The 52,423-nt window shown below is 36.9% G+C and overlaps 2 protein-coding genes and 1 long non-coding RNA gene across 3 annotated transcripts; 1 reads left to right on the top strand and 2 right to left on the bottom strand.

Moving 5' to 3' along the window:
- The first annotated feature begins 12,584 nt into the window (after positions 1–12,584).
- Positions 12,585–25,916, top strand: LOC147549266 (protein trichome birefringence-like 38). The gene is made up of 5 exons (XM_086666083.1): positions 12,585–13,300; positions 13,406–13,577; positions 21,906–22,081; positions 24,785–24,943; positions 25,443–25,916. The coding sequence occupies exons 1-5, from the start codon at positions 13,017–13,019 to the stop codon at positions 25,732–25,734; spliced, it is 1,083 nt and encodes a 360-aa protein (XP_086522209.1). The 5' UTR covers positions 12,585–13,016; the 3' UTR covers positions 25,735–25,916.
- A 5,997-nt stretch (positions 25,917–31,913) lies between these two features.
- LOC147549265 (Tetratricopeptide repeat (TPR)-like superfamily protein) lies at positions 31,914–36,812 on the bottom strand. The gene is made up of 6 exons (XM_086666082.1): positions 35,071–36,812; positions 34,532–34,663; positions 34,253–34,434; positions 33,841–33,952; positions 32,280–32,414; positions 31,914–32,166 (listed from the first exon to the last, which is right to left on the bottom strand). Exons 1-6 carry the CDS (start codon positions 36,397–36,399, stop codon positions 32,038–32,040), a joined length of 2,019 nt encoding a protein of 672 aa, XP_086522208.1. The 5' UTR covers positions 36,400–36,812; the 3' UTR covers positions 31,914–32,037.
- Positions 36,813–38,500: 1,688 nt separating this feature from the next.
- Positions 38,501–41,228, bottom strand: LOC147549264 (uncharacterized). The gene is made up of 3 exons (XR_015238558.1): positions 41,029–41,228; positions 40,886–40,934; positions 38,501–38,835 (listed from the first exon to the last, which is right to left on the bottom strand). It is a non-coding gene; the product is annotated as an uncharacterized LOC147549264 (long non-coding RNA).
- Positions 41,229–52,423: the final 11,195 nt, after the last annotated feature.

The raw sequence follows: 52,423 nt of genomic DNA, 5'->3' as shown, positions 1-52,423 counted from the left end.
CTCAAAAACGATGGAGCCCGATATTGAGATATCCTCTCATTGTATCGAACCTGAAATCCATTCAGACCATAATGAAGAGTTCACTAGAGTTGAAGATAATTTGAAGTCGTTTGACTCAACTGAGGATGATGAATCATGGTTGACCAATTTGCTAAATGAGAGGATTGACTCGCCTGATTTAGGCGAAGATTTAGAATTCTTTAGGGACACCGATGATAACATGATAAAAGAAACTATAGAAGAACTATCTAACTCGACTTCTAGGGATTGTGAGTCTGATAGTAGGGTTTCTCCATTGAAGGAACCCGAAGTACCTGTTTTAGAGAACCCTAGTTTAAGTCCGGGTGTCATTGATAGTCCTCTAGATTGCTTTGTATTTTGTCCGTCAAAACCATGTGTAGATTTTGAAGCACTCACTCCATCTGTCGATCATCCATATGAAGACCCATTATATCCGGTTTGTACTCTCTCTAGTGCGGTGCCAAACTTAACGACCTTATTGTCGTATAAGTTTGGGGATTTCCCTTCTTTCTTGATAGTCTCACCTACACTATCACCAAGATACGAAAATGTGAGACTATCGTTCACTGAAAACTTTGTGTTTTGGGTGGACCCACAGATATATCGATTATTGGTTTACAGTTAGTTACATTTTTGTAATCCAGTAGGTATAATCTTTTCTATTTTTCGAATCATCTGTTTCGTCTGGCTGAAGACGTTAAACTTAGCGCTTTCTGGGAGGCAACCCATGCATAGGACTTCTGAATCTGGTAACATCTTTCCCTAATCCTGTTATTTTGCATAGTCTTCAGAACATTGAGGACAATGTTCGGTTTAAGTTTGGGGATGGGGATTGAATTTTTAGTCCTTATTTCAAAAATTCAAAAGGGTTCAAAATTTTTAATTTTTGGATTAGAAACGTGAGTCTAGTTGTTTTTGCTTGTTAATAGTTATAGAGTCTAGTTGGTTGTACTATGCTTTTGCTAAAGGTTTTTCCATGAATTTCGAGTCTTGAAGTTGTCTGTGCACTAGCCATGTGAGTATTAGATAGGTGAAGAGTGGACTTTTCTAAGAGAACTTAATCGATCATTAGTGGAGACTTAACCCATGTGAGATTCTGAGCCTTTCTTTTGCTTTGAGTGATCTCTTCTGAGCTAATTCTGAGTAGAATGAAGAGCTACTCAACCTCGCAATATTCATTAGAACTCAGTTGATCTCTTGAGTTCAAATTTTACAACCACTAGGGATGTCATCAGGAATGCAAACCTTCTCTTGTAGTCTGAGAAACTTGAAAACAGTGTCAACTATAGGAAGATAGGAACTTCATCATTTAGCTACCTGAGAATAAGGCATGAAGCAAAGTGAATAGAATTTTACCCAAGAAAAGAATAATGTGAAGAAAGTATGATATCTATTTTGAGTTTTACCAGAGTCAGTAGCAAAAAAAAAAAAAAAAAAAAAAAAAAAAAAAAAAAAAGAAAAATGCAAGAAAGTGGTTATGTAGTTTTGTTTGAGTGTTTTCCCCTTGAAGAAGTTCTTGAAGATTTGAAGACGTCGAGTTCTCAGGAGTTCTAGTCAGATCCTCATTAGTGTCTATCGACCTCTAGGAAGCATTGTTAGATAGTAGATCAGGTGAGAAGAGTCGGTTAGCTTCCCCATTCCATATTAGTGGTTGTTTCCTTCTTTGAGATCAGTCGTCCACAAAATTTTAGTCCGTTTTTTTTCATGTGTTGAGTTTTCCTTCATGTTCATACCAACACATAGAGTGAACCATTCTTGAGTGACTTTGATTTTTGAGTGTATGACCGTGAGGCAGTAGTCGAGGCGAAATGTATCGAGATGGTAATCGAGGTCTTGTCTTTTCAGAACCGAAATGATACTCATATTGGCTGGTCACATGCACTTCGAGTCTTGATTACTAGTGAAATGATTTTTAGCGTTTGTAGGGTTTGATTGACTTGGATTTCATTTCTATTAACTTTTGAAAATCTACCGGATGAACATTTTTAGTCAACATCATATTTTAGACCCTTTTGCATTTTTGATCTTTGAATTTTGTGGGTATATTCACTGCAAACCCTCACGAGACAAAACTCGTCCTCTTGGGTAACCTAGAGGTTTAACGGCTTGTTGCACGGGCTAAGTGCAATCGTGGGTCCCTACGAAAGTGGTGAAATGGGTTTAGTTTTATTTTTCTGTTTTGCTCGAGGACTAGCAAAATCTAAGTTTGGGGATGTTTGATGAGACATGAAAATGTCCCATCTGAGTCTCTTAATTTAGACGAGTTAGTCTCTCTAGAGCAGTTACTCTCACGAATTACTCTCTTTTATGTTCAGGTACCTTTTTACAGAGTTACGCGTGCAAAACGGATAAAGTCGGAAAGAATACAGACTAGGGGCATTTTGGTCATTTTTTGATTCTGACTTCTTGGTCAAGATTAGTGTTTGGATGGAAAGTAGAGTCCAAGACGAGCCCGTAGGCGAAAACGGAAGTCAAATCGGAGTCCGGATCAATAAAATAGAGAAGGTCAAAGTTCGGGTCAAATTTGGTTGACCAACTCACCTAGGGGACACGTGGCGCTGATCTTGTGGGACGACGCGGTGTAATCTAACGACTACCGAAATATTTCGGTACTACTTCGGGCTAGATTCGGTCACGCAAGGCTTACACTGGGACGTTTAGTAGTGAACGATCCCATGCATCCGAGAGCATTATACTCGAGTGCATCCCCACGATCCGACGGATCTCACTATGACACGAGTGCCGGAAGTCCATCTGACGGACAGTTCTCTTCCGTTCAAACCAACCGGAAAGCACCATCATCGACTTAACCAGAAAACGGAAAAGAAGGAAAGAATCGAGAGAAGATGATTCGAAATCAAAACTAGAAATCTAGAGAGAGAGAAGCCGAGAGATGGGTGATTTAAACAGAAATGGGAAGTGATAGAGATGGAATCTCGGCTTCTTAGGAACGGTTCAAAAACAGTTTAGAGAGAGAGAGAACTCGGATTCGACTGAGGGGGAGATTGAGATTTGTTGAGGATTTCGAATTTTGAATTCTCTCTATATATATCAGTGAAAAACAGAGAGCAATTTTATCTCATCTTTGGGGTCCTCTCGGCTAATAAGAAAGATCAAGAGGATGCGAGAGATAGAACAGAAAAACAGAGAAGGACGACGGTCTAGAGAAGAAAGTAGAGAGAGAGAGGGAAACCGAGAGCTTTTGATTCAATTCGTTTTAATTTCTGATTTTATTCTTTGATTTGTAACCTTAATTTCTTAGTGAGAGAGAGAGAGATTACAGAGAAGAAAGTAGAGTTAGAGAGAGAGACACTTTGTTTACAGAGAAGAAAGTAGAGAGAGAGAGAGAACCGAGAGGTTTATTGGATATATTTCTTTGATTCTAATGTTATATCTCTTTGATTATAATTAGTATGTCTTTGTGAGAGAGATAGAGAGAGAGAATTAATAGAGAGATTAAGAAGATAGAGAGAAAACAGGAAGTTTAGAGAGAGAAAGAGAGTTGAAGAAGGTGAGAAAATAAATTTCCGGAGAGGAAAATATTTCCGGGAAGACGAGAAAATCGTTTTCCCAGAGGGTGCGTTTGGCAGATTTCCGAAAAAAACAGAAGGAAATCAATTCCTTAAGGGTCTGTTTGGTGGGAGAAGCGCAGAAAAGTAAGTTTCTTTCTTCTTTTTCTTCTATTACTTCAAATATTTATCATTTCTAGCATGAGTGGCTAAGTCCTTTATATCTAGGGTTTTAGATGAAGTTTAAATAATTATTCTAATGATAAATTTATTACAGTTTTTATTATTTTAACGATAATATCTTCCGGGTTTTTAGACCGTTCATGGACTGAAAACCTGAGTTATACAAAGAACTATCGAATTAGACCAAAATTAATTTGTCCGTAGAATTGTTAGGAAAACGGATTCGAAAACCCTAGGTTCCCTTTTTCTGAATATCGAAATATTTATTTATTTATTTATTTATTTTTCTTGAGTGTTATATTATAATTCTATTTTATCACCATCAAAACCAATTTTAAATCTCAATAGTTTTAAGGTTAGAATTTAGTTTAACTTAGTCTCTGAGGAACGAACCGGTCTTACCGGACTTATTACTTGACGCCCGTATACTTGCGGGTCTTTTTGAGTCTATCTAAAAGATCGTAATAGAAGATACCTCTTTTGCGTATCTATGGTTCCTTAGTGGCGGTGGTGAGGCGGTGGCCGCCAGATCGTAATAGAAGATACCTCTTTTGCGTATCTAAGGTTTCTTTTTGAGTCTATCTCGGATTTTTGATAAGTGAAAGTTCCTAAGTTCAAGGATACTTTGTTGATATCTTGCCGGAGTGATAGACTTTAAAGGAGAAGTTTCTTCCTTTAGATACGTGGAGTCCAACTGGGCTTAAACACTTCAAGATGTGTGACCGACTGAGATCTTTCTGGAAAGTCCGGAATTAAGTCCTTAGGTTGCGCAACGCTGATATCTCCCCAGTTCTAAGCGTAAGATATGGGTCGAACCTGTAGAGACCCCCCTTATTCTTTTAGAGATCGCAGGGCTGATCTATCCATGCCAAGGGTATTTTGTGCAGAGCTGATTTCTTCTGGCCGACCTCCCGGTTGTGGGAATGTGTGGTGGACCATCAGGGGTTTTAGCTGTCCTGCTGCCTTAAGCCGAGCTGTTCCGATAGACTTCTGGTCTGATCTTTGACTCTTCAGACGTTGGTCAACGTCTGGACATTTTATGCATCACCACTACCCAATACTTGACATAAAAACAAGTAAAAATACAAGAGGCTAATCAACAAAAATCAACATGAAGTATGAAAAAAATCTCATTCATGATTCAAACTTCTGTCACAGAAGAAATTACAACCCGTTCATAAAAAACATCCATCCCGACCCGTTAACAAAGAGAAAAAGGCGTCCAACAAATCCTCAAGCAAAGGAAGGAGATTAAATTCAGACTCAATCGCCTCCAAAGAGCCAGGAGCAAGGATACGATACATACGTGGGAGCACCAAGAAGAGATGAAGCTCAAGAATAGGGTGGAGGCACCAAGAGGAGAGAAAGGCATGTCTCGTCATCCAAGTGATGTGAACAAGTAAATATAAGCAACATATTTCTATGCAAGTTCGTCCACCATCCTTCATTTCAGAACTTGAAAAGGAGGCAAGGGTAAAATACCCATTGAACACCGACCGAGCCCCCAAGCCATGATCAAGAAAAAAAATGCACATGAGGTTAGTCACAACTTTTCTGAATGTCACTCCCATTTAGCACAACCTCCTTGAATGGAACGGTGAGCCAATAAGGGTCACATTACGAACTTGAAGAAATTAGAAGGTTGACGAAAATCGTTAAGGCAGGAAAACAACTTAGGGAAAGTTGTTCATGAAGAAAATCAAAAGGTCCAGCAAGATACTTATGGGTAGAAGCTTAAGAGGAAAAGTCTAAAGAGGTCTTAAACAACAAAATGAAAACACTTGGGAAACTAGTAAAGCAATAAGTGCTCACAAGAAAATCGCAGTGAATGTCTAATTCAGTTTGACATGAAATTAATGTGATAAGAAACGACCAAGGCTTCAAGCTTTTGAAAAGCATACCCGCGTCACACCCTTGATAAATGGAGGTAGCGTAGTCAGTTATCCAAAAGGTATTCAATTAACGCGTGATCAGAAGATCAACTGCCTGAAGTCAGGAGATAAAAAAGGTTAAGAACGAAATAAGTTCTTCAATGAATCAAAGGCATCCAAACCTTCCACATGTTCAAAACAACATGTAAGCAAGCAGCTCTAGGAAGAAACCCTGTGAACCAGTGCTTCGTTATACAAAAACCAATCGGGCTTCACGTAAAAACCTGGTTCGGCTATACTCTAAACCAAAAGAATTTATTTATTTAATTAATCATGCATCATCATAATTACATTTGAATTACTTGCATACAATTATATGTGCAAATATAAGGAAAGACTTTTAGGTTCTTCAACTCTTTAGTCTCTCTTCTTTCGTAATGAGTGTCGGGACGCGTGATGATCCAAAAATAGTCATCAATTGACTACGGTCAATAAGTTAAGAAAGACCAAAACCCCAAAGGTTCAAACTGTATCAAGTTAACAGAGATGTTGAATCCGCAAGGGGTGTATACCTCAAGTCGAGAAGTAGGAGGTCGATATGATCGTCATAGGCACCTGAGCCTTGCCTTGGCTCAAATGCGACCAGGTTTCATGATCCAAAAAATGGGCATCAGTTGACTAAGATCATGAGTCAAGTGAAGACCGAAATCCCGCGGGTCAATCCGCGTCAAGTTTACACATTAGATATGACCAGGTTTGTATATAATATATTATCATTTAATTGTATGCTACATTTCAGAAATTCACATTATACAAGGTAAACTTTACTCTATTTTCGAATTTACAAATACAATAGGTAACAAATTTGATGTGTTAACTGAGGCCTATACAAGTCAACCTGCAACACTATGTTCGAATTTACAACTCCAATAACTTTAAATTTCTTTCGTTCATACGTATGTAAATGAGTGCAAGAGTGGATTTAAGTACTTTAGTAGTAAGACTTCCATACTTCGACCATTTTAGTATGTCACCGAGTTCTCTTGCAAGTTCGTAAGTACTGGGGGTAGTTTTTTATTGGGATTTCGCCACCATGAAAATTGTTGGTGTTCTTTCAAACAGGGACAGATTCAAGGGGGTGGGGGTGTGCGGCCGCACCCCCTTGATGCCCCTGAAAAGTTTTTGGAGTAATCTACTAATCATTACAAAATTGAAGGGTTTTGTTACGACCTAAATCCGTAGCAATGAGTAGTTATGAAATAGAACGTAACCGATTGTGATGATGCAAATGGCTTCAGCTACAAACTTTCAGCTGCGGGGTAGTACATAACTGGAAAATAAACTCTTTGGTTAAGACTTTGGTCGTAGCAAAAGGCCACATAATCATATAATATATATATATATATGCTATATCCATATCATTAACTTTATCAAAATAACTATGTTGCATATTCAACTTTGTCGGTTGCAACTATCTCCGTTGAAAGGGTTTTTTTTCAGCTATGAAGTTAGTCAAACACGCTTAAGAATTAAACAAGATGAGTGATTTGTGGTTGAGTGACAATTTAGTAGTGTTTAATGAAAAAGAAGTTTTTAGTGAAATTGATAGTGATTCGATTATGCGAATATCTCAAAACATGAACTCTTGTAATGGTCAATTGTGTTTGTAATCCTTCATGCATTAATATAACAAATGAGTATAAGTATTTTGTCAATTTTCTGTGTTAGCAAAAAAGAATTGAGTATATAATTTCGCACCCCCTCTGTCCCTGGATCCCACCCCGCTTTCAAGTCGGAGAATTACCTAAAGCAACCAAACGTAAATGCGTGATTTTAGTTGGATTGTTGAGCAAAATGTTTAGCAATTATGCTATAATCGCAAGCCCCACAATAGTCGAAGCGGCAATTTTCATAAAAGGTTAGATATTTGCACTAGTTTCATATATGTTTTGATCTCTCTCTCTCTCAGTGAGAACCAAAAGAGATCATTTAGTATGTTTGAACCTAACTTCCAAATTGGTTGTACTTCTCTAATCCTATGAAAGAGCTTACTGTCAAACTCAAAAATACGTCCATGTCTTATCTCTATACCCTTTCGGTCACTGTAGGTTCCTACAATCCTAGTGTGGCCATATATATTTCTTTCCACCAATTTTCGGTTGCATATATATATATATATATATATATTTTCTTTAGAACTTTACCAGTGGAACTTTCATTTTCTTTCTTTGTTTAGCAAATTGAAATCTTCATATTCCACTAAGGGAGAAAAACACAAATTCTACCAATTTTTTATTTGTTCTTTAACTCTATTTAGTAATAGTATTATTTCGACCTAATTCCTTAACTAAATCTATCTACATATGGTTCTTCTCAGTTCTCACTAAGCACCCTTTGAGAACTATCACCACCACCACAACCACAAGCATCATCACCACTATCATCACATCAAGCTTTAGCTACCAAACCATCACCAATCCCACTGGACATAAAATATATTACCAGCACCTTTTCCACTACCAAAAGTACCCTATCAACCAGATCATACACTCAGACAATGTGACAAGTGAGGAAACTCTGGGCTATAGATGCGACCCTAGGACTTTTAGGAAGTCACTTTAGAATGCGGATTCCCAAATGTCAAGGCCTTATGATAGATTTGTAGAGTCTTTGCCATGAAAACACTCCGACTACGGAAACATGTTCGTTTTCACCAGTTTGACGGAAATAATTCTTTGGGGAGGAAAGAAGTCATGTATTCCAAGAATTGTTTGGCACCACACTTTTTTGTCACAATTTTAAATAGCGTAGAAATCTACCTATTTTCATAGAAATGAAAGGGGAAGTGGTTCTTTGGTCATAAATTAGATTAGTTACGCTATGTTTCATTTTTGTTGCTTAAAAACCATAATTCCAGGTCTTGACATCTCTCAAAGTAAAATAGCTTAGAGGTCCACCTATTTTCATAAAATGGAAGGGGAAGTGGTTCATTTGTCATAAATTTGATTATATCCGCTACGTTCTATTTTTGTTGCTTAGACACCATAATTCTAGCTTGACATATGTCACACTAGGTTAAGATGCTCAAGTTGTACTATACCAGAGTCCTAAAATATTTTGTAAGTTTTAAAGGGAAACATCTAACATTTACATTTTCAAGATTAAATATGCTGATTTTATTTCTTTCACTAGTTTGTTAAACTTCCACTTAATTAGAATTAGAGAAGTTTTGTAGGCCTCCCATTCTTGTTAAAATGACCCCTCTTGTGAATTTTGTACGAGTCATATTATGACAAAATCAAGTAATCTAAGAAAAGCAATAGAAAATAAAGAACAATCACACAGAACACAAAAGATTACGTGGTTCGGTTGGTGAGACTTACTCCACGGCGACAATGGCGCGATGATTTTCACTATGATAAGCAAACAAATTACACAAGAAACCCTTGCGAATTCGACGCAGATATCTCCTAAGATTTTAGTTTATATAGCCACTAAAATCTTAATCCCACCGACACACCGCCTCACCTACTCTCTCTTTCTAAATCACACATGTATATGCTAACACTAATAACCGACATAAGTTCTGCTCCGCATTCCAGCTCTGTCTCAGAGTCCTGCTCTGCCTCATCGTCCTGCTTCACATACCAGCTCTGTCTCGGTAATCAGCACTACTAACGGGTCCAGAATTACCATTACCTTGTGAGCGGGTTGACGGATCGTAAACCGGGTTAGATATCAAACACATATTCAAGACACTTTCAACAAGTCCACCGAATAAGCAATTCGTTATGAGTCGACCGAGATAGGCTACTGGAGTGAATTTCGGTGAACTCATAACGAATGTTCTCTTTTGAGTTCGGTGGGCTCGTACTAAATTCACAAAGAGGAGCTCTTATAACAAAAACGGGATCCCTGTAAAACTTCCCTTAGCATTATTCTTTCTAAAAGTGTTTGTTCATGCTTGCTTTGTTATTTTCTAAAGGTGTTTTGTTGTTTATTATGAAGATAGATAGAAAACGAAAACAAAAACAAGAAAAGAAGGCAAGTAGGGTTGGCTTTAAAAGTAATGTCGTTTACAAATCACAAATATCAACCTCCAAAATTGGGTCATGCCCAAAATTGCCCATAACATTATTGCAAAATTAGAATATATAAATCTTTTTTTTTATCATGATAAGGCCTAAAGTTGTGTTGGTGGTTTATGGGTCATGAAGAAACCACGCGATCTAATTAACCTAATAGTATTGCAACAAAAAAAATTAACCTAATAGTACTTGCTCATTTAGCAACATCACAGAAGAAAATGGGATAATCATACTGAAATTCACAACTTGGAAGTAACTGTAAATTCATGTACCTGACACCCAAAATTAGTTTCCCGTTTGTTATTACGTAAGAATGGTTTTAAACTTGTATTTGAATCTGATAATTTGTTCTCACTAAAAATAGGATCTCCGTGAAAAATGAGTATTGATGCGAAGGTCTATTCAGAATGAACGTAATGATTGTTATTCCTAAGATTAATAAAATTAATAATTTCACTTATATTGTTGATTTATATCATCACTATCTGAATCTCTCGATTCTCCAATTTCAACGGGAGGTGCTTTGTCCTCTAGCTCTGTTATGTTCACCATTGAGCATATTCTCTAGCACCATCGAATCAAACATGACTTCTCCCTTAAAATTATTTTCCCCATCATGACGGGAGAAGTATCAATTTTCGGCTCTGAAAGGGTTATTGCCAAACCCGAGCAGAGGGGGAGTATATGGTTTGAAGAACTTTGCATCGATTTGAAATCGATCAAAATATTCATTCATTGTGACTTCGGCATAGCTACCACAAGCCAGTAATATCCTTTGGATTGTCCGATTTGCGACAAATGTGCATATTACTAATGCATCGTAATGTGGGGTGATTAAAGCAAATTAGTCATCATCAGTTCATCATATGGGGTGATCGAACGTACTGTAATTATTAAATTTGTAAGAAAAAATGCTTAGAATTGTTGAATTCGTGTTCACCAGACTTTTTTAGGGGTTGCTGAAGTGACATCTTTTTCCTCTAGCGCCAAGGTGGTGACGCGGGAAAGGGGTGTTTCAAGTATTTCTTAAAAAATTGATCTTGTAAACTCTCTTCAGTGCTTTCTTTTAATGGATAATGATCTGAGATGAGGGGAACCTGCAAAAAAGACACTCTGACGCTCAAGTCAGTTAAATGTTTGGTGAAAGCATTGTCCTCCTTTACGGCAAACTTGATATGCTTATATAAGTTTGGAGGGAGGTAGCACAACACCAACTACGATGTGGTGTGATGACTCTAGTTTGGAGCCATATGTTATGGCCATTTTAGGATAAATGCATATCTTCTGACACTGACAGACCCTTTGACATAATGGTTCTTGTATGAAAAGAGTATTTTTTACAGTTCTGTCCTTCCGCTTAACTGTCGTTTTCTTTGGCCAGGGTAGAGCTCAGGTGTTGAGATGACTTTTGCAGACCTCCCTGCTTCATATCTTTTATTAGATTTGGGCTCAAGGGCAAAGCCATCTTAAATCCACCTCTCTACTTTCCTCAAGGCTAAGCAGAGCTAAAGGTGCGGAACTGACTTCCATTGACGTCTGTTGATGTCAAAAAATGGCTTTCCGTCAGATCAGCATGAAATAGGGAGTTGATGCAAGACAACCTCCGTTATGCCTGATTATTCAGTTGAGTTGAGTGTTGTTGGCTTTGAGTTCCTGCTCCCTGCTATGCTTTCTGCTCTGCCTCCTGTTTTGCTTCCAGCTCTGCTCCTCGTTCCTTGCTCCAGCTCCTTGCTCTTTGCTCCTGTTCCTGTTCGTCTGTTCCCAAAGGGGGGAAAATCTACAAAGGGTTCGGAAACCGCTCCGACGCTCAAGCCAGTCAAGGTGCTCTTTGCAGTAAAAGAATGAATATTGATTGATCCTTTTGGGGCGAGTTGTGGGAACTCCGAGTTTTCGGGTGATCTTTCTGGGCAAAGAGATCGTGTCCTGGGAAGGACGATGTGGGGGGCCTTTTATAGGCGATGTTAGGCCGACTATGATTACTGGCGGTGGTGAGGTGGTTGCCGTCAGACCAAAGAGAAAGTTTTCTCTCTTGAGTATCTAGGGTTTCTCTTAGAGTCTGTCTCGGATCTTTGATAAGTGGAAGCTCCTAAGGTTTAAGGATTCTTCGTAGATATCTTGCCGATTTGATAGATCCTAGAAGAAAAGTTTCCTTCTTTAGTTACGTGGAGTTCAATCTGGCTTAAACACTTCGAGATGTGTAGCCGACTGGGATATTTCTGGAAGATTCGGGCTTAAGTCGGTAGATCGCCTTGCGCTGCTGCCTCCCCAGTTCTGGGCGTAAGACATTGGCCAGATCTGTTTGGATCCCCCTTACTCCTCTGAAGACCCCAGGGTTGATCTATCCATGCCAAGGGCGTTTTGCAGGGTTGGTGTCTTCTGGTCGACCTCCTAGTTAGGGGAATATTTGGCGGGCCATCAGGGGCTCAACGGTCATGCTACCTTAAGCCGGGTTAACCCAGTAGACTTCAGGTCTGATCTTGACTCTTCAGACGTTAGTCAACGTCTGGACATTTTATGCATCATCAACGTCATTATTCTATTTCAAGACTCAAGTTGGACTCAGGATATAGCTGACTCGAAAACACCTCTTCACTTGCTTTTGGGCCTGCACATGGTTCAAGATGCATATGATACTCATGTCGACCTCCCAACTATCTCTCTTGTTAGAGTTGGATTCAGGTGGTAGAGCAATGTCGGATCCACCCCCTTAATGGCTCTATCGAGGGTTTATTTATCAGATGCTTGGGTGTTGGTACGTGCAGTTCAGATCAATTTGTCGACTTCTTGAGTGGTCAAAGTTGACCAATATTTTCTACAGATCATACATACGTAAGGAAGAAATTGAAATCCTAGAAAAAATCCAAGGCTACGCGATAGGTATAAATTCTTTCTATTTTAAAGGAGTAAAAATTGTGGTTATATTTGTCTAAATGTATTTCATAGAAAAGTAAAGATTTTATATCTTAATGGCAAATGATTTGTATCAATCTCTTCACTTTATTTGATACACTGATATTCTTATAAACATGTTTAATTTTGATCTCTTCTTTCCTCATTTGTTAATAGTTGGATTTTAGAACGCAATCTGTGAGCTTCTCAAATGTAAAATTGAAGATTGAGTCCCATCAACTACCAAATTTTGGATTACATGGAACTCACAATAGACCCCCTAAAAGTTTAGAACCCAACACATACTCTCTCTCTATTCTCTAACTCTCTATACTCTCTGTATTGTAAAAGTTTATATAAACTCACATTCTAAAGACAAGATCACTTCTCAGCTCTGTTTTGTTCTAAAAGAAATTCTTTTGCTTTTTCAAAAATATTTAGGATCAGATTCCAAGATGGGTTTCCAATTCCAATTACTTGTCTTTCTCTCTCTAGTTCCTTTTCTAATAAAACAAGTAAGAACAGAAGAACAGTTACTTTATAACCTGAGCAGTTCTTATGTTAAAAGTAGTACTTGTAATTTATTTCAAGGAAGTTGGGTTTATGATTCTTCATACCCACTCTATGATTCATCAAATTGTCCATTCATAGATTCAGAATTTAACTGTCAAAAATATAGTAGACCTGATAAATTGTATCTTAAATACAAATGGAAGCCAAGCTCTTGTGATTTACCAAGGTACTACTCTATTCCTCTGTTTCATTCTCTAGAGAGGCTGAGAGGGTGTGTTTGTTTTTCTAATCAGTATGGGATAAATGGGTATTTGTTGTATTTTGATTCCAGGTTTGATGGGGTAGATTTTTTAATGAGATGGAAAGGGAAGAAGATAATGTTTGTTGGAGACTCACTGAGTTTGAATCAATGGGAATCTTTAAATTGTTTGATTCATGCTTCACTACCTAATGTGAAATCTACCCTTGTTAAGAAAGGTTCTATCCAGACTGTTACTTTTGAGGTAAGTGAACTTTTCTACTTTGACCCTCCCCTCTCCCTCTCTCTCTCTTTAATTTTTTTTTTTTTGTTGAAGACTCTCTCTCTTTAACTTGATCTTTTCATTCATTTGATTTTTCTCTTTCTAGTACAGTTTAGTTATTTCCTCATTTTAAGTCTAACCTAACAAGGAAGAATGACCATAGACTTTTGCCACTTTAAATTGTTAAATTCACAATTAGTTATAATCTGTTATATGAATTGAAATAGTCGATACGATAATTTAAAGTGATTCAGTTGGATAATTATGAACTAAATCTATCAAGAAACAAATAATTGAATTATTAATAATCACATGTTGTTCATCAGAATGGTGGTTGTGATTTGTTACATTAGTCGAACATAACATAATACAAAAGACTGTAGGACTCAACTCGTATTAATAGAGTAAATTATGGTTTTCTAGTTTCATAAATTTCCAAACTAATCTAATAAAGTAAATAATATTTATTTAATAATAATATTACATAATTACAAGAGATATTCTAAATACATGAAATCCAATCTTCTGTTCTTCACATATCTTTAAATATCTTGAATTTTGGTTGATCGTCAGATTTTCGTTTTCTTGATTTGTCACGTTAATCACGAATCTCAATATAAATCAGAATTATAAATCACAATTGCAGTTATATCAATTACCTTTTATGAAAATTTAATTTTAGCATGAAGATTATTCAAATCTTGTAGTTTATTTATTTATTTATTAGGTTGAAGCATCTTAAGATACAAAAAGTTATAAAGACAAGAACATTAGATTGAGACGGTAGTGTCAAAAGCATTATTGTAAATATTTAAGTGTAATGGGCTGATATGTCTAAAAGTCTAGTGGTCAGTGGCGAGTGGTGGAGTGATGGGTGTTGGTTGGTCAAAAGTCATATATGTTTTCTCAGATTACCATATCCCTTCTCTGAGCTTCATTTAAATGTAAAAAATGACTGGTTAAGATGATTAAGTTTGAGATATTTTTGAGGATAGACAATCCATTCTTGTCCTCAACATAAAACACAAATGATTCATTAACTTTTAGGGAAGTTTTAAAGGTGCATCTTTCAACAAAAAAAAAAAGTTTTAAAGGTGCATCATGTGAATATTGTTGGTGCTCCCTACTTAGGACTTGGTAAATGTAGTTTGACTATATTTGGTATATGTTCTTCAAATCGATGATTTCAGGTTTAATTTTGTTTTAAAATGGAGTTCGAAGTCTACCAAATTCAACACTGACGTTGTTGAATTGAAATTGACTTGATGGACTTGAGTCGAAATTTCTAACGAAATTCGATATGAGTCTATTGACTTCAGTTATATTCAATAGCTTTCAGACACTTCGGAATCGGTGCACTTGAACCATATTTTTAAATAAGCTAGAGTCCACCGATTTAAATTCAAAAAAATCAGTGGGAGTGTCTGCTTTGAGAAAGGACGTTTTAAACCATTTTCTAGAATATAAAGGTCACCATAACCTGAAAGCCCCTATTGGGATACGTTTTTAAAACTTTCCAAACCTTTTATATTGGAATAAATACTTCGAGAAAGGTACATAACGGTTTTTAAGGTCAAAATGATAAAGCAAGTGCAATACTTACGTAGTAATAAGTCCAAAACTTTTCAGAAGAAACTAATAAAGAGACACTCTCAACTGAAAATGCCACGTTGAATTCAGTTACTAGCATAAGCTACTTGATACCGGCCTAATTTTACTAATTTATAGATTGTAAAATGGTTGTTTGGTCAAAAAATTATGGAGCGAGGTGCTATAGACCTCCCACCTCTATAGAGATCCACCACTCTTCAACAAAAAAAATATAGAGATCCACCACTTTATCATATGTAGAAATATTTATATTCTAGTGTAAACAATGTTTTTCTTCAATAGCGAATATAATAATAAGTTTTTCTTCTAAACAACATGCAATGCATATGACAAGTTTAGAAAGAACGAAGACAAATGATTTATCCTACGCAGCTAAAATTGTTTTTTCTGATAACGATGTCCCCAATTAAAGACATATACGATTGAGAATCACTTTCTACTGTAATGTTTCTTGAGTGCATGTCAAGTGGTCATTTTACTTTTCGAATATAAGAAAATGAGAGATATCGAGATAATAGTCGTTACAGTAGCTTTATGACCGACTGTTATGGGGCCTGAGATGTGATTTTTTATTTCAACTCAGAATCTATCACTAGTGTATTTAGAATATTTGTTAAATCAAGCAAGGACCCAAGAGGTTTATACAAGCCAAACAATTGAGGAGAACTCGGATGATGTAGACACATCTAGGTATAACATCTAGGGTTTTCTAACTCTATAAAGTTGTTAAAAAATGTAGAAAAATATAACACTAAAAAATAATAAAATAAAGCCACTGATAAGCATCTGAGGGAATAGTGGTATAGGGGAAGACAGCTCTCATGGGTTAGTGGAATCCGTGATGGCCTCGGCCTGCTGGTAGCCGTTTCCTGTAAAGGTCCCCATTGTTGTATGCACATCATGGGACCCTAGATCCTACCTACACCACTACAATGAAACTACCCTTCCCAATAAGACTAGAGGAATTGTCCTTTTTGGTCCCCCAATTGCAATGAAGTTCACCTACCACCATGGAGTCTGTTGTCTGTAATGTCAAAGACTCGAAGTAGGGGTGGGAATCGGTCCGGACCGGTCGGTATCGGACTCTAACTTCATCGAACCGGTCGACTCGGACATAAACTGTTGGTGACCACCTATTTACTCGGGCGGACTCGGACGGTCACTCTCAAGAATTCTTTGTCCATTGACCGTCCAAGACCGTTTATTTTACCGGGCCAGTCGGACACCGGACGGTCTCGGTCCGGATTTTCCAATAAAATTTACTTAAATTCAGAACTTTATTTTTATTACCACAAACAAAATTACTTACAAATAAAGATGTTTAACCAAGAAATCAAAAATAAATATAAAAAGGAAAAAAACACAGTTGATCATCATTTGACAAGATATAATTAAGCCATGTACTAATGTTTAGTCTTCTAGAGGACTGTATGACTATAGCCAACGACCATCATATATTCATATGTCTATAAAATTCAACGGTCAACTTCTAAAAATGAGGACAGTTTAGTCGGTCAACCTATTCGGCCACTCGTACCGGTCGGTTATTTAGACGGTCTATATTGGTCGGTCGGTTAGCGGTCGGTCCTTCGACATAGAATTTTGACCGTGACCGTCCGCCAATTCTTTCGGGCCGGTCGGACACTGACCGTTATGACCATCGGGTGTCCATGGACACTTTTTATCTCGGTCGAACGGGTCGGATAGCGGTCTTCCGGATCTTTTTCCCACCCCTAACTCGAAGTGCTTGTCTAGATTATTCATATTGAGACTCTCATCAAAAAAAAAAAAAAAAAAAAGGTTATTCATATTGAGAAGACATTTTTTTTTGTTGAAAGATAATGAAAAGACTTATAGCAGTGAAGCATTGTTATTTACGTCCTGTATGGTTCTGCACAAAATGCCCCCAGCGCCTGCTCTCTCACACTCTCATCTTTCTCTCACTACTTTCTCTCTCTTAGAAGTTCGTTCTCTTCCTCTGAACTAGATATCTACTTTAGCGGTAGTCAGTTTTTATTCTCTTTCGCATTTCAATGCTCTAGATTTCTCATTCATTCTTCGAAAAACAACAATTCTTCTTCTTATACATCATTAATTCAATTAGCAGTAAACCCCTAGATCTTGCAAAAAACCTAGAGCTTCCGAGTTTGAAGAGAGTTTGCCAATGAAGATCTTAATCCCTAGAAAAAGAAAAGCTCGATCAAGATTTGATCATCGTGAAGATCTTAGGTTGTGTTTGATATCAGGGAAACAATTCCATGAAAATAAAAGAATTTCGTGGAAACTCTTTCACGGAACTTGTTCCGTGGATATAAGAGTTCTTTCGTTTGTTAGTCATTTATTATTCCGTGGAATTACGAACTCTGATATTTGGTTCACAACTAACTTCTACGAATATAATATTCAATTAAGAGTTTTTATTTACTCTTATGTAGTCTAAGTGATATTTTTACTTTTGCGAAAATTACATTTTCATTCTTATGTTGTCTAAATTACATTTTTACCCTTATGTTTTCAAAATTATATTTTTACCCATATGTTGTAAAATTATTTAACCTTGTGTCACCTTACTAATTTAAGGGTAAAAATGTCATTTTGATATTATACGAGGGTAAAAATGTCATTTTGACAACATAAGGGTAAAATGTAAATTTCATATTATAAAAGGGTAGGAATGTAATTTTGGCTATAAATTCCAAAATGTCATTTTGACAACTTTGTAAACATGTCTTTTGGTAAGAAGGACAAAAATGTCATTTGCCCAATGTATAAGTAAAAATTTATTTTGCTAAATTTTATGGGTAAAAATATCATTTTGAACATATATGGAGATAAATATTAGGTTTCAAGTATCCGAACATATTAAAATATTTTTATTTTGATTTTTGATTTTCCACGGAAACTAATTCCGAGGGGGGAGCAAGGAATTAAAAGTGGACTAATTCGTGGAAATAGATTCCCTAGGGAATTAAAGTTATGGAATTACACTTCGTATCAAACGGTGGAAATACCTATTTCCATGGAAATTCTTTTATTTCCATGGAAATGGGAGATATCAAACACACCCTTACGTACGAAGTTCGGAAGTACTTAATCTTGCTTATGAAGTTTATAAGCGCGATCCTGAAAAAGAGTTTGAGTCCTCGGACTAGCCAGTCAAAGACCTCGCTTTTGGCTTCCAGCCTCCAGAAAAGGATGCCTATAGATACCGAATATCACACAGATTGAATAAAGTCGATCATTTTTTGGGGCACGCATAACAATTCAAAGAGGCGCCTTTAGTCGCTCCCAAGAGAAATGCTTAGGGCTAGCGGATATGGACCTTTATGCTCACGACCAATTTCGTGGATATCAGTTAGGGATATTGATTTGGAAAATTTCAAATGTTTCTCAATGTTTAGAGCACTGATATTTCAAATGTCTGTGTAATGGCCTAAAACATTAACATTTGAAATGTCACTAATTTGAGGCATTGAGTTGGGACATTCGAAATGTTCTTGAGTGGATGAAGCATCGTTTTGGGACATTCGAAATATCTATCATTTGTCTGTCAATGTCCATATATGTCCAAAAATTCTGCAAATATTTTTTAAACATCAATACAAATATGTTATTTCATATAATAATATTAAATTTTCAACAATGGTTCATTAATTTCGATGTAGACAATATATGTCTATGATGCTCTTAGAAGATAATTTTAAAATAATAGAATAACATGTTGCTTAATATGGTAAAACAATAATATATAATAATCTACCAGTATTTATTTTTAATAAGAAATTTAACAATAATATTATATTTGTAGTGATAATTATAACAAATGTCAGGAAAAATATCTATTACACAGTTTGTCCATAAAATCAACGTCCCCGTCAAATGTTTTGAAAAATGACTACCAGATATTCTATTTATGAACTCCATGTCTTGAAATGTATTCAACACATTATCTATGAACTCAATGTCTTGAGATGTCTCAAGATGTTTTGTTTATAGACTCAATATCTTGAATTCCTGGTACATCTGGGGATGTCTTGACAATGTCTATGTGTATTTTGTTCGTGAATGTCAACCAATAACTCTATACACTACCCTTCTTTTATTAGAGATATATGCGCAAAATGATTGTTGAATAAGGATATCTGTCACGAGTTATAAGAATTAGAAGCATATCTAAAGTCCACCACCCTTTGGTCAAGTTGTTAAACATCTCCTCTTAAGCCCATGAGATGGTGAGATCAAAACTTGGTGGAAGCAGTTTACCTTAAGGGTTGTTATATTGCCTTTACAGCATAACACGTTTTACAAGATGGAGGTTATTGTGCGTTTTCAATTCATTATAGACCTCATATTATATACTTCATGATGTATCAAATGTCGTGCAACATAACTCTTAGAGTCCACAGTAAAAACGAGCATCTCCAAACATTGACGCCAATTTGATTATTTGCCAAATATTTTTGGCAACACAACAAGTCTTTCCCCAAAAGTTATTTCACCAAATATCACCGTTTTTTCATCTATTTATTTCGCCAAATTTTAATTTCTTAATACCAAAATGTAATTTTACTAGTTATTTTAATCCACAATTAATTGTTGTTTTTAGATTAAAATATCACTAAATCAAAATATTATTTTGAATAAAATAGGAATATCACCAATAAAATTCTAGTATTGTCAATGTTTTAATATTTTAATGGAATAATTATAAAAAGTATAAGTTTTACATATTTTGTAGTGGTCTTAAATTGTTACCAAATTGGCAAAGTGAATAATGAGCAGTCAAACTGTTCACTATTTACAAATTTTTTTGGGTCGGTGTCAGTGGCGTGGCCGAGAATTTGGGGGCCCGGTGCGAAATTTCAATTGGGGGCCCTCCATATCATAAATAAGAAATGAAAAAAAATATACACGTGAAATTGCAAATAAAATTTTTAAACAAGATATCAAATTGCAGATGAATTCATATCATAAAACAATATTGCAAAAAATTGAAAGAAAAAAATTAACACATACTGTAGATGAAAATCAAAGTTTTATGCAATATTTTTGACTATGTGTACTTGCTTCTAAGCTCTAACAATTATGACAAATTGACAATTAAAAATACTTTTAGATTTGGAGATTTTTGAGAGAAGAACACCTTTTGAGACGTAAAACTTGTAAAAAAAATTTAATCAATTAAAAAAAAAAGCGATGTACAAAGGAAGAACTTGTAAAGAATTAAGAAAGTTGTAAATCCAATTTTAGTTTGAGATGAACAAAATAAAAATGAAGCAATTCTAGACAAGTTTGAGATGAGATAATGTTGGAGATTTAGAAAATACTATATACATACCAATATTATACTCCTATTCAAGAGTAGAATTATAAGGTTAATTATAGAATAAACTTATCTCAGCAACAAAAAAAAAAAAGAATAAACTCTACACATAGTAGATTACATTATTAACAGAATAGTACATTACAATTAATGCCAGAGAGAGAGGAATGGAGACAAGTCAAATAACATATACAAGTAGAGAAAAGTTAGAGAGAGGGAGTATGAAGGTACTGGTTTTAATGGTAGATAGAGAAGAGGTTAGAGAGAGAGTGGAAGTCTAACAGTACAAATCCATCTATTGTTTTTTTGGTAACTAAATTTTTTTTTGGGTACTTCAATAGTCTGAGGGATAATAAATTGGGGCCCTGGATAAAGTGGGGGCCCGGTGCGACCGCACCGGATGCACCCCTTTATCCACGCCCCTGGTCGGTGTTACGGGGAAATAAAGAAACTTTTCGGGTGTGAAGTTTTCGGTGGAAACAAAAAAAGTTAGAACTTTTTGTTTCCCCTAAACAACCAAATCGTTATACTTTTCAGCTTCTTCTTCCTTTCACTTACCACCACCATCTCCGGCGACTTCCACCATTTTCCGCGACATTTTGTTTTTTTTTTTTCTCTTCTCCATCTCCGGCGAAGGGGAGGAGCGCCTTCGCCGGAGCTCTGGTTTCCAGACGAGATCTGGTGTGAAGAAACCAGACGAGCTCCGGCGAAGGGGCTTTTCCCCTTCGTCGGAGACATAGAGAAGAGAAAAAGAGAAGAGAGAGAAGAAAAAGAAACAGAAGAGAAAAAAGAAAGAGAAACAGAAGAGAGAGAAGAAAGAGAAACAAAAGAGAGGGAAGAAAGAGAAACAAAAGAGATAAAGAGAGATAGCAGATGATGAAGTCGCCGACCAGCGACTTATAAGATGCGTTTTGTTCGAGTTTTTTTGGTTTTCCACCATCTTCCTCGGAACTCTTCTGCTTTTCCCAAAACGGGGGCCTTTTTTGGCAAATTGGTAACACGTTGGAAGAGTGTCTCTTTATTTCAATTTACCAAAAAAATGACAATAAAACTACCCTTGGGTGCTACTCCAAAGATGTTTGGGGTTGTCATGAGTGGCTCTATAGGTCTTGAGTCGAAGGTTTCGATTGTAATATGTCATCTATTATGTTCCAACAACATTCTTGTTTTTCATGAGTGATTTATTAAAAAAAAAAAAATAGTTTGTTCACCTTATTGCACTAATCGATTTAGACTTCTCTGAGTTAGTTGGCACCATTTCTCGACCACAGTGATCAACGGGTACTCTAACTAAATCCGTTATAAGTTTATCTGAAGTGCAATAACATTTAACGATTGTGATGTATCTGAGATGAAATGATTTTTATAAAAAACAGGATTATGGACTTTCAGTGATGTTGTATCGGACGCCATACCTAGTAGATATAGTTAAAGAAGAAGCTGGACGAGTTTTGAAGCTTGATTCAATCAACAGTGGTAAAGCTTGGACTGGCATGGACATGTTGATCTTTAACACATGGCACTGGTGGCTCCATACAGGCAAAAATCAACCGTAAGATAAGAAATTTATTTCTTTTCAAGTCTGACTTAGAGCATATTCAATGGGATATTTGAGAAAAACTTTTAAAATTTTAGTTAGGGTTAATTCCGTTTTGGCCCCCGATTTGTGACCAACTGGCCGTTTTGGCCCCCAATTGTGTCCGGCAGTTCGTTTTGGCCCCAAAAAATTCCTAAATGGCCCCAAATTTTTTCAACCTCCCAATTCTACCCCCATGGCATTTCTGTAATTATTTTTTTTCTTTTTCTTTGTCCACCTCATCTAACAATTACCACATCACTCTGTCCACCTCACCCTTCTTCTCCGGCGAAAGGTCGCCGGCCGGAATAAAAAATTCCGGCCGACCACCTTTACCAAAAAAAAAAAAAAACATTTTCTTCATCTTCTTCATTTCTCTCTCTTCTACATCTCCTTCTTTCTCTCTCTCTTCTTCTTCTTTCTCTCTAACCCATCTCTCTCTCTCTCTACAACTCCGGCGAAGGGGCGGAGCCCCTTCGCCGGAGAACCAGACCTTGAAGGTCTGGTTGTAGAAACCAGATTGAAGGTCTGGTTTCAAACCAGACCGGGATCTGGTTCTCCGGCGAAGGGGCGGAGCCCCTTCGCCGGAGTTATAGAGAGAGAGGGGGGTTAGAGAGAAAGAGGAAGAAGAGAGAAAGAAGAAGAAGAGAGATAAAGAAGAAGAAGAGAGAGAAAGAAGGAGATGAAGAAGAGAGAGAAAGAAGGAGATGAAGAAGAGAGGGAAATGAAGAAGATGAAGAAATTGTTTTTTTTTTTTGGTAAAGGTGGCCGGCCGGAATTTTTTTATTCCGGCCGGCAACTTTTCGCCGGAGAAGAAGGGTGAGGTGGACAGAGTGATGTGGTAATTGTTAGATGAGGTGGACAAAAAAAAAGAAAAAATAATAATTACAGAAATGCCATGAGGGTAGAATTGGGAGGTTGAAAAAATTTGGAGCCATTTAGAAATTTTTTGGGGCCAAAACGAACTGTCGGACACAATTGGGAGCCAAAACGGCCAGTTGGTCACAAATCGGGGGCCAAAACGGAATTATTTATTACGTATGTCACTCTTAAATTTAATAAGAAAAATTATTTTTCCTAAATGTCACCCTTTTAGTTATCCCAGTATAAATTAAAATTATTTTTCCTAAATGTCAAATAGAGATACTACAAACTTTTTGTGTCTCCATTTGACATCTCTAATATAATATTATTTATTATGTATGTCACTCTTAAATTTAATAAGAAAAAAGTAGTTAAAAAGTGAAGTGTTTCTTATTGGTTGTAATTTTAAAGTTTAATTAGGTGACATTTTAAAAATTCAAAAATTGCTCCAATCTTATAATGTCCCTCTTTTTTTTTTATGAAGAGTATAATGTCCCTCTTGAGAGTTAAAGTTTGATGAGGCGACACCTAAAAAAACCTCAAGAAACACTTTAATCTCAGAGTGTCTCTCTAGAGAGTCTCTATATTGGATACTTACATCATCATTAAGTGTCTAATAGACTGTCACATTTGAAAATAATTTTTAACAAAAACTCTAAAAATCTCATGTAACTTTCTAAATTTTAGGGTTTTAGTATCACATTGAAGATGCTCTTAGGTTAATTTTGATATCTAATTTTTAAAATTCCAGATTATCTGTCTTTGTTTGATTTGTCAGAAATGGTTTCCGTATTTTTCTTTTTATGATTTTAAACGGAAATATTTAGACTAAGGCATTATTAATTTGTCTTTTTGCAAAACTTAAAATATTATGCATATTATATTATCCTTTATATTTGACAAACACATTAATGGAAAAAAATAATATTTTGGCGAATGCATTATACACGTTGTTACGAACGTAATTATACAAAAACTCTAAATGAACATATTTATATAGGGTCTTTTTACATTTGTTTTCCGGATGAGTTTTTTTCCTATTTGGGCCTAGATTTTGGACGTTTCATGCATTTTTTTTTTGTTTTTGAGAAATTGACTGCGTTCTACAATAGTCGTTACAAGATATTGATACATCATGAAGATGTGATAAGCACGATGACCGTCTCTGCATTGCAGAGTAGATGCACTAACCAACTGGGCTACCAGTTGTTGGCATTTGCATGCATTCTTTCATTATTGTATCTATAAATCTTTTTCCCAAACTTTTCTTTAATCATTGTTGATTAAAATTTATGATATGTTTAAAAGGTAATAGCTAGAGTAAACCTTTAGCCCAATTTGTTTTAAAATATCTCTATACTTTTATCAGTTATTTGAAAAAAAAAAAAATCTAATTCTACTTAAGCATTAACAAGTATTTCATTTAGGTGAAAAAGATTATGTTGAAAAGTGAGATGAAGATTTATATTATTGGTCCCCTTACATATTATAACTTTTCATATACAAAAGATCATTTTTGGTAGAGAATATTTAGGTCACTGAATTTTTAGTTTATAGTTTTAAATTAAAATTAGTTTTGGAATCTTGTTGTATAGATTAAAAATGTATGCTCATATTAGGAGCAATTTGTTTTTAATTTAGCTTCCGCTAACACTAAACTTGAACTCCTTGTACCGTTTTTAAGCCCTTTTCAATAATCCCTTTGATATATTTTATGGAACCCAACCCAATGGAGCATATAAGTCGAATCATAAATAATCTACCGAAGAAATTTTGGGAAGAATATCTAACTGTTGGTAACAAAATAATATGCAGATGGGATTACATAGAAGAAGGGAGCAACTTGTCCAAAGACATGGACCGATTGGTAGCATTCAATAAAGGATTGACTACTTGGGCAGGCTGGGTTGACCAAAATGTTGACCCTTCCAAAACCCAAGTCTTCTTCCAAGGCATCTCTCCCACCCATTACTCGTAAGCATCCTCCATTCACCCCATCTCAAATATTCCTAGACAAGAAAAATATAGTAATAGAATTTACGTATGCGCCCCTTACTATAGTGGAGGGGCCTATAGATTTTTGTCCTTATTTATGTGTTTTTTTTTTAATATGGACTAGATCTACGTTAGTCATTAAATGACATTGATACATCGTAAAGATGTGATAAACACGATAACCACCTTAGTTAAACTACTAATGAAAGGGGGATAAAGTCCAACAACATACTAGAGAGCCTAAAGCCCAACAAACTTATTATTTATACCTTTACTAATTCAAATTCTTTAACCATGGATTTCACTTCATGTGGTAATCGAACCGAGATATTGTCACTAGGCACTTCCTTTGGAAGATTAAGTATCTCTTCTTACCGGCTCTCCTTGATTTATTTTCACATGAACCTAAAAATCTAGTGGAGATTTTGTTATGTACCAACTTTTGAGAGTGTAAGGTGTTAAATGTTTGTTAATTTAGGGGGAAGGAGTGGAATGAACCTTCAAAATCTTGCAAAGGTCAGACACAACCAATTACTGGCTCAACTTACCCAGCGGGTTTGCCAACAGCGGCGACAGTGGTGAACAAAGTCTTGAACGGGATGCAGAAACCAGTGTATTTGCTCGACATTACTACGCTCTCACAATTGAGAAAAGACGCGCACCCATCGAAATACGGTGGTAATAGTAAGGGCAACGACTGTAGCCACTGGTGCCTCCCAGGACTGCCTGATACTTGGAACCAACTACTATATGCAGCTCTCATCCTTTAAACACAAATTTTTCATTCTGTCGTCTTTCGATATATTTATGGTTCAAGTTGCTAATAAGAAAGTTTGGTTGGAGTGTGAGAATCTTGAAGTATTCATTGTTTAAGTTGTGGGTGTAACTTCAAGCTCATTTGTAAGCATTGTACTCTTCTTATGAAGGTTCCAATAATATGTTTGCAATTTGTTATAACTAAAAGTCGCGGAAGCTATCGAACCTATCCTAGAAATTGATCCGATTATGAAGATTAATCGAAAAGCTAAGCCAAAATCAAATATGCGAACAGAATTTAACGAGGTTCGGCTTTAAAGCCTACGTCCTCGGGCGAACAAGAAATCTTTATTGAAGGATAGATGAAGACGACTAACACAATCCGCAAGTTCGTCCCAAGATGGTACCGTATAGAAATTAACCTTCTATACTAAATCTTCGACGACCGAGAAATTTAACACCGCTCAAAAACTATGAAAAATTTCTCTCACTCTTGCTCTCTCTCTAGCTCTCTAAAGAAGAGTTGTTGTTGCTTGTGTTGGTGTGTTATGAATGCAAACACTCAAACCCCTATTTATACATTATAGCCACCGACCCATAATAGGAAGTAGGAATTTGTAACCAAATTTTGGAAACACCAAAATTTAGAAACCAATTGCAAAACCGCCATTAATAATTGGTGCCAATTTGAAACCGCCAATTACACAAACCGCCTGTCCAATTTTTGGTTTGGTAACCAATTTGGAAACCCAAATTCCACCGACAATACCACAATTTGGAAACCCAAATTGACTCTCACAATTCTCCACCTCGTACACAATTTGATACTCTTCAAATTTTGGACGAACACCAGGATACTCCTTGTAAGATATATCTGCTTCTTGTAACTTCATCTGACTGCACCATATGTCCATGGCTGCCTACGTACCCTTTTATAGGATCAAGCCTACCGTAGTTCTACCAACCCTTCACATAAAGATTATCTTGTCGCCATTACGCCCTTTCGGGCAACTTAACACGAGCCGATTTGCAGCAATTCCAGACAATGCTGAAACTTGCTACACGTCACCACTTTAGTCAACATGTCCGCGGGATTCTCATCTGTGTGTACCTTCATGAGAGAAACATCACCTTCCTCTATGACATCTCGTACAAAGTGATACCTGACATCGATATGCTTAGTGCGAGCATGGTGAACCTGATTCTTCGCCAAGTGGATCGCACTTTGGCTATCACACCATACATCCACGCACTCTTGCTTAATCCCTAGATCATCCAGAAGACCCCACAACCACAATGCTTCCTTCACACCCTCGGCCATAGCCATATACTCGGCCTCCGTAGTAGATAACGCAACTGTAGATTGTAACATCGATCGCCAACTAACTGGAGCACCATGTACCCTAAATACATAACCAGTAGTAGATCGTCTTCTATCTAGATCGCCAGCATAATCTGAGTCAACATAACCGCTTACCTGACATGTGTCTCCACCAAAGCACAAACCCGTATCAACGGTACCCTTCAAGTACCTCAAGACCCACTTCACAGCTTCCCAATGTGTCTTCCCCGGGTTTGCCATAAACCTACTAACCACACTGACCGCCTGTGAAATGTCCGGACGAGTACACACCATAGCGTACATCAAACTGCCAACTGCACTAGCATACGGTACACGATCCATATGATCCTTCTCCACCGTAGTAGTGGGAGATTGTTTTCCCGAGAGCCTGAAGTGTGGTGCCAAAGGTGTTGACACCGCCTTCGCATTCTGCATCCCGAACCGAGAAACTACTCGTTCGATGTAACCTTTCTGATTCAAGTACAGTTTCTTACTTGACCGCTCTCTCTTAATCTCCATTCCCAGTATCTTCTTTGCAGCGCCCATGTCTTTCATCTCAAACTCTTGACTGAGTTGAGATTTCAACTTATTTATCTCCACCATGCTTCGAGAAGCAATAAGCATGTCATCCACATACAAAAGGAGATAAATAAAGTCACCTTCGCGAAGCTTCTTGATGTATACACAACAATCATAGTCACTTCTGCGAAAACCATGCTTTAGCATGAAAAAATCAAATCGTTTGTACCATTGGCGAGGGGATTGTTTCAATCCGTAAAGAGACTTCCTCAAACGACATACTTGATTTTCTTTACCCTCAACCTTGTATCCCTCAGGTTGAGCCATATAAATTTCTTCTTCCAAATCCCCGTGCAAGAAGGCGGTTTTAACATCGAGTTGTTCCAGCTCAAGATCACTGTGAGCAACAATACTCAATAACACCCGAATAGAAGTATGTTTCACGACTGGTGAGAAAATCTCATTGTAGTCGACCCCTTCTTTCTGTGCATAACCCTTGGCCACTAGTCTTGCCTTATACCTTGTACCCTTGATTTCGGAAGAATCCTCTTTCTTCTTGTACACCCATTTACAACCAATAACAGACTTACCTTCGGGCAATGGGACAACCTCCCATGTCTGGTTCTTGTGAAGAGACTCCATCTCTTCTTGCATAGCAACCAACCAACTCTCTCTTTCCGCCGCGGTAATAGCTTGTTTGAAGGTGACCGGCTCGTCGTCTTCCACCGAGAGTGCATATTCAACCACATTTGCCTGCCCGTAATGCCTAAGAGGTTTGTCTGATCCTAACCTCTGTACCGGCTTATATAACCGTTTCGGCCTAGTGTGTACCGAAACATCCTGCTGTTGTTGTTGTAAAACTTGTGTACCTTCCCCTTGAACCTCCTCATGATCGGGTTCATCAATTTCCTCATCCTGAGTTTTATCATGATGCTCCACCTGATCATGATTCCTAGAAACCCGTTGGTCTTCGGCTTCTACTTCCACTACTTGAGCTTTAGTAGACCCAACATCACCACAACTAGGCACCGTAGCTTTCGCCATAGCTACCATAGATGACTCATCAAACACCACATCTCTGCTGATTACAAACTTCTTGTCTTCCGTACACCATAGCCGATAACCCTTGACTCCTGTAGCATATCCTAAGAAAATTGCCTTCTTTGCTCTATTGTCAAGTTTGTTACCTTTAACATGGTAATAGGCCGTACAACCGAAAACCTTAAGTCTCCCGTAATCTGCATGTTCTCCTGACCACACCTCGTAAGGTATGCCGCCATCTAAAGAAGAATGTGGAGACCTGTTCACAATATAACAAGCTGTAGCAACAGATTCTGCCCACCATTCTACGCCTAGTCCCGAATTGGAGCGCATACATCTAGCCTTCTCAAGTAGTGTACGGTTCAATCTCTCTGCGACTCCATTCTGCTGAGGTGTGTTTACTACTGTCCAGTGCCTCACAATGCCTTCCTGATTACAAAACTCCTTGAATGCCCCATTCGTGTACTCGGTCCCATTATCCGATCTTAACGTCTTCAGCTTTCGACCAGTTTTGTTCTCAACCATTGCTTTCCACACCAGGAATGTGTTGAATACCTCATTCTTATGCTTCAGAAAATAAAGCCAGACAAATCTCGAATGATCATCAACGAATGTAACAAAATACCTGGAACCACCCTTGGAAGGTAACTTTGCCGGTCCCCAGACATCGGTATGTACGTAGTCTAATACCTCTTTGCTCCTGTGCTTGCTTGTAGAGAACGTCACCCTGTGTGCCTTCCCGAACACACAATGCTCACAAAACTCCATGCAAGGCTTCTTCATGTCCTTCAACAAGCCTTTCCCGCACATCAAAGATAAACCCTTTTCTGACATATGCCCAAGGCGCATATGCCAAAGTCTCGTACTAGTCGTTGGATCCCTTCCACTGATTCCTACTGCTACATCTCCCGTAATTGTTGTCCCCAAAAGTTTGTATAAATTACCGTAACGAGTACCTCTCATTACCACCAAAGAACCCTTAACGACTTTTATGGAGCCATTCTCTATAATTATCTTACAGCCGTTCCGCTCCAACACACCAAGGGAAATTAGATTTTTCCGCAAATCGGGTATGTGTCTTACGTCCGTCAATGTTCTCACCACTCCATCGTGCATCTTGATCCGTATTGTTCCGAGTCCCACAGTTTTACATATACTATCATCACCCAGTATAACTGTACCACCATCTATACTCCTATAGGTAGTAAACAACTCCCTATTTGGACACATATGGTGTGACGCCCCTGAATCAAGCATCCACTTATCGAAGATTTTCTCAGACACCTCTGTCACCGAGAAACATTCATCCGCCTCTTCTGACACATATCCCGCCTCTTGCATCTCTTGTTTCTCCTTGTAGCCTTCGTTCTTTTGCTTCAACTTTCTCTTTGGACAAGCCGCTTTAAAGTGGCCAAGCTCACCACAACTAAAGCACGTTTTCTTGAAAGAGCCTCTAGATTTGCATCTAGATTTCCCGCCCTTTCCCTTTCCCCTTTCATTACTCCTCCCCCTCGTTACAAACAACCCTTGTGCTTGTTCTTTGTCTACTCCACCCGACGCCATACTGCTAGTAGCAACCTTACGAAGGTCATCCGCTAATAGCGAATTTCTCGTCTCTTCCATGCTTAGACTATCACCAACAAGCATCAAAGTTTGAACAAGGTTCTCATAGGATTTAGGCAATGAAAGTAACAATATGAGGGCTTGGTCATCATCCTCAACCTTAACATCAATATCCTTCAAATCTGAGATAATCCTGTCAAACCTATTCACATATTCCTGAATAGAAGAACCCTCTTCCATTCTACATGTGAATAATTTGGATTTTAAGTAGACCCGATTCGTTAAAGTTTTCGTCATGAAACTGCTTTCTAGCTTTAACCACACACCCGCCGCCGTTGTTTCTCCGTCTACTAGGAACGCCACGTCCCTCTCAAGACACAACATAATGGTAGCCCGTGCTTCGAGATCTAACTCCTCCCAATCCTCATCTGACATATCTCCTGGTTTCTTTCCCGTCAACGTCTTGTGTAATTTCTGCGAGATTAACAGATTCTTCATCTGCATCCGCCAATAAGAAAAATCGTTTTTCCCATTGAACTTCTCTATCTCATATTTCCCTGCTTTGACCGTACCACTTCTCGATCCCATCTTCTCTTCGTTCAATCTCAACAAGGCTCTGATACCAATTGTTATAACTAAAAGTCGCGGAAGCTATCGAACCTATCCTAGAAATTGATCCGATTATGAAGATTAATCGAAAAGCTAAGCCAAAATCAAATATGCGAACAGAATTTAACGAGGTTCGGCTTTAAAGCCTACGTCCTCGGGCGAACAAGAAATCTTTATTGAAGGATAGATGAAGACGACTAACACAATCCGCAAGTTCGTCCCAAGATGGTACCGTATAGAAATTAACCTTCTATACTAAATCTTCGACGACCGAGAAATTTAACACCGCTCAAAAACTATGAAAAATTTCTCTCACTCTTGCTCTCTCTCTAGCTCTCTAAAGAAGAGTTGTTGTTGCTTGTGTTGGTGTGTTATGAATGCAAACACTCAAACCCCTATTTATACATTATAGCCACCGACCCATAATAGGAAGTAGGAATTTGTAACCAAATTTTGGAAACACCAAAATTTAGAAACCAATTGCAAAACCGCCATTAATAATTGGTGCCAATTTGAAACCGCCAATTACACAAACCGCCTGTCCAATTTTTGGTTTGGTAACCAATTTGGAAACCCAAATTCCACCCACAATACCACAATTTGGAAACCCAAATTGACTCTCACACAATTTGTCACTGAAGATCATTAATCCTAATTCATACAAAACTGAGGAGATGTTACTCTCTTTCCTTCTAAATGTTTTAGTCTGAGTCGTCTATATCAAATGGACAAAATCCTCCCAAATTAACTATTCGGACCAGCTAAAAGTCACAAATCAGATGAAAACGAAATCATCATGCTTGAGCACATTTCAAATTTGACGTAGAAAAAAACAGCACTACCTAATTCAATTACATTAACCATCTGATTATGTATAAATAGACAGCCGAAACTTAAGTCTCGAAGAATTTTTGTTTCGCGATGCCTCGAGGCTTCATTTCACTTCGTAATAATGCCTCGAGATATCATCTTCAAACACATCAGGTATCTCGGTCCAGGAGGACCAACCATCTCAATTGATTTGGTTAGTTAAGTAAAAGATTTTGTCTTACAAGCATTCAAGGCTTTCGACGGACAATTAAAAAGATTCGAGTTTAATTGAAGCAAATAAGGTAGTAATGAATAAATTCAATTTAGATAGATGGATACTATCATCGAATTCAACAAAAGTTTTTTTCCTGTATCTTTTTTACATGATAAATCACTAGCAATTGCAAAGCTTGATCGTGTTCTCTAGTACTGGTTAACAAGTTGTGGACCTACAAACAAGCTTTTGTTGCTGCTGATTTTGGCATTGTATATGGCATGACCTCGATTTGTTTCTCAATTCCTGAAACGCTGTCATTGTTTCAACGTCAAAACCTCCTGCAAACTGCTCAGCAAACAAACAATAAGACTAAATTAGAAATGAAAATATTAGAACATAAAAATATTATATCATTTTGACGAGAAGTTCATATATAGGCTAGAAATGTGGTTTTATACCTGATGTACCCGAAAGGCGAATCTAACACCTTGGAGCATCAACTCTTCCAATTCGGGAGCACCACCAGCTACCTCCAATTCTAGAGAAACCCTTTGCATATACTTCATGGCTAACTTGACCGATACAAGCTTTATCTGCATCGATATATACAAATATATGTAAATAAAAAAACAAAAATGTTACTTTTTCAGCATCTCTTACAGCTTAATATGAAACTACAATTGCACTCATTTTCAACATCTACTATACAATTCCATAATTGCACTCATTAAAATGGGTATAATGTGAGTTAGAATGTCTTCATTCTTGTGTGTGGTACTACAAAATTGTGTTCGGTCAGCGAAGCACGACTTTTATTGTCATTTTGCCTATGTTCTAAAAGTTACAATATCGTAAATAGAAATAAGAAACCTTATATCTCAGACAAGAAAATGTGACAACCATATTATCACTTCGAGATATGCTTTGAAATATCTTACAAGTACTAGTTGTGGATAAAGATACCGTAAATGTGTCCTTACATAAGGTGTATACTCTTTCTAAGTATAACAGCAATAGGACCACATGGTATAGAAAAAAAGAAAGAAAACAAAGGAAGAAAAGAGGTTCACATGTTAATAAAACAAGACTTGTGCTGGTTGGATCATATGAACTTTCAATGGACCAAGCCTAGGAGCCTATTAGTAGTGTGTCCTTCACTGGCATGTGAACTAAGACGAGTACTTAAAAAAAAGAAATATAGATCCTATTGGTACTCCTTATCAGTCATCCTAGCTAAAGCTATGAAAGATGTTTTGTTTCTTACTCCACATTATTTGACATTGATCATCACTTTTTTTTTCTCAAAAGCACGCAATGAAAGTTTCCAACCAACATCGGTATCGAAATTTATCTCAAGATTTGAGTAGATTAGGTAGATAATAAGAAGATTAATAATTAACCTTAACAAGGACGCTTATCTGTCCAACTAATTCACCAGTTAAGAACCAAAGAAACTGGCAACAACTAAATCTGTGTGAAAAGCCCAAAATAAAAACACTACTATAATTAACTTCTTTTTAACTCAAAGTAAGACTTTAGTTTCTTCCAATACCATTAAAAAATGGGTGAGCATATCTATGGTTCTTTTAAGAGAATCAAGTTCATTGATAAATCAACTAAAAACCTAAAAAGACGAAATTAACAAGATAAAAATGCTAGGGTAATTGAGCCATTCACATGTGAGCGTTCACCCATGCGTTAAGGAAATAAGGCTTAGAGTCTTCCTAAACTTTTTGTCATTTTCGAACCCCAGCTAATACTTTTAGGTTCATTCTGTCCCGGCACTATCAGAACAGATCATTTGTCTTATTTATATAAGCATGGACCACTTTTTTCTTATCAAACAATAGTTTTTTGTTCCTATATAAAATAAATACACTTGTGGGGGATTGAAGTTTATTAACAATGATCAGAAAAGGATGAAATTTCAGTCGTTCGATGATATTATACCCTCACATATCTCAATGATGTATGTGAAACAGAAACTTAAAATAATGGAAGGATAAATGAGTAAAGTACCTGGTTAACAAATCCGCTTTCGAGCATCCAATCCGTGGGGATTCGATATCCTCTATATTTATTTGTAGCTGACTCACGCATTCGTGATAGATTATATACTCCATGCTCTAACCTGTGGCGATCATTAAATATCTGAGTATTAATGACAGGAAACCCTACATAAAAGTGCTATTGCTAAATGTTGATATGTGCCGCCCCATGAAGAAAGTCAAAAATCTTACGGTCCATTAGTCCTAACTCTCCTCGAAAACAGGCTTGCAAGAAAAGGATCACCTAAGACTTATCACTTTACAAATTCTAATGCTCAAATGGGGGCATAATAATGCTAATGAGTGTAAGTGTGTAACCAAATACTTTTACAAAGAAATCACAGAAAGACGATCAAATGAATTGGAGAAAAAGAAATGCTTACTTCTCCAGTAAATTCTGCATCTTTTTGAGTGATGAACCACAAGGTTGTCTAATGTCATCAGAGAAGGTTGAAGCCTCTTTTTCGAGCTTTTTCAAATCACAGAAACCAAATGCAGCCTCTCTTAATGCATCTGCCTTTTGTTCAGGCCATTCAAAGTGCTTGAGAACTGCTCTTTCATCCACCTAAAATTAAGAAAATTATAGTTTAATTGTGAATTATAATGTTGTTAATGGGTTTTAATTAAAAGGGAAGTTTAAGGGTTGTGTTAAGGTTAATTACCAAGTGAGAAAGTTCATCATCTAACCATTTGACAAAGGCCACCACATCTTCGATGTTTGTGAAAGCAGCACTCTCAACTTCTTTTATCAAGAATCTGATGAAATCTCCTTGGGTTTCTACGTCTGTCTTTATCTGTTCACATTTTGAAGTTCAATCAATCACATAAAAAAATGACCTTCCCAGTACAAGTAATTTTAAATCCAAATTGACATATAACTTCTCTTGAACCAAAAATGACTGTTATGACCTTTGGCAGTAATGGATCTTAAAAAAGGGTTTATTTCATTGGAACCAGTTGACCTTGAGCCACAAAGTTCAAAAACAAGAAGGGTTAAAGGCTCGATGGTGGGTGAAGAAACCCTAGAATCCTAAAGGATAGAGGGCATTTAATAAAGGGGTGAATCGAAACGTTTTCAAACTCCTTTTTTCCGGTGAATGATTCTAACACTTCTGAGAAAGGGCAATTTAGTCATTTCAGAATTTCAGTGGTAATTTTGTAATTAATCTGAAACTAATTGGGCGGGAAGAAGGGCACTTACAGCGAGAAGGTGAGTTGACCGATTTTCAATTTCTCCGATCATGTCACGAGAGGCGAACGGCGCCGGGACTTCGGAACCACCAACGCCGGATTCCTTTTTTGAGTCTCTTCTCATCAACGAATGATAGAATTCCACCACTTCTGGTACTCGCTTCACCTTGTTAGCGGCTGTTTTCGCCCCTTTTATCGGCAATGGTGGTGGAGGCGGTGGTGCTGGAGCTGTAATAGCCATTGGCCTAGGGGGAAGAAGTGAAGGTGGTGCTCTAGTTGTATTACCCATTGGACGAGGCGGAGGAGGTGGTGGAGGTGCTGGAGCTGTTCTTGCTGTTGGACGAGGAGGAGGTGGCGGAGGCGGTGCTGCTGGTGGCAAATTGATTAACACCGTTTTTACAGTAGAAACATTGCTATCGGAAATTACAGATGTATCAGAACTAGTAGATGTGGAATAAGTTGAAGAAGAAGATGAAGTCGGTGATGGTGGTGATGAAGATGGCCGTGGAGGAGGGTTAGGAACCCTAGGACCTCTACATTGAACAGTAGTGATTACAGATTCAGAGATTTCTAAAACTTCTTCCACATTATTACAGCGAGATTGATGTTGAATACGTTCAGATTCCATTTCTCTCTTCGGATCTACAATTTCAATCTTCTGATTCTCATGATTCAACCCAATGTCAGTTGATCTACCTCCTCTTTTCAAGTTCCTCAACAGATTTAACCTAACCGAAGAATCTATTAAGCCAGTAAATCTCTGTGACGACGATAATACTTCATTATCCCCTGTTTCATTACAAATCAACTTCGATTCAACAACTCCATTTCTCTCTGAAATAGTTTTCTTTAATTCCAAAATCTCCTCTTCCATTTCCTTCACAATCTTCTCTCTATCTCTTCTTTCATCTTCAATTCTCGCCTGTAAATTTTCCATTTCTCTTCTTAATCTCTCATTCTCAGACTCTAAACTCTCAATCTTGTTTACCGAAACTTCAAGTTCTGCATTCTTTGAAGAGATCTCGTTTTCCAAGAACGGAACAATCGCTGCCGATTGCTTCAAAAGTTTCTGCTCAATAATCTTTGTTTTGAGATGAGACTCTCGTTCTCGCAACTCTTCAACTAAACGAAGAAGTTCAGCAACATCAGGAGGACGAGGTTGAACTTGAGCAGAAGAACGAGGGAAATAAACACCGAAAGAGCGAGAAAATACAGCTTTTTGAGATGATTTTGCAGAACTTGGAGAAGGCGAAGAACGTTTAGGAGTTTCTGGTTTCGGAGTCGCTGGTGATGGTTTTTGAAACCCCATTGTTAACTTAACCTTACTACCTGCAACCATTAATGGAAGCAGAAGAACTAGTCTATCAACAAGAAGCTTTATCAAAAAAATCTTGATTTCCAAACTCTTTCTCTCTCTAGGGTTTCGTTGGCTTACAATCTGTCTCTATTCTTTACTTGAACTGTAACGAAAATGAAACATCCAAACACATCGCTTTCGTTTGAACGTGAAAAAGAGGACTCTAAAAATTGACGTTTTTGTAGCAAGAAGAAGTGTCAGAGAGAGAGAGAAATTTTAGAAAGTGTTTTTAGAGAGAGAAAGTGGGAGTAGAAGTTTGACGATCAAATAGACGAGGAGGAGGAGGAGAGAAGGCACGATTATCGAGGAACGGTCTTCTTTCTTGGATCCAATTTTTTGAAAGTTTACTATATTACTGAATTGGTAGACAGTCATCCTTATATTTTTAGACCGTTAGATTGTTTGAGAGGACATATCATTTTAAAATCGTCAGACAGGTGTACGAACAGATCGTGGTTCTTGCGGGGCCATGGAAATTATTTGATTTCATTAATTAGTAAGACACTCTCGTGTTTAACTTGAATACAGATGCCGCTTGTTTGTCACGCTAAATCCGTTTTTGTTCGTTCTGATCATTTTCAGTCGTCCGATATGTTTGGAACCTTTCATTTGGTATTTTTTGGGGTTAATTTCGTTTTGGTCCACAATTTGCGACCAATTCACCATTTTGACTCCTATAAGTATCTGACAGTTCGATTTACTTTTTAGGACATTTCAACTTTTTATAGAATTATTCTTGGGGGCCAAAATAGAATGATTTTTGAAAAAATAAAAACATAAAAGTCACATCATCTATTTATTTCTTGTTCACTTCACCTTTTTTCTCTTCTATGTCATCTCTTCCTATCCACCTCACCTTTCTTCTCCAGCGAAAAAGTCGCCAGCCGGAGAAAAAAATTTCGGTCGGCCACCTTACCATAAAAAAAAACTTTTTTGGTCTAGTGAACCAGACCTCCGGCGAAAACTCTCCTTCGCTGCAAGTCTAGAGAGAGAGAGGCGGGAGGATGAAGAGAGGGGAAAAAAGTTTTTTTTGTAATGTCGCAAGGCAGAATTTTTGTTTCCGGTCGGCGACTTTTCGCCAAAGAAGAAAGGTGAGGTAGAGAGAAAGAGACGACGTGGAGGAGAAAAAAGGTGAAGTGGAAGAGAAATAAAGAGGTGACGTGGCTTTAATGTTTTATTTTTGTAGAAATAATTCTATTTTGGCCTCCGAAGGTAGTTCTAGAAAAAGTGAATTTTTTTTTGCCTTGGGATCCAAATCGAACTGCCAGACACCTACGAGTTGGTCACAATTTAAGGGTCAAAACAAAATTAACCCTTCTTTTTGAAGAACAATTCTAAAGATATAAATTTGGTGCTTTTGGGATGGATCTACTGTTATTAAAAAGATGGGTCCAGGCCGAGTTTCGGGTCGAGTCTGAGCAACCCAGGTTAGAATAGTCCCGTCAGACCAGGGTCGGGTTGGCTATACCTATGGGCCAACCCCGAGATCGAGACTTGACCCAGGTCGGCCCTATCCGAGCCAGACCAGACGAAATTCGAATCTAGCGGGGATATTTTGTTTTTTTTGAATTTCTAAAAATATGAAATTCAATTTGATCCTAAAACTAAGTGGATCACCCTATTAGAATCACTTCCCACTAATAATCAGGTGGTGGCATGTTTAATAAATCAGGCGGCATTTAATTTTTAATCAGTTTCGTTTATAAACTCTAAGTTGCACAACTATGTTCACAGTTCACTTGTTTCATAATATAACTAAATAATTTGTTATTTTATACATAACTAGGTATAACCCGTGCCTCCGGAACGGTTAAATTTGTTTGATACATTATTTGTCACAAGTCCAAAGGTGTAAGGCATCCCATTTGTGTTCATATGTTGTATTTATTCATTTCTAAACTATTGTGCTTTGTGTTAATGAAATCATCTATCATATAAGGTTTTATATGACTTAAACTAAGGTTACACTTTCATGAAAATCTAAAATGGGAAATGGAGAAACCAATTACATGTTTAAGATAGTACAATTAGTGACGTGTAACCTAGGACGATTGTCTTCCGCATAGAAAACTCTGCTCCCATAGAAAACATACCAATTTTTATTCCCAATACATGGTCAGTAATTAGAATCGAAATAATTTTATTGAAGATAAAAATATCAATTTTTTATAAATTGATATTTATAGTAAAGGACTTTGTTACAAAAAAAAGTAATACAGTTGAATTATTGTTTAATCTCGTCTGCCGCTTCGACCACCAGAGTTGTATGATCTTCACCTTTATAGATATATTTTTTTATATATTTAATTGTATCTATCTCACGTGTTGAATTGAAGAGTTTAATGAGCAATTCTTTCGCATGATCCTCTTTTGATGACTTCATCCCCACTTTCATGTGACAATCCTTTCTTGATCCCTCTGTACACAATAGCATAGTAAACCATGAGACTAAGACAACGTGGTAACCACTTATATAATTTTAAGGTAAATAGATGAAAACAAAAATCTCCCTATCCAAACGTAATACTAACTTAACTCTTATGATCAATGGATAAATTTTGGTAGAAAAGTTCAAATAATCAAACTTCAGCACATAAGAGTCACTACCAAACTTTAGACACCACATAAACATCTAAAGATATAGCCAAGGTCAATTTTAGCCAGAGGTAGGTGATTGTTAGTTGTTTCTAAGAGTTAACTTTAGAAAATATTCAACTATAAAGGTAGTCAAAACTTTTTTTTTTTTACCGACCAACTCTTTTGCCTGGAAATTTTTCTATAGTCAACACTTAGAAACAATAAACTCAAAACTATGAAAGAAGAAAGTATTCAGAACTATGTAAGCTCTCTCGGGATTTCTATCGAACATGTTGTGATTTATTAATTTCATATTTTCCGAAAACTGTATAAGATATATAGTTTGTAATCATTGAACAAAAACGCTAAAACAAATGCTATATAACATCAATTAGCTCCAAAATTATGAATTATTCTTAGGTGTCCTGAACTCATGTAAGGTGTTTATGACGTTGTAATGCTAATGCGCTATCATGTTAAAGAGTAGTTAGACTGTAGATTAGCTTATCCATCTAGTTGTTTCTTCTTTCTGGCCTGATTGTTTAGTTCATTAACATCAATATGCAGTTGTATGTAATAAACTACAGGAAGGAGTTTCCAGAGATTGATTTGGTTTTGAGGATCAAAATTTTGATACAGCTATAAGGAAAGTCATCTCAAGCCACAATTTTTTTTAGAAAACATTGGAAGCACTTCAATAAGAAAGTTCAAATGCACACTACTGAGCATAACACAATAAACCATGTCAAATAACTTTGATAAACATATGGCAGCTTATGTTTACTGAGAGTGAGATAAAGCCTGAGATAGATATAACATGAAATCTTAAATTAATGGACAAACTTATGAGGATCAAAGTTTTGATACAGCTATAAGGAAAGTCATCTCAAGCCACAAATTATTTTAGAAAACATTGAAAACACTTCAATAAGAAAGTCATCTCAAGCTTATGTTTACAGAGATTGATTTGGTTTTGAGGATCAAAGTTTTGATACAACTATAAGGAAAGTCATCTCAAGCCACAAATTTTTTTAGAAAACATTGAAATCACTTCAATAAGAAAGTTAAAATGCACACTACTGAGCATAACGCTATAAACCATGTCAAACAACTTTGATAAACATATGGCAGCTTATGTTTACTGAGAGTGAGATAAAGACTAAGATAGATATAACATGAAATCTTAAATTGATGGACCAAACCCGTACTTACTTAATTAATTAAACTAACATAAACATAAGAGTATTATTGAGAAAACAGACGGTCAGATTTATCTCTGGGTTTGTCAAAAGGTTTGTGTCTGAACAATTTTAAAAAACAATGAGAATTCTAAAAAAAACAATACCGAATTTGAGCATCTAACATGTTCATCAATAATCCTCTCGGAATTTATATAAAGAGACAACAACACACACAAGCAGGTTGTGTTGGGGTGTACGATTGATTCGTTGAAAATGTACATTAACAGGTTGTTTTCAAAGACATTAATTTCACTTATTTCATAATGGAAAAATATCTAACCCAAATTAATCAAATTCACTTATTTGTAAAGAGACAACCATTCACTTATTTGGGACCTTATTGAACAGTGAGAACCATGCACACTAAAGGGATTAACATTCTAGCATTTAACACTAATGAATTTGAGCTGTGGGGAATAATCCTTTGAGGATTAACTTCATACTGTATGGTTGCTCCACTTTGGGACGTTATTGAATAGTGAAAACCATGCACACTAAAGGGATTAGCATTATATCATCTAACACTAATGAATTTGAGCTGTGGGGAATAATCCTTTGAGGATTTATGTCAAATAGGTTGTGTGCATCTACTTTCATCAATATTCAATAATCAAATGTGAAACAACCAATAACAAAACTTAAAAACTTACCGACTGGATGATCAGTGAGAAGCCGAACGCAGAAATCACCACCTTATCTCTGCACCATAAAGAAAAAAAATCAATTTAGAAAACTAAGAAGTTGAGAAAACTACACAACCAGAAAACTAAGAAGAAAACTCAATACAACTCACCCTATGAAGAGAAAACTAATGAATGATGATGAAATACTTAGGTTTCCACATTTTTATAGTGGATTTCAATGATGAAATCATGGGATCATCCATTATTTTGGCGTTAGAAATATTTCATTTTGGAGTTACGGAAATTTTAGGTTAGGAAATGGAAGATCGTGGGATAAGAAGGAAGATTGATTTCAGAAATAATTTTCCCCCAATATCAGTTACGGGGATATGTTTACGTTGAGATTTCAGTTACGGGATATGTAAGTATATTTGCACGGGATATGTTGACGGTGAGATTTAAGAGTTATTTTAGTAACGGTGAAATTTGAGGTTTAGATTTTGAATAGGTTAGATTTGAAACGGACGGCCAGATTTATTTTTGGGTTTGTCTATTTGCACAGGATATTTTGACGGTGAGATTTAACGGTTACTTTTGTAACGGTTAGATTTGAAGTTATTTTTAACGTATAAATTTTTTAACGATTAGATTTGAGACGGACAACCAGATTTATCTCTGGGTTTGTCTTTGGTTTGTCAAAAGGTTTGTCTTAGTCATCACTCTTCATTCTATTTTATATAATAGATTACACAACTAAATTAAAATTTTAGTAAATGAATACATGTAACTAATTATATAGGAAGACTAATCTTAATTCAGTTGTCATCATCTTGTATTTTTAGTGTATATTATTTATTTATAAATTATTCAAATGTGGTACGTATCATTATTGTTGGGGGAGGGGAGGGTTTCACTAGCAAATCTTGTTTCCATTTCGTAACCTATCGGATTTAGATTTTGTATTCCATTAACATCTCATTGTTAATCCAGCTTATGAAATATGCCCCATTATGGGTGGTAATCCTATGGTAACTCAATTGCCATTGTATTTATAAATAAATTACGGCACAAAATATTCATCTTGTCTAGTTTAAATTGTTCATTATTTGAATTCCATTAAGTTTTTCGATTGCGAAAATAGTTAGTACTACAAATATAGCTGAAATATCATGTCCACAAACAAACAAAGCTGCTCATAGAACTACAAATATCATGTACCACAAGATATTTTTGTCGGCAATTACTAGCGATTTTGGCTTCATCCAGACGATTTGCAGCTTGCTTTCCGAACAGAGGATGGGACGGGCACAAGTTTTCAACTCAATTGTATGTAGTTCTTAAACATTACATACGTTATACAACAAGATTCATTACTTATTGAAACAATTTTTCTACGTTATTTTTATTTGTTGCTTTGCTTTTGTGGTTTCTGAACTTGTTTAAAACAATTTAAACTACACAAAACTAATATGTTGTGTTACTGTAGTATCACTGTTGTTTCAGTAGAATCACTTCAAACAAAGCAGGGATTTTATAGTATAATTGTTGTATTATAGTCGTATAAATAGTTTTTTGTTTTTTGAAACATAAGTTCTCTATAAAGCAGGAACTATGTAAAAAAAAGTAGCATTTACTATCATTTCTTCAAAGAATATTGGTTTAAATATGTACATTTAAAGTTCATGTTAAGAAAACTCTTCGTTATTTGATACGAAAATACAATATATAATTTAATCTTTTTAAGTTAATTGTACTTCATGTATCGATCGTGAATTCATTGAATTAAGATATGCGGTTGTAGAAGTTTATGTTGTTTCGTCCTTTGACTAAATACAAGATATATCACATGACTGATTTATAATTTATGAGACTAAACACCCGATGATTCTTTTCTTAGAATAACAGATAGGATCTTTGTTTTCCTAAGTGAGGTGACATGTAATTTACAAACAATCAAATCAAAGTGATTTTTACAAAGATCCAACGAATGGAGCTTAGGGTGGACCTTGTCATCTTTTTACATTCCAAAAAAAAAAATTACATAAGAGATGAGTTAGTTCATTTTATGCTTGAATTCTAATAAGTTATGTCTATACTTGTAACAAGGTCCTATAAAGGGATTTAAGCAAGAAAATGAGCTAAGGAGACCATAAAAGAGTCAATAGAGCATAAGAGAATCCAAGGAGAAGCCCATAGAGCCTAAAGAGCAAAAATGTGCAAAATAGACAAAAGACAACCTAGGGCACTTTGGTCATTTTCCACGTAAGAGTGTCAAGAAGAGTTTAAGAATATCTATAGTCTTGGAAGCATGATGATTACCTTGGTGAAGACTAGAAATGAAAATGAGAAGAAATAAACAAATTAGGAGACAAGGGCAAAATGGTCATTTTCTATCCTTGGGTCAAGTTAGAGATTCCATGAGTGAAGCTAGAACTAAATAGAGTATACAAAAGAAGTTAACATAGCTAGAAGAAGTCAAAATAAACATAGGAGTAACTAAATACTAAGGAAGCAACGTGGTCTTCTTTGTAAGAAAATAGAAATTAAGTGGCATAACTTTGTCTCTACACTTCATCTTTTTCCTTGGGCAAGAGAGGAAGAACAATGGAGGCTAAGGTTTTGGGTACTATCATGAAGATCTAGGTAGATGGAACAAGAAGGAGTGCAAGTGATGTGGCGTGAAAATGCCACATTTAGATCACTTAACTTTAATTAGTTAGTTAATTTCATGTTTTATTTCTAACAATTTATGTATTTTTTTGTTAGGTAGCTTATTTGGAATTAAGTGTTTGATTCAGAATAAAATGGAGCAAATCATCCCATCTTCATATGAGGTAGTGGAGATCAAAAGAAAAGAGCATCATGGGTATTTTGGTAAAAAATCATAAGTTAAATGATAAGTAGAGTCAACAGTGAACTGATGAGCCATGAAAATATCTCATCTGAATCTCTTAACTCAGGTTAGTTAGTCACTTTCGAGCGGTTACTCTGATGATTTGCTTGTTTCTCTCACTCAGGTGGTTTCTATGCAATTGAGCACGGAAAATGGTTAAAAACGAGATAAAGACGCACAAAAGGGTAGTTTGGTCATTTGGAGATTCTGGTATTTTAGCCAATGTTGACGATCAGGTAAAAGTAGAGTCAAAGACGGATCCGTAGGTGAAAACAGAAGTCAAATCGGAGTCCGGACGAGCAATTTAGGTGAGGTCAAAGTTCGAGTCAAAAATCAATCGGGCAAAAGGTCAACACAAATCTTTTAGTGACATGTGGCGTGCAATCCAACAGTCCTGGTGATATTTCGGTATATTGGTGGGACACGAGAGGGTCACTATCGGGATCAAGTCCAAGCTCTAATTTAATGCAACTTGGTACACAGTAATACGGTACTCCCACCATGATCTGACGGACGGGAACACATTTGTGAGGATCGGACGGCGTGACTCTTTCGGTGCATATTAATTCACTAATCCTTACTACAGTGAATGACCCCTAAATTTCAACCAAGGACGTGGATCACTCTCTTTCCTAAACTGTTGGAATTTTATATCTCTCTTATCTCCTCATTCCATAAGAGTAGAGAGAGAAAGAGATCTTCTCTTCAACAAAAAAGAAAGAAGAGATGACTTAGTTATTTTCTAGAGAGAGAGAAGGAAATTTCTCTTTTCATCTTGTGAGCTGGAACAAGATTTGAGGTGATATTCTTGATAAGAACTGCTGGAAATTATATTTAGAGAGATAAGGAAAGATTTAAAACCAAGAGATGGAAATAATTGATATTTTGGAAAGATGAAATCTCAGTGATAATAGTGAGTTGTTTTCAGTAAGAAATCTACTGATTTGGTGCTGCTTATACATAAAGAAGGAAAGAGATTATAATAGCTGGAAGAAGGAGATATGATTGAGAGTTATTGAGGTTATGGAAACAGGAAAAGAATTTCAAGAGATTTTCTCAGACAGAAGAGAGAGAGAGATTGAATATTTTTGGAAGAGATTGATAGATGTTATCTTCTTCATCCACTCGGCTTAATTTGGAAAACTCAGATAGTGTGAAGATGGAGATTTCTTTTAGTGAGAGAAATAGAAATTCTCTCACATAGAAATTGAAGAGGAGGATTCGGCTAATGATATTTAGAGAATTAAACAGGGTATTTACAATCAAAAGAGAGAAAGATTTCAGGTGAAGATATATTTTGGTTGCTGGATTGATAGAGAGGACCAATTGTTTCCAATTCTTTTTCTCTCTTATCTTATCTCTATATAAACAGAGAACAGGAACAGGAACAGCTCAAGATCATCTCGGTTTTGGGGGTCAAAGAGGACCATCTCTAAGCTCAACCAAATAGAAAGATTAGAGAGAGAGAGAGAGAAACACCATTATCTTCATCTACTTTTTTTCTTCTTCTTCTTTTCTGTAATTCTTTTTGTGAGAGAAAGAAACAGAGAGAGAGAGAGAGGGAAATATTTGTAGTGAGAGAAAGGAGTAATTTGTAGAGAGAGAGAGAGAGATAAATAATCAATTGTTTTTATTTCTTCTTTATTTTTGTTTCTCTGGAGGTTTCTTTATTCATGGTTGTATGAGAGAGAGGTACTGGAAGAAGTTTAAAACAGTAGAGAGAGAGAGAGAGAGAGAAAACAGTGAAGAAGACGAGAAAAGAGATTGGAAAATAATTTTCCCACAGGGAAAATATTTCCGAGAAGATGAGAAAATAATTTTCCCTTAAGGCGCGTTTGGCTGCAACAGGAAACAATTTCCAGCGAGAAAAAGTTTAGTTTTCTTCCATTCTCTCTTATTCTTCATATTGATTTAATCTTATTCGCCATGATTAGCTAACCATCCATCTAGGGTTTTAGGATGAAACCCATACTTGAACCTTTAGAGACATATTTTTATTGATTAACTCTTGATTAATGCTTCATAGTTTAATTCGTTTTAGTTTGATAAATAGATTTTCTTTTCACTATTTATACTTTTCGATTTGATGCATCGTGCTTATGTTAAATCATTTGACGGTTCATACTTATTAATTGATAAATAGTAGTTTAGAGATTTATTTATTTAAAATAAAATGATTACATTGTTATGTTTTATTCGGTTTTAACGAAAACATCTCCCGGAATTAGGATAGTTCATTATCCGAAATTCTGAGTTATAAAAAAAAGAGAATTAACCATTTTAAGTATTTGTTTCTAAAGGTGATTTTATGTGGTGAATTTCTAAAATCCTAGGTCCTCTCCCCCATTTAAGTTCGTTGTATCATAATTTGTTTTATCAATTCGTTCATTATTATTTTATCACCAAAACCAAAACCATTTTCAAAACCGTCTTACTTCCAAGTCTTAGAATAGGTTTCACTTAGTCTCTGAGGAACGAACCGGACTTACCGGAACTATTACTTGACGCCCGTATACTTGCGGGTGGTGACCTATTTAGGAAACTTTCTAGGCCCATCATGAACCCAATGGCGAAAAAGGAAGTCGAAGCGGAGTTCAGATGACGAAGTTATGAAGAAAAATGGGTATTTTGATCCATTCGGAAAATTAAATATGTGGAGACAAGTATGAAGGCATCCCTTGGTTTCTAAATGAGAATCAAAGTCCAAACCCAAAACTCAAGAGTCCAAAGAAGCAGGGCAAGTAGAGATTTTATGAGCAACCCCTTTTAGAAGACCAAGTCAAGTGTTTGATTTTGGGTAGAAAAGAAAAGCTTAGTGTGAGAGCAGATTCAATTTCTAGGGTTTGGCGAAGAAAATTCGAGGGTTTGAAGTTTGAAAGAAAGAGAGAAGGAGAAGAAGAGGCAGCCTGCCAAGCCTGGCCGACCAGCACACTAGGTCGACCACTGATGTGACACGAAAATGTCACATTTGGAGAGCCTAACTAAGCCTAGTTAGTTCGTTTTGAGCATTATAAATAATATTTTATGTGTTTTTCATGTTAGGTACCTATTTTGGAGTTTTTTTTTTGTTGAAATACCTATTTTGGAGTTAAACATGTAAATCGGAATAAAGGGAACGAATTGTCACTATCATTTCATGTGTCGAAAACGAGAGAAAAAGACTTCAAGCAAATCAAATCACAAGAGGAGTTAATGACGAGTCCGACGGTGAAAACAGAATTCAATTCGGAGTTCGGACGGGGAAGATGTGAAAGGTAGAAGCTAAGGTCTTTTCTTAAAGGCACCCCCTTTTGGTTCTAAATGTAGAGACAAGATGAAGGCACTCTCTTGGTTTCTAAATCAAAGCCCAAAGAAGAATTATATGGGCACCCTTTCTTTATGGATTAGAGTCAACAAAGTCTAAATGAATTGACTAAGTCAAGGGACTCTAGGGTTTTAGTAGTTTAGGCTACTATTCATCTTCTTCATCATTCAACAACTAAGGAGGAGAGAGAAAAGAAGAGGCTAGGGTTTTGGGTGTTCTTGAGCTCTAAGCTTCTAGGGTTTGAGCTTGAAGAGAGGGAAGGAGAGAGAAGGAGCCGGCCACCACCAAGGCCGGCCAAGCCGCGGCTATTAGAGCACGGGACAACACAAGGAGGCACTCGGTCAGCAGCTGCAAGCACGAGCAGCACGCACCAGCTCGGGATTCTCAACAACAGCTTTCACGGGATGGCCGGCTTGGACCGGAACAACAGCTCAGACGTGCACAGCTGCTCTGGACAGCAGCAACCCGAGCTGTTTTGGAGCAGCTCGGGAGTGTTTCTAGCTCGGGACGGCAGCGAGGGACGCGTGCACGGGACGCGCAGCAAGGGCCAGTAGCTCCTTTGGCCCGGATCTAAGTGTTTTGGCGGATTTCATGGTTTTTGGCCGGATTTCTTTGTCTTACTTTGGCCGGATTTTCATGGTGTTCCGACCACTTTCTTGGCCGGAAACTTTAGGGCTTTTACTCCCCATGCCATGATCTTGCTTCCCATGTGGTTTGATTTGATTTTGGTTGAAGATTGCTAGAGAGAGAAAGCTAGGGTTTAGCTTTAATGGAGGTTGAGTTCTAAATGGAGAAGATGATGGTGGTCGCTATGGGGAACCCAAAATTTGCTAAGGGGAGATCGGCTGCACCTTAAAGACTCATATTTTCCGACGATCTTAGCCTCGAACCACATCGAAAAAGGGGGATTCTCTCATCATCTTCTTTCCATTTCTTATTTAATCACCATGTTTAGCTAACTTTAGTGTGTCGATTATATGAGATGAAATGTGATGAATTCGTGATTATGTTTAATATGATTTGATGTTTTGATTATAAATTGATGTTCATTTATTTCGATTATCGTTTTGATCGTATTTTCATGTGTCTTGTCAAGCACTTCGCATAGTTAATAAACGAAACGAAGTATTCAATATCGATCGTAGTCTAAGTCATAATTTCATGTGTCTTGTCATGCACTTCACATAGTTAGGCGAATAGACGACACTTTCGATGACTCGGGATTAACTGATTTAGACGTTTGTTTGACTAAGTATGATCTCCGGATATACGTAGTACTTAGAGACATCTACTATAGGAGTCGAACATCGATTGTACTTCGACACATTAAATCGGACTACACATAGTCGTAGGTTTATCATGGATTCCCGGACTTCGACACCTCTCTCACTTATTTGTTGCCCGAATCGAGTCTTACCGTCTCCCGACTCTTGTTCCTCCGACTCTTCTCTCGAATCTCTCTCGTCCGTTTACTTTTATCGTTTAATTAGTTTATTTGTTTTCTCTACTACTCTTTCAATCATAACCCCCCATTTATCCTTGTTTTCTTTCCTTTTTAGTCTAAGTTAGCTAGTAATACTAAAATCGACGGACAAGACCTTTCGGCATTCGAAGTACCTTCCTATCCTTGGTTCGACTCCGGTTTTACCGGTTACTACTTGATACCTCCGCTTGGGTGTGCAACCTTTTCGGGTGCATCAAGTTTTTGGTGCCGCTGCCGGGGATAGGTTTAGTAGTTTGAATATCGCTTGTTGTTTTGTTCATTAGTTTAGTGTTATTTGTTTACTTAGACGTTCTTGTTTTCTTTGTTTTTGTACTATCTTAATTTCATTTTTTTTAGGTACCGTTTTATAGAAAAGAGCCAAAAGAGACATAAAGGCGAAGGAAAATGAAGGAATCAAGAAGCTAAAGAGGAAAAACGGACGAAACGAAAGGAACATTTGCTAGTATCGCATTCTAACTCTTCCTTTTTTTACTTGTGCGTGATTGTTTAGTTCTATTAGTGTTAGTCTCCATTTTGTGATTGTGTGTTAGCATCTTTGAAGATTGTAAAATCATGGCAAGTTTGTCGTTTGATGATGATGATGATGACATTATTCTAACTATTTCCCACACTAGTGGACCACCTAGAAGCCGTCAAGACTACTCAAACTTATATAGAAATGGTTTGACTAGTGATAGGAATAGGCGAGTGGAGTCTTACCGACCTAGGATGACCATGGGTGAATACCGTCAAATGCATGGAGTCGGTCAGACAAGTCATAGAAATGGTCGTAGGGATTATGAGCATGAGGGTAATCAACCCCGTAAGAGTCTTCGAGACTATGGACAAGAATTTGGGATGACCACACCTTCATGTCTGAATTCGTCATTTGATGATAACCGTAGTTCTATTAGTATTGATCGACCACGTCGAAGTCTTCGTGACTATCGACAAACATAGATGGACGGTTCACTTAGTGATGACAATTCCTGATTCGATGATTCCACTCGAAGAGTCGAGTCTAGGTATCTACAAGAAGGTAGTGAAGAAAGAACCATGGAGACCATTAACCTGGTTTGTGCTATTTGTGCGAGCTTAAACCATTTGACCGAGTATTGTCCCATGAGCCTGTAGGGATTTATACCCTTCTACTAGTGTTTATAGCGGAAATATGACATCTAATGTCTACACTAGTATTCCCAGGATCACATGCAAAACTAGTAATTAATCTAATGGAGATAATAGATTACCTTAATCGCTTTTCCCTCGAACTAGTTGAATTGATTGAAGAAGACCAAGAGCTTCAAGTGTAGCTCCTCTACTTGGGACACGAGCAATCAATTTGATCTCCCACCTTGTTGTATAGCTAGCACACCAATGGTGGTTGGAAAAGAAGAACTCCTTTCTTCTTGACTAGATAGATAGTTAATGGGAATTAGCTCACTTTCTCCTCTCTACTTGATGTGGTAGAGTAAGAAAGCTTAGAGAGAAATTCCACACCTTATTCTCTGCCCTAAGAGTGTTTATATAGAACCCTAATAAGAATCCACCTCCTTTTAGGTTTCCTAAAACACCCTTTAGAATAAGATTTAGGGAAATAGTCGAAAATAGCAACTATTGGTATTTTCTCAATTCCCTAAGGAGGAGGTGCCCAAACACCACGAAAATTGGCAGATATAATGTTTATTATATCAGCAACTAACCCTCCAAAATTCAGCCCAATCCGAGTCCTAGAAGTACCCGAACCGGTCTAGGCCCAAAAACCCTGTTTTTGGCCCTTTTGTACTATCTTTGCCTAATTCCTTTTTAGGCCTATGAGATATGTTTATGGGACACTCCCATGATTATATCTCACTCCCACTAGTCATATCCTAGATCAATTTGTCACTCTTATGTGTAACCCGTTGTAGGATCCGATCGAAGTTAGCCGCGAATTACTCCGTAATTCGACGATCGTAGTTGGTCTCTAGCTACAACTCTACGATCCCTAAATCAATCGGACTTGATGATCTTCCACATCAATTGTCCTACCCGACAATTTGTTCGCATTGTCACCTTGGTCGAAGGACATCTCCTTCAACTCCTTCAGACTCCCACTTGGACTTAGAACAAGTGCAATGCCTCGATTCCCGTGTCAATTTAGTATCCCATCTGATACGTCACATCATTCAGACTTTCTTGATATCCGAGTACAACTGTAAAAGACAAACAATTAACTTTAATCCGTTTGAGCGCGGCCACGCATTTTCAGTTGCTACTCATCAAGTGGCCTTGAGACACTTTGTACCTAATGTGATTAGGGTGACACAATCCATTCTTGCGCTCCCACTTAACTTCATGTCTATCCTGTCCTTCCCAGTATCCGTCTTTATAACCTCCTTTTACGGCGCGGAGTTTAACGGAACCAAAGTCGGGCATTCCTTACATAAGATGAGTGGAGCACTCATGTTTTGAGGAATCTCTCCAATTGTCTTTATGAGAAGTATTGACGTTCATCACGAGTGATGTACTTCTCATTTGAGGGTTATCCAGTGTATAAACCTTTTACACACCCACGTAGTCGAATAGAATATACTATTCATATAGCCCATGAAACTGCGCTATCCCATCGACTCCCGTGCTAGTCTTCGTGAGTCATTGTTGTCCATGCAATGACCTGGACCAGGGATTTTTGATAATAATTATTCCAAGTTCACTTAATAGGGTTTCATTCATCAGATCACGTATCTAACAAACCTATTCGGAACGTTTTATTATCGATGGACTGTCGTTTAAACACTAAACCAAGTTTAGACGACTGGTGAAATAATTCTTATTATTTCTGATAACGAGAGTTGTAAATCTGAGCCTCTTCCATAAAACTCCTTTTACCCACTCAGTTTTACTTGTCGAGGTTTAAAATTATACCTCATGCCTTAGACTGTGTATGAATCTCATACTATGTCTAAGGTGACAGTTTAGTTTGACTACCGTGGTAGTCGGTTTTAAACTTTGCTTATTATCAATTAATTTGAAGATTACTATCTTCAACCTTGATAATATCTAGTAATCTTTACTAGAGTTAAGGCCTTTAATTCTTTGTGTAGTATTTGCAACAGTTCCTGGCTTAAAACACTTTTAGCCTACTTTCCTTCCATGTCTGGAAGTTTGCTACGATGACATGTTCAACTTTGTACTACTTCATCCTTTAGCCTTCTAGGATGTACTAAGTAGTGTTTCGGTTTTCCAATCCGAATTCGGATGTTTAAATGCTAATCATGTCCAACATGATTGACTTTATGTTTTCGAACATAAATGTCTCTCTCATGCGTGCTAGCTCATCGGTGTCTTTTAGACTCCGAGTTTTGCAACGCCCTCTGTCATGAGTTTTTGGGTCGAAATTCTTTTAGACTTTCCGAGTCTTAGATTTTCTGTTTCGGATCTCAAGCATCTCAGCGTACTGAGTCTCTCTAATCCTATCATCCTTTTGATCTATGCTTATAGATCTTCAGATGTCCAAAATGGCATTTTATCCTTTTGTGTGTGGTCCTTTATTGAGTCAGTTCGTTACTGTTATACAACACCTTATGTCGTACTCAATCTTTTGTATGTACTCTGCATACGGACCCGGAAGGTTTGTTTACTCCCACTTACCTTCTTGAAACTCGTGATTCAAGATTTTCTTCATTCTCCAGGAATCAAATTTCTCTGATTGCCTTTTGAATCGAAGATTCTAACTCTTTCGTGCTTTTAATCCGTCGATAGATTTCTGAAGCATGCTTGTGGACATAACTTGATTGGAAGAATCTTTATTCTTCTTGTCTCGTTTCGGGAAACACGAATGTTTCCATTCTTCTCAGTTTTCTATTTTGGAAAACCAATTTAGGTCTTTTGTTGACTTAAATT

The sequence above is a fragment of the Eschscholzia californica genome, unplaced genomic scaffold (genome assembly GCF_041429995.1).
Source record: "Eschscholzia californica isolate CP2 unplaced genomic scaffold, dmEscCali1.0.p SCAF_3, whole genome shotgun sequence".
Classification (NCBI taxonomy): Eukaryota; Viridiplantae; Streptophyta; class Magnoliopsida; order Ranunculales; family Papaveraceae; genus Eschscholzia; species Eschscholzia californica.
The sequence above is the reverse complement of the archived record's forward strand: the minus strand, read 5'-3'. Positions and strand labels throughout refer to the sequence as shown.

Bases quoted from the DNA above. Each gene is read 5' to 3' on its own strand.
- LOC147549266 (XM_086666083.1), top strand. From the start codon at position 13,017: ATGGGTTTCCAATTCCAATTACTTGTCTTTCTCTCTCTAGTTCCTTTT. The intron at 13,301-13,405 runs GTACTACTCTAT...TTTTGATTCCAG, and splicing joins AGCTCTTGTGATTTACCAAG to GTTTGATGGGGTAGATTTTT. The intron at 24,944-25,442 runs GTAAGCATCCTC...TTGTTAATTTAG, and splicing joins ATCTCTCCCACCCATTACTC to GGGGAAGGAGTGGAATGAAC.
- LOC147549265 (XM_086666082.1), bottom strand. From the start codon at position 36,399: ATGGTTGCAGGTAGTAAGGTTAAGTTAACAATGGGGTTTCAAAAACCA. The intron at 34,435-34,531 runs GTAATTAACCTT...TCTTAATTTTAG, and splicing joins ATGATGAACTTTCTCACTTG to GTGGATGAAAGAGCAGTTCT. The intron at 32,167-32,279 runs GTATAAAACCAC...TTTGCTGAGCAG, and splicing joins TCGCCTTTCGGGTACATCAG to TTTGCAGGAGGTTTTGACGT.